The following is a 71,392-nucleotide window of genomic DNA, read 5'->3' as shown; positions in this document are numbered from 1 at the left end:
TTCTCATAAATAGACTCTCGACCTTTCTCAGAGTCCGTAATATAGCCATTAAAGATCCCAGCAACCATCTGCCCCGAAGGGCTCCAATTTGTTTAAGGAGTTCCGTGGCGCACAGCATTACAGCTGCAGTGCTGCAGTCCAAGCTCTGCTCACGACCTGAGTTCGATCCCCGGTGGAAGCTGGGTCTTCAGGTAGCCGGCTCAAGCTCGACTCAGCCTTCCATCCTTCCAAAGTCGGTCAGATGAGTCCCCAGCTTGCTGGGGGGGGGGGAGTGTAGATGACTGGGGAAGGCAATGGCAAACCACCCCGTCAAAAGTCTGACGTGAAAACGTCACGATGCGACATTGCCCCAGAGTCGGAAATGATTGGTTCTTGCACAGGGGACTACCTTGACTCGAAAGCCCCGTGGCACAGAGTGGTGAAGCTGCAGTACTGCAGCCCAAGCTCTCTGCTCGCGACCTGAGTTCAATCCAGCAGAAGCTGGGTTCAGGTAGCCAGCTCAAGGTCGACTCAGCCTTCCATCCTTCCGAGGTCAGTAAAATGAGTCCCCAGCTTGCTGGGGGGGAAAGTGTAGAGGACTGGGGAAGGCAATGGCAAACCACCCCGTAAAAAGTCTGCCGTGAAAACATCAGGGGGTGGGAACTATCTTTACCTTTTTCGATTGCTTTATTTCTCCAACTGCAAAGCGAGTTCTGTTCTAACGTTGTAAAGGACCGACCAAGGATCCCTCCTTTCCCCCCCCCCCCCTTTCTTTTTAATTAGCATGGCTTACAAAATAATCAGCACAACCAGAGCACGTAAAACATCACGAAACATCGCATCTCTCTTTCAGCGTATAGATTTTTAAAAGACAAGATCTTCGAAACTGAATGGAGGAGTATTATGGTCTGGCAATTTCTGGGCATGAAAGGAGAAAGCACGGGGGCAGTTTCGGGGAGGTGTTTTGCAGTTAAGAACGTCCACGGGCACGTCCAGCATCCATGCGCAGGTGTTTTTTGGCCTCAGAGGTGTGTAATTTCCTTAGGTCTTCTTCATGCGATCAGTGCTCTTGAATGGGAAAGTAAGTAACAAAACCCAACCACACAGACGGCTGGGGGCCATCTCTAGCTGAGACTGAGAAAGGTCCTGAAGACAGATTTCCCCCCCCCCCTCTTTTTTTTTTTTTTTTTGCAATCAAAGGAGTCCAGCTAATTAGCAAAATGACAAAAATTGTCAAATACCTTTTTGATGTGCCGCGGTTGCCAGACCTTTAATCAAACCACTTTGCCGGAACTCCTATTAAAAGTGCAACAGCGCCACCTTTGGGAAAAGGACGGACCCTGCGTGTGTCTCTCTCCTTGAGTGCTGCAAGAGACCAGGGATGGATACATCAAATCTGGGGTTTAAGCGCCGGAGTCACCTGGTCAAAAGCGTTTCAGACTCAGCCCAAATGAGTCTCCACAAACCAGGGGAGGGGAGAGATGAGGCCAGCTGAAATGCAACAGAAGCATCATCTTTGTTATATCAGAGAGCAAGATTAGAATCCACAAGCCTCTTAGAGACAAACCACATTTTCGGATATGGGAGCATCAACATTCTCTTCATCGTGGAGTTCTGACCCTTGCAAGCTGATACCCTGGGAATCTGGCTGGACTCCAAAATGCTACTAGACTCAAATTTAGCTTGGAGAAACATCAACTGAGGGGGTGACACAATTGAGGTCAACAAGACTCTGCATGGGATGGAGAAGGTAGAGAAAGAAGCACTTTTCTCCCTTTCTCACAATACGAGAACTCGTGGGCATGCCATGAAATTGCGGAGGAGTCGGGGTAGAACAGATAAAAGGAGGTCCTTCTTCACCCAAAGGGTGATGAACGCATGGAATTCACTGCCCCAGGAGGTGGCAGCGGCTGCAAGCATAGCCAGCTTCAAGAGCAGGTTGGATAAACCTATGGAACAAAGGTCTATCAGTGGCTATTAGCCACAGTGTATTGCTGGAACTCTTTGTCTAGGGCAGTGATGCTCTGTATTCTTGGTGCTTTGGAGGGGCACAGCGGGAGGGCTTCTAGTGTCCTGGCCCCACTGGTGGACCTCCTGATGGCACCTGGGTTTTTTGTCCACTGCATGACGCAGAGTGTCGGACTGGATGGACCTGATCCAACATGGTTTCTCTTATGTTCTTATGAATTTTGCTCTTCAGCTGCTGATCAGGACAGCCACCTGCCTAAAACACTGGACCTTTTTGCACTCCTGTTTTCATTGCTGTGTGCCCTATGGCATCTGTGGAGGTTCTGTTCTGTACATTTACTCCCTCTAGTGGTCACTAACATGTATAGCCACTGATATGGCAAAAATCCTACTTTAAAAATGCCATTTTGAACATATGAACATATGTACTGAATCAGACCCTCAGTCTATCAAAATCAATATTGTCTACTCAGACTGGCAGCAGCTCTCCAGGGTCGCAAGCTGAGGTTTTTCACGCCTATTTGCCTGGACCCTTTTTAGTTGGAGATGCCGGGGATTGAACCTGGGACCTTCTGCTTACCAAGCAGATGCTCTACCACTGAGCCACAGCCCCATTCATGGCTCTCCAGGGGCTCAAGATGGGGTTTTTCATGCCTACTTGCCTCGACCCTTTTTAGTTGGAGATGCCGGGGACTGAACCTGGGACCTTCTGCTTACCAAGCAGATGCTATACCACTGAGCCACAGTCCCATTCATGGCTCTCCCAAAGCTCAAGTTGAGGTTATTCATGCCTACTTGCCTGGACCCTTTTTAGTTGGAGATGCCGGGGATTGAACCGGGGACCTTCTGCTTACCAAGCAGATGCTCTACCACTGAGCCACCATCCCTCCCCAGGTTTTGAACTGAGCCTGATTTTAATGTATTTTGATGTCATGGTCTTTCTTATTTATTTAATATGTTCTAACAGTAAAGGGGTTTAGAGGGAAAGCTACATGGTATAGCCCAGGGGTGGCCAAACTTGTTTAAGGCGAGATATGCCTTTTTCCGTCTTAGGCGGGCACGACAGCTGGCTCCCTTCCTAGAGCACAGTGACTTAGCAACAGTGATTCATGCAACGGTCACCTCGAGACTAGACTACTGTAATGTCCTCTACATGGGGCTGCCCATGTCCCGAATCCGGAAGCTGCAGCTGGTGCAGAATGCGGCAGCCAGGCTGCTGTTGGGTCTCTCTATTCGGGACCATATACAGCCGGGGCTGCGGAGACTGCACTGGCTGCCAATAGTATTCTGGATTGGCTACAAGTGCTGGTTATTACCTTTGAAGTTTTATATGGCCGAGGACCTGTCTACCTTAGGGACCATCTCTCCCCATATATTCCCCAGAGGGTACTCAGAACTGGATCACAAAATCTATTAGAAATCCCCAGGATGAGAGAGGCGAGATTGAAGGCTACCAGAGAAAGAGCCTTCTCTATTGCATCCCCCCACTGGTGGAACCAACTCCCAGACGATGTTAGAACCTTGCGGGACCTTGCCCGATTCTGCAAAGCCTGCAAAACAACATTATTTCGAATGGCCTTCAACCAAAGCACATAGATGCCCAACATCATATATGAACATATGAACATATGAAGCTGCCTTATACTGAATCAGACCTTTGGTCCATCAAAGTCAGTATTGTCTTCTCAGACGGGCAGCGGCTCTCCAGGGTCTCAAGCTGAGGCTTTTCACACCTATTTGCCTGGACCCTTTTTTGGGAGATGCCAGGGATTGAACCTGGGACCTTCTGCTTCCCAAGCAGATGCTCTACCACTGAGCCACCGTCCCCCCACCATGGCATGGAATTTAGCACCAAAACTGTTGTTTTAAAATTGCATTTAATGATTTCAATTGTAAATGGTTTAATTTTAACTGATATTATTGTAATTGTTTTTATTGTTGATATTCAATGTGGTTAGCCGCCCCGAGCCTGCTCCGGCAGGGAGGGCGGGATATAAATACGAAAAATAAATAAATGTAATAAATTAATTAATGTAAGAGCCACATAGAATAAACATCAGATGTCTGCGAGCCGCCAAACCTGAATGTCAGATATTTGAGAGCTGAAAGACACGGAGATAAGTTGTAACTCTGGCAGATCTCCAGGCCCCATCTGGAGGTTGGCAACCCAGCCCAGGATTAAACCTGAGCCCTTCCTTGGGCAGACCAAGTGCTTTAGAAGAAAACTTGGTTTTTATACCCTGCTTTTCTCGATTTTCAGCAGTCGCAAAGCACTTTATGATCACCTTCCTTTCACCTCCCCACAACAGGCACCTTGTGAGGCAGGTGAAGAGATGAGACAGTTCAGAAAGAACCGTGACTAGCCCAAGGTTACCCAGCAGGCTTGCAGTGGAAAAAGAGTGGGAAATCAAACCCAGTTCTCCAGAGTAAAGTGATAAAAGCATCAGAAGAACCCTGCTGGATAAGAACGTAATGCCCTGGAAGATTTAGAAAGGATGGATGTGACGGTCCCGGACCATTCAGAAAGAATGGATGTGATTACTAAGAGCCAACATGGGTTTCTCAAGAACAAGTCATGTCAGACTAACCTGATCTCTTTTTGTGAGAAAGTGACTACCTTGCTGGATCAGTGGGATGCTATAGACATCGTTTATCTTGATTTCAGAAAGGCTTTTGATAAGGTTCCACATACTATCCTTGTTGACAAGTTAATAAAATGTGGTTTGGATCCTGTTACCGTTAGGTGGATCTGTAACTGGTTGACAGCTCGCACCCAAAGAGTGCTTGTGAATGGTTCCTCATCCTCTTGGAGAGGAGTGACAAGTGGAGTGCCTCAAGGATCTGTCCCGGGACCTGTTTTGTTCAACATCTTTATCAATGATTTGGATGAAGGAATAGAGGGAATGCTTATTAAATTTGCAGATGATACTAAATTGGGAGGGGTTGCAAATACAGTTGAAGACAGAAACAGGATACAGGATGACCTTGACAGGCTGGAAAACTGGGCTAAAATCAATAAAATGAATTTTAACAGGGATAAAGGTAAAGTTCTGCAATTAGGTATGAAAAATCCCATGCATATTTATAGAATGGGGGAGACTTGTCTTAGCAGTAGTATGTGCAAAAAGGATCTAGGGGTCTTAGTGGATCACACATGGAATATGAGTCAACAGTGTGATGCAGTGGTTAAAAAGGCAAATGCAATTTTGGGCTGTATAGTGTCCAGATCAGCCACCAGCGAGCCTGCAGCAGACGTGGACTATTGCACCCTTCTTAAATCTTCGTTCGCGAAGCCAAGCCGAGAGAGAGAGAGAGAGAGTGTCCAGATCACATGATGTAATGGCATCGCTTTACTCTGCTCTGGTAAGACTTCACCTGGAGTATTGTGTTCAGTTTTGGGCATCACATTTTAAGAAGGATATAGACAAGCTGGAATGAGTCCAGAAGAGGGCAACGAAGATGGTGAGGGGTCTGGAGACCAAATCCTATGAGGAAAGGTTGAAGGAGCTGGGGATGTTTAACCTGGAGAGGAGGCAGCTGAGAGGTGATATGATCACCATCTTCAAGTACTTGAAGGGCTGTCATCTAGAGGATGGAATTGTTTTCTGTGGCCTCAGAAGGTAGGACCAGAACCAGTGGGTTGAAATTAAATCAAAAGAGTTTCCGGCTCAACATTAGGAAGAACTTCCTGACCATTAGAGCGATTCCTCAGTGGAACAGGCTTCCTTGGGAGGTGGTGGGCTCTCCTTCCTTGGAGGTTTTGAAACAGAGGCTAGATGGCCATCTGACAGCAATGAAGATCCTGTGAATTTAGGGGGAGGTGATTGTGAGTTTCCTGCATTGTGCAAGGGGTTGGGCCATCCAGTCCAACACTCTGTGTCACACAGTGGCCAAAAAAACCAGGTGCCATCAGGAGGTCCATCAGTGGGGCCAGGACACCAGAAGCCTTCACCATGTTGCCCCTCCCAAGTACCAAGAATACAGAGCATCGCTTGCCCCAGACAGAAAGTTCCAACAATACGCTGTGGCTAATAGCCACTGATGGACCTCTGCTCCAGATGTTCATCCAATCCCCTCTTGAAGCTGTCTATGCTTGTAGCTGCCACCACCTCCTGTGGCAGTGAATTCCACATGTTAGTCACCCTTTGGGTGAAGAAGTCCTTCCTTTTATCTGTTCTAACCCGACTGCTCAGCAATTTCATTGAATGCCCACGAGTTCTCGTATTGTGAGAAAGGGAGAAAAGTTGTCTTTCTCCCTTTCTCACTAGATAGACCGATAGTGTATTGAGTCCATCCTCCTGTCTCACAAAGTGGCCAGACAGTTCCTCTGGAGGGCCAACAACAGGGCAGAGAGGCTGAGGCCTTCCCCTGAGAAGAACATCAGAAGAGCCCTGCTGGATCAGACCAGGGAGGGTCCATCTAGTCCAGCCTCCTGTCTCACACAGTGGCCAACCAGTTCCTCTGGAGGATCAACAACAGGGCTGAGAGGCTGAGGCCTTCCCTGAGAAGAACATCAGAAGAGCCCTGCTGGATCAGACCAGGGAGGGTCCATCTAGTCCAGCCTCCTGTCTCACACAGTAGCCAACCAGTTCCTCTGGAGGGTCAACAACAGGGCTGAGAGGCTGAGGCCTTCCCTGAGAAGAACATCAGAAGAGCCCTGCTGGATCAGACCAGGGAGGGTCCATCTAGTCCAGCCTCCTGTCTCACACAGTAGCCAACCAGTTCCTCTGGAGGGTCAACAACAGGGCAGAGAGGCTGAGGCCTTCCCCTGAGAAGAACATCACAAGAGACCTGCTGGATCAGACCAGGGAGGGTCCATCTAGTCCAGCCTCCTGCCAACCAGTTCCTCTGGAGGGCCAACAGGAGGACACAGAGGCCGAGGTCTTCCCAATGTTGCCTCCTGGCTCTGAGTTTCAGAGAATTAGTGCCTCTGAACATGGAAGTTCCCCTCAGTCACCGTGACTCATAGCCATTGGTATATCACCATCCTCCATTAATCTGTCTAATCCCTTTTAAAACCCCTTCCCTATTTTAAGGGCGTTGCTGACAGTGCTGTATTGTCCAGGGAACAGGCTACTTCTCTCTGAACACAGGCCTGGATTTAATGCAGCAGCCATTCCTCCCCCCAGAGAGGAATAAACTAGAGTGATTTGTCGATGCATCTGACCCTGTGAAGGAAAAGACAGGCATGTGTGCGACTGACTTGAACGTACTCAGAATTTCAAAAGGCAAAAAGGAGGTTTTTGGTTTTTTAAAAAAAAAACATACAGGGGAGATACCTGTAATGTGCAAAAATAGCACAACACCTGGAATCTCTAATAGGGCATGAGCACCACCTTCAGTCAGGAGGGGGATACTGCACCTTCGTGGACTTTATTCCAAATACCTTATGCTGATAATGGGCTCCGAAACAACAGAACCAGTGGAACAAAACAGAAGTCGATTGCACCTTTAAGACCGACTTAGTTTTAATCAGAACACCTGTGTAGCACCTTTAAGACCGACTTAGTTTTAATCAAAATTGTGTGCATGTACACTTCTTCAGATGAGGAATGAGGTACAGTAAACATAAGAACCTAAGAGAAGCCATGTTGGATCAGGCCAATGGCCCATTCAGTCCAACACTCTATGTCACAGAAGAACATAAGAGAAGCCATGTTGTATCAGGCCAATGGCCCCTCCACTCCAACACTCTGTGTCACACATAAGAACGTAAAAGAAGCCCTGTTGGATCAGGTCAATGGCCCCTCCAGTCCAACACTCTGTGTCACACATAAGAACATAAGAGGAGCCATGTTGGATCAGGCCAATGGCCCATCCAGTCCAACATTCTGTGTCACACATAAGAACATAAGAGGAGCCATGTTGGATCAGGCCAATGGCCCATCCAGTCCAACATTCTGTGTCACACATAAGAACATAAGAGAAACCTTGCTGGATCAGGCCAATGGCCCATCCAGTCCAACACTCTGTGTCACATAAGAGCATAAGAGAAGCCCTGTTGGATCAGGCCAATGGCCCATCCAGTCCAACATTTTGCGTCACACATAAGAACATAAGAGAAGCCCTGTTGAATCAGGGCAATGGCCCATCCAGTCCAACACTCTGTGTCACATAAGGACATAAGAGAAGCCCTGTTGGATCAGGCCAATGGCCCATCCAGTCCAACACTCTGTGTCACACATAAGAACGTAAGAGGAGCCATGTTGGATCAGGCCAATGGCCCATCCAGTCCAACACTCTGTGTCACACATAAGAACGTAAGAGAAGCCATGTTGGATCAGGCCAATGGCCCATCCAGTCCAACATTCAGTGTCACACATAAGAGAAGCCATGTTATATCAGGCCAATGGCCCCTCCAGTCCAACACATACACATACATACATACATACACACATATACACACACACACATTGTGGCTAATAGCCACTGATGGACCTCTGCTCCATATTTTTATCCAATTCCCTCTTAAAGCTGGCTATGCTTGTAGCCGCCGCCACCTCCTGTGGCAGTGAATTCCACATGTTAATCACCCTTTGGGTGAGGAAGTACTTTTTTTTAAGAACATAAGAGAAGCCATGTTGGATTAGGCCAATGGCCCATCCAGTCCAACACTCTGTGTCACACAGTGGCCAAAAAAAATTTATATATATAAAATGTATATATATATACACACACTGTGGCTAATAGCCACTGATGGACCTCTGCTCCATATTTTTATCTAACCCCCTCTTGAAGGTGGCCATGCTTGTGGCCGCCACCACCTCTTGTTGCAGTGAATTCCACATGTTAATCACCCTTTGGGTGAAGAAGTACTTCCTTTTATCCGTTTTAACCTGTCTGCTCAGCAATTTCATCGAATGCCCACGAGTTCTCGTATTGTGAGAAAGGGAGAAAAGGACTTCTTTCTCTACTTTCTCCATCCCATGCATTATCTTCTAAACCTCTATCATGTCACCCTGCAGTCAACATTTCTCCAAGCTAAAGAGCCCCAAGCGTTTCAAACTTTCTTCATAGCGAAAGTGTTCCAGCCCTTTAATCATTCTAGTTGCCCTTTTCTGTGCCCCAATGTGCATTACTTGGCCACACTGAACTGCATCTGCCACTTTGACGCCCACTCACACAGCCTCAGCAGGTACCTTTGGAGTTCCTCACAATCCTCGCTCGTTCTCACTACTCTGAACAATTTAGTGTCATCCGCAAACTTGGCCACTTCACTGCTCACTCCCAACTCCCATCATTTATGAAGAAGTTAAAGAGCATGGGACCCAGTACCGAGCCCTGCGGCACCCCACTGCTTACCGTCCTCCATTGCGAAGACTGCCCATTTATACTCACTCTCTGCTTCCTATTACTCAGCCAGTTTTTGATCCACAAGAGGACCTGTCCTTTTACTCCATGACTTTTATCTGTTTTAACCTGACTGCTCAGCAATTTCATTGAATACCCACAAGTTCTTGTATTGTGAGAAAGGTAGAAAAGTACTTCTTTCTCTGCTTTCTCCATCCCATGCATAATCTTGTAAACCTCAATCAGGTCACCCCACAGTCGACGTTTCTCCAAGCTAAAGAGCCCCAAGCGTTTTAACCTTTCTTCATAGGGAAAGTGTTACAAACCTTTAATCATTCTAGTTGCCCTTTTCTGCACTTTTCCCAATGCTATAATTTCCTTTTTGAGGTGCGGTGACCAGAATTGGACACAGTACTCCAAATGAGACAGCACCATCGATTAACTCTGATATAGAATGGGACTTAGGTTTACATAGATTTAATTCTTTCTACAGGTATTACATTATAAGATAGAACAAAGCAGTAGACAAGTGGTACCTTTAAGACCAACTAGGTTTTAATCGGAATGCAAGCTTTTGTATGCTCTTAAGCAGACTTCATCAGACAAATGAGAATGGAAGCAGCAATTCTTAATATTAGTGGGCAGTGAGTTGGTATGTGGAATCATGGGAATGTTTTTAGCAGATTAAAAGAATCATAAATAGGATCTGTGTTTGTTGTTGTTATTCAGTCGCACAGCAACATATACTGATCCTATTTATGATTCTTTTAATCTGCTAAAAACATTCCCATGATTCCACACTGCCCACTTATATTAAGACTTGCTGCTTCCATTCCCATTTGTCTGATGAAGTCTGCTTAAGAGTAGGGGTGTGCATTCGGTTCGGCCAAATCGAAGACACCTCCGAATCACCCCTGATTCGGAAGTATACGGCGCCGTATACTTCCAAATTCATTTTGAAGTCATTAGGCGGGGAGCCGTATACGAATTGATATTCCGAATTGATATTCGGAGGTATACGGAACTCCATGAAAAAGGTGGGAAAGCAGCTTCTGCAGACTCAGGGGAGCTGCTTGCTTCCTTTCCCGCCTTTGGAAGCCTTTTCCCGCCTCTCCCATAGCCTCCCTGGGATCAGGGAGGGAGGGGGAGGGGGAGAGGAGCCCCAGCAGCCAATCCAAAGCATGCATTTGCAAAATGCATTGCAAATGAATGCTTTGCAGAGCTGTTGTGTAGCTGATGGCTGGGCTAATCCCCCAGCCATCAGCAACATTGTTGTTCTTTTGTTTACTTGGGAATCCAAGTAAATAGCATTCTCTGGCCAATCACAGAGCAGTTGTATTCTTTGAAACTGCTCTGTGTAGGGCCAGGGAACCTTTTTAAGGAGTCTGCCTGGCTGGTCTCCATTCCATTGCTGTGTTGGTGTGAGAGAAAGATTGTGCTGCACTGGCCTTTGGCCTCAGCTGCTGGTGCTCTCTCTCAGCCTTGCCTGACCTGCCTGGAGAAGAGAAGATATCTAAGGTAAGACAGTCTTCGGGTTCTTATTTTTATTTTAGTTAGTAAAAGGACTTTTTAAGACTCAGAGTTCCTTGACTTATCCAGATTTGGGTGGGTGAGTACTGGGGTTAGGGGGTTCTGCTGGGGGTGGGGGTCTGGGGTGGGGTAGTTGCCCATTTGCCTATATCTTACTTTAGTGAGAGGACTTTTAAAAGTGCAGTGTCTTCTTACTTTTCCTGATTTGGGTGGCTTGGATTTCTTGGGGTTAGGGTGAAGGTTTTTTTGGAGGGGAAGGTGTTGGTTAAGTTCCTGTATTATTAAAAGTCAAGTTTTTTTACTGTTTTAAAAGGATTCTGTGTTTGATTTGTTGCTGCTGTGCTGTGATGCTGTTGTTCCTTTTCTCTTCTGGTTCTTGGGGGGGGGGCTGTTTGGTCTAATTTTCATTGTTAAAAAGGTCACTTTTTAACAGTTGAGTTTGTTGGCCTTTTCTCAGTGATCTGTTTGTATCTATTGCTGTTGGTTTTGCATTGTATCCTGTTGTCCCTTTTCCTGGTTCTGGTTTGGGGGGGGGGGGGGTGCGGGGTGTTGTTGACTGATTTGGCCTGTGTTTTTTATTGTTAAAAAGCTCACTTTTTAAACAGTTGAATTTCTTGGCCTTTTCTCAGTGATCTGTTTGGATCTGTTGTTGTTTGGATCTGTACACCACTTTTCTTGTTTGAGAGTTGTTTTGTTTGGGGCAGGGCTGGAGAGCTGGCATCTGTAGATTGCGTGTTCTGTGGCAGGGAAGCTGGCATCTGGGTGAGAGACCCAGAACCAGCAGGCTTGTTGTGCTTGGCCAGCTCTCCTCGCGTCGTTTGGGGCAGGGCTGGAGAGCTGGCATCTGTAGATTGTGTGTTCTGTGGCAGGGAAGCTGGCACCTGAATGAGAGACCCAGAACCAGCATGCTTGTTGTGCTTGGCCAGCTCTCCCCATGTTGTTTGGGGCAGGGCTGGAGAACTGGCATCTGGGTTTGCTGCAGCCAGGTCTGCAGAGCAGACCTTGAGCAGATTGTGTTTTGTGTGTGTTGTGTCTTGCATTTCAGTCCTGAAGTTACAACGCAGCGGACACTACAGAGGTGACCAGTGGGAGTCCACTGGTCCCCGGACGTAGCTAGCAAATACGCTCCACCAATCAAGATCTGTGGTGGGAAGTTTAACTGGCCAGGATTGGACCTGGCCAGGCTGAGGGCTGTTCCAGGGTATGTATATAATCGGGACCCGGCCCGCGTTTCCTTGTTGTGATGTACTCGCTAATAAAGCATATTGCCTTCAACATGTCTCATCACTCAGTACATTACAGTGTGGCAGTGACGTTGGCAACTGGGTTTATATAGGTTCTAAGCCAGCAGGGTTCATAGAGTAGATAGAGGGATGTAGTGCATTTGGGTCCTATAGAGATTCTCTGGTGTGAAGTTAGGTTTGGCTTTGGGTGCTCCAGGAATTGGACCCCCTGGCCTAATCTTTTTGGGACTTGGGGGTTTTGTTGGGGAGTGTCCCCTGCGGGTTCCCTGCAGTTTTGGGGACTCTCCCTCAACCCCCCTGTCCCCCAGTAGCCTCTAATTATGCCCTATGTTGCCATTGATTTCAATGGCCCATAGGGTATAATGGTGGGATAGGGGCACCCTTTTTGGGTGCCCCTGGAATGGGACCTCCTGGCCCAATCCTTTTGGGATCTGGGGGGGTTTGTAGGGGAGAGTCCCCTGCAGGTCCCCTGCAAATTTGGGGGCTCTCCCTCAAACCCCCTCTCCTCCAGGCAGCTTCCAATATACCCTATTTTGCCATTGATTTCAATGGCCATAGGTATAATGGGGCCGTATATTCGGAAATAGCTGTGCATCTACCGTATATACAGCTATTCCGAGTACCAGTATTCGGAAATATACGGTATTCCGAATTTCTTGTCCCCGTATATTTCCGAATCCGATTTTTTCCCGAATTTTTTTCTTTTGCACATCCCTACTTGAGAGCACATAAAAGCTTCCATTCTGAATAAAACTTAGTTTGTCTTAAAGGTGCACTTGTCTACTGCTTCGTTCTATTGCTTCAGACCAACATGGCTGCCTCCTGGGATCTATTATAAGATAGAGGAAGCTTAGCTGTAAAGTTCATCTGAATTCTAAACGCATAATCTTCTAACTGTATCTGGAAATAGTACTAATGTTATCTATTGTTTTGCCTTCCTACTTATGTATCTTCAAGCCTTCTGCCCGGGGCAGATACTTAAGTGCAATAAAGTTTATCTGTGTAAATTCCTGAGGTTGTTTGGGTTACTGAGGGTACAATAAGGTGTCCAAAAGTAAATCCCGCCTCACTCCCCAAGGGATAAAGTATTTCAGTTGGAACTGCTCTGTATCTCCAAAGGATCTAGCACAGCTCTGCACTTTTATTGTCCTGGGCTTCTCTTGAAAGGGCCCACCCTGTTTGGGAATGATTGGACTTCAGGAAGTCCTACAAACAAAGAAAGAACATTGTTAGGGTTTGTAGAATCTTTCGGGATCAAGTGCCGTGTTCTACTGGAGAAAGTTTTCCTTCCAGACGTTTCGTTCTCAGCTGCGGAGAACATCCTCAGTGGTGTTGCAGCTGGAGCAGGCGCTCAGACCTTCTTGGCTGTTGTGCATTGAGTGAGGCCAGGGCTGCTGGAGAGCTGCTATTTCTAGGCTGGAGGGGGTGTGGAGGGGGTGTGGCAACTCTCCAGCAGCCCTGGCCTCACTCAATGCACAGCAGCCAAGAAGTTCTGAGCGCCTGCTCCGGCTGCAACGCCACTGAGGATGTTCTCCGCAGCTGAGAACGAAACGTCTGGAAGGAAAACTTTCTCCAGTAGAACACGGCACTTGAGCCCGAAAGATTCTACAAACCCTAATGATGTTACCAGCCGTGAAAACCTGAAACCTTTGATAAAAGAACATTGTCTTGGCAAAATGGACTGTAAAATATTCTAGATCAGGGGTGTCAAATTCATTTGTTATGAGGGCCGGATCTTATTATTTATTTATTTTATTTTTATTTTATTCGATTTATATCCCGCCCTACGCCACCGAGGTGGGCTCAGGGCGGCTTACAACATAAAAAGCTAACAAAAATCAGTTTAAAATACATTAATAATTATACAATAAAATACATAAAAACACATAAAACTCACTTCAATATGTACTATGCTACCTTTCCTTAAATCAATTCTTCAATATTCCAGTATTCAATAATCTGATGTTCGAGATTTGAATATTCAGGCATTCCGATCACAATTAATTATATGCCAACCGGAAGAGGGCTGTTTTGCAGGCCCTGCGGAACTGTTCAAGGCTCCGCAGGGCCCTCACCTCCTCCGGGAGCTGATTCCACCAACAGGGAGCTGCAATCGAAAAGGCCCTGTCTCTGGTCGCTTTCAGACGGGCCTCCTTTGGCCCAGGGATTATAAGGAGGTTCTGAGACCCCGATCTCAGCACTCTCTGGGGAACGTGTGGGGAGAGACGGTCCCTAAGGTAGGCAGGTCCCAGTCCATAAAGGGCTTTAAAGGTCATAACCAAGCCCCTGCACGATGCAATGTGACTCCCCAAATTTTTTGTTAGCCTTTAAGGTGCTCCTAAACTCTCACGCTTGTCTAAGCTCACAATCATTCGGTGTAATCAGGGGTGGGATTCTAGCGGGAGCTCCTTTGCGTATTAGGCCACACTCCCTCAATGTAGCCAATCCTCCAAGAACTTACAAGAAAGAGCCTTGTAAGCTCTTGGAGGATTGGCTACATCGGGGGGGGGGGTGCGGCCTAATATGCAAAGAAGATCCTGCTAGAATTCCACCCCGGGGCGTAATCATCATATTCATGTGCATCCTCCAGGTGGGGCACAGAGATCTCCCTCTCTTGCAGATCAATTCTCCTGAATAAACATGGCTCCTTTGGAAGGCGGAGTCTGTGGCGTTGTGCCTTGCTGAGGTCCCTCCCCTCCACAAACCCCGCCCTGCCAGGCTCCACCCCCTAAAAATATCTCCAGGAATTTCCTTACTCAGAGACTAGCAAATCCTCATTCCTGCGTATAATTACCTGAACCACTACTCAGAGAGCCAGTTTGGTGTAGTGGTGAAGTGTGCGGACTCTTATCTGGGAGAACCGGGTTTGATTCCCCACTCCTCCACTTGCACCTGCTAGCATGGCTTTGGGTCAGCCATAGCTCTGGAAGAGATTCTCCTTGAAAGGGCAGCTGCTGGGAGAGCCCTCTCAGCCCCACAGGGTGTCTGTTGTGTGGGAAGAAGATATAGGAGATTGGAAGCCGCTCTGAGTCTCTGATTCAGAGAGAAGGGCAGAGTATAAATCTGCAATCCTTCTTCTTCTACTACTCTCAGAACTTCAAGAACAGAATTGGATTTATATCCCACCCTCCACTCCAAAGAGTCTCAGAGCGACTCACAATCTCCTTTACCTTCCTCCCCTTACAACAGACACCCAGTGAGGTAGATAAAGATATTGGATTTATATCCGGCCCTCCACTCCGAAGAGTCTCAGAGTGGTTCACAATCTCCTTTACCTCCCCCCCCCCACAACAGATACCCTGTGAGGTAGATGAAGATATTAGATTTATATCCCGCCCTCCACTCCGAAGAGTCTCAGAGAGGCTCACAATCTCCTTTACCTTCCACCCCCCCCCCCCAACAGATACCTCGTGAGGTAGATTAAGATATTGGATTTATATCCTGCCCTCCACTCCAAAGAGTCTCAGAGCGGCTCACAATCTCCTTTCCCTTCCTCCCCCACAACAGACACCCTGTGAGGTGAGTGGGGCTTGAGAGGGCTCTCACAGCAGCTGCCCTTTCAAGGACAAACTCTGCCAGAGCTATGGCTGACCCAAGGCCATGGTAGCAGGTGCAAGTGGAGGAGTGGGGAATCAAACCCGGTTCTCCCAGATAAGAGTCCAAGCACTTAACCACTACACCAAACTGGCTCTCCATGGCAATAGGAATCAAAAGACAAAGACAGTGAGCTGAGATTCGATTTACACATTTGATTTACACAGTGGAATTGTCCCAGGCTACAGGTGAGAGAGTGCCATTGTTGATTGCTTTCATGTGTATCAAAAAGAATCGCTGCCACTTTTAAGAAACTATCACACCAAGGAAAAACATTCTTCCACATACCCGGGCCACAGCTTGCGATTTCCAGTGAGAGGAAGTCCTTTTGGTTGGTTGGTTGGTCAGTCGGTTGGTTGGTTGGTGAAGCCTGTGACCTTTAAGAACAGTATAGAATTCAATATTTCTGATTGGTGAGATGTTTCCTCTTGAATGTAAAACTTAGAAAAAGCATACAGTGAAACGAGTTCTTAATTTTCTTGATAATTGCTCATTGAGCAGTCAGGTTAGAACAGATAAAAAGTACTTCTTCACCCAAAAGGTGATTAACACATGGAACTCACTGCCACAGGAGGTGGCGGCAGCTACAAGTAGAGACAGCTTCAAGAGAGGCTTGGGTGGAGCAGAGGTCCATCAGTGGCTATTTAGCTATAAGCTATTGATGGAACTCTCTGTCTGGGGCAGTGATGCTCTGTATTCTTGGTGCTTGACGGTGGCAACAGTGGGAGGGCTTCTAGTGTCCTGGCCCCACTGGTGAACCTCCTGATGGCACCTGTTTTTTTGGCTACGATGTGACACAGAGTGTTGGACTGGATGGGCCATTGGCCTGGTCCAACAGGGCTTCTCATATGTTCTTATGTGACTCAGAGTGTTGGACTGGATGGGCCATTGGCCTGATCCAACATGGCTTCTCTTATGTTCTTATGTGTGACTCAGAGTGTTGGACTGGATGGGCCATTCGTGTGATCCAACATGGCTTCTATTATGTTCTTATGTGACGGAGAGTGTTGGACTGGAGGGGCCATTGGCCTGATCCAACAGGGCTTCTCTTATGTTCTTCTGTGACTCAGAGTGTTGGACTGGATGGGCCATTGGCCTGATCCAACAGGGCTTCTCTTATGTTGTTCTGTGACACAGAGTGTTGGACTGGATGGGCCACTGGCCTGATCCAACATGGCTTCTCTTATGTTCTTATGTCTGAGGCAGTGATGCTCTGTGTTCTTGATGCTTAAGGGGGCACAGTGGGAGGGCTTCTAGCCCCACTGGTGAACCTCCTGATGGCACCTGGGTTTTTGGCTACTGTGTGACACAGAGTGTTGGACTGGATGGGCCGTTGGCCTGATCCAACATGGCTTCTCTTATGTTCTTAAATGCTAAATTTGAAGAAGTGTGCATGCAAATAGAAGGTTATACCCAGAGTTAAACTTTATTGGTCTTAAGGAGCCAAGACTGGGGTCAAACTTTGTTCTATTACTTAACAAATTTTCTTTTGTATTTCCCATTCAACTACTAACTCGGAACTCCCCTCCAACTACTAACCCAGGTTGACCCCACTTAGTTTCTGAGACCTAGCGTATGCAAACCAGGAGACGACATTTCTATTCTGTCTCTTCAGAATTCAGCTTGAAGTGTCTTAAGACTGCAAATTCTATTTGTTTGGAAGTACATACAGGCATCTAAGACAGAGGTGTCAAACTCATTTGTTAAGAGGGCCGGATCTGACATAAATGAGACCTTTTCGAGCAGGGCCATGTCTGTCATTAAATGTAATGCCAGGTAGCAGAGATATAAAATTTATAAGGGACACAGATAAACACAATTAAATATTTTTTTTTAAAAAAAAGAAGCTTAAATAGTAGCACTTTTGCGATATTTTGTTTATTTGACAGTCTCTGATAACTGACCCCTTTTGTTCTGAATTATCGCATCAAAAACTGGAGACAGTGTCTGTGCTGTAGCCATCTTGAGTATGCTGTTCAGGTTGTTGTTCAGGAGTTTATCTGTAAGTTGCAAAACTACTTTTGATATGCTCACGGGCCTGATAGGACCGCTCCAGAGGCCTCATCCAGCCCCTGGGCCGCATATTTGACACCCCTGATCTAAGACTTCAGGTTAGCCACACAGCAAACCTAGGACTGAAGTCCTGAATTATTTCAATAAACTTTGGCCGGAGTTCGCATAAAGTTGCCTGCTCCCTTAAACAGAGTCCGGCTGTTAAAGCTGATGATCCAGCGGCAGCTTTTATGATGTGGCATCAGGCAGTGATGACAGAGACAGGCTGCTGAACCAGCAGGATCAGACCCCAGAAGGACCTCCATTGGGAAAGGGGCAAACCGCCCAGTGTGCCTTTAGTAAGTCAGCATGCATTCAGTATGTTCTTATTAACACGTGGATGGATGGATGGATGGATGGATGGATGGATGGATGGATGGATGGATGGATGGATGGATGGATGGATGGATGGATGGATGGATGGATGGATGGATGGATGGATGGATAGATAGATAGATAGATAGATAGATAGATAGATAGATAGATAGATAGATAGATAGATAGATAGATAGATAGATAGATAGATAGATAGATAGATAGATGGATGGATGGATGGATGGATGGATGGATGGATGGATGGATGGATGGATGGATGGATGGATGGATGGATGGATGGATGGATGGATGGATGGATGGATGGATGGATGGATAGATAGATAGATAGATAGATAGATAGATAGATAGATAGATAGATAGATAGATAGATAGATAGATAGATAGATAGATAGATGGATGGATGGATGGATGGATGGATGGATGGATGGATGGATGGATGGGGGAGGGGGGAGTTGGCCATCCAGAGGAATGGGTTGGCCACTGCAGTGTAGTTGTAGTTGGCCACGGTACTTGGCCACGGGTAGTCCAAGATGCTGACCAGATAGACCCACAGTGGGTCTCTTTTTATGTTATTTGAGCATGTGTGGTATTTTTTTTGGGGGGGGGTGTTCATTTTTTTCCCCCAGGCAGTCACTGAAAATACTAGACGGTCGAGGTTACTACCAGACAACGGGCAATCTTTGGAGGGGCCTTTATTTCTCACAGTGTCGTTGGTCTAAGCTGAAGAATCCACCAGCCCCATATGGTGGGGGGACCCCCAGATCTCACGCGGCCAAGGAGTTCCTTCGTAGAGCACGTAACGCAAGCCAGCAGAAGAAGGATGTCCCAACTCCTGGGTGACGCTGGCCAGCGATGACGCCTCTGCTAATTTTCATGTTGGTGGGAAGTCTCTTTGTGCAGCCAGGTAAATCTTTCCCACAAACTCTATCTTGCATTATTTGTACAGTGACACTTAATGTGACATGGCACTTCACACAGTCTCAGCCCGACCTACCTCGCAGGGCTGTTGCATAGCTAAAAGGGAGGGAGAGGATGGACATCAATGGCGTTGTCTCGTTGATGATGATGATTATGATGATGATATTGGATTTATACCCCACCCTATACTTTGAATCTCAGAGTCTCAGAGCGGCTCACAATCTCCTTTAACTTCCTCCCCCACAACAGACACCTTGTGAGGTGGGTGGGGCTGAGAGGGCGGTGGGTGGGGCTGAGAGAGCTCTCCCAGAAGCTGCCCTTTCAAGGACAGAGACTCAGAGCAGCCTACAATTTCCTATATCTTCTCCCCCCACAACAGACACCCTGTGAGGTGGGTGGGGCTGTGAGGACTCTCCCAGAAGCTGCCCTTTCAAGGACAGAGACTCAGAGCGGCCTACAATCTCCTATAACTTATCTCCCCACAACAGACACCCTGTGAGGTGGGTGGGGCTGAGAGGGCTCTCACAGCAGCTGCCCTTTCAAGGACAGAGACTCAGAGCGGCCTACAATCTCCTATATCTTCTCCCCCCAGAACAGACACCCTGTGAGGTGGGTGGGGCTGAGAGAGCTCTGCCAGAAGCTGCCCTTTCAAGGACAAAGACTCAGAGCGGCCTACAATCTCCTATATCTTCTCTCCCCACAACAGACACCCTGTGAGGTGGGTGGGGCTGAGAGAGCTCTCCCAGAAGCTGCCCTTTCAAGGACAGAGACTCAGAGCGGCCTACAATCTCCTATATCTTCTCCCCCCAGAACAGACACCCTGTGAGGTGGGTGGGGCTGTGCGGGCTCTCCCAGAAGCTGCCCTTTCAAGGACAGAGACTGAGTGGCCTACAATCTCCTATATCTTCTCTCCCCACAACAGACACCCTATGAGGTGGGTGGGGCTGAGAGGGCTCTCCCAGCAGCTGCCCTTTCAAGGACAACCTCTGCAAGAGCTATAGGTGACCCAAGGCCATTCCAGCAACTGCAAGTGGCGAAATGTGGAATCAAACCCGGTTCTCCCAGATAAGAGTCTGTGCACTTAACCACTACACCGAACTGATGGAGGGAAGGTGGGATAAAAATGTGAGAGGGAGGTGGAGATAAATAGGGGAGGAAGCGGTCGTTGTTGCCGCTGCACCTCTCAAGAGATGACTGGGGAGGCATGATAGCAAGAGAGATAAAGGAAGCGCCCTTGAAGAAACTTCTGGTCGAGGGTATCTTGTCAACTCCCTGACGATTTTTGGAGAGGGAGACTGGGGAGGGTGGAATCTGGAGATGGAAAAGACCTCAGTAGAATATAATGTGCCAGTCACCCTGCAAAATGGCCATTTTTCTCCAGGGCACACAGCCGCAGGGGGGCTGTGAGCACGGCCAGCTCACCCACTAGGCAAATTAGGTGGTTGCCTAGGGCGCCGGCAGGGCGGGGCGCCAAATTCGGCTTTCCCCCCTCCCCCTAGGCAAACACCTAGTTTGCCTGCTCCCCGGCCTTCTCCATCCTCCCTTCCCCACCCCATGTCAATTTCAATGTCAAAACAGGCTCTAGCGCTGCATTCCCAGCTATCTAAAGGTGCCCCCCCTCCACCACCGATCAGCTAATCAGCGGGTAAAACCGCATCATAAGAACATAAGAACATAAGAGAAGCCATGTTGGATCAGGCCAACGGCCCATCAAGTCCAACACTCTGTGTCACAGAAGAACATAAGAGAAGCCCTGTTGGATCAGGCCAGTGGCCCCTCCAGTCCAACACTCTGTGTCACAGAAGAACATAAGAGAAGCCCTGTTGGATCAGGCCAGTGGCCCCTCCAGTCCAACACTCTGTGTCACATAAGAACATAAGAGAAGCCATGTTGGATCAGGCCAATGGCCTATCCAGTCCAACCCTCTTTGTCACACAGTGGCAAAAAATTTTATATATACACACACACTGTGGCTAATAGCCACTGATGGACCTCCATATTTTGCTCCATATTTTTATCTAAACCCCTGCTCCATATTTTTATCTAAACCCCTGCTCCATATTTTTATCTAAACCCCTCTTGAAGGTGGCTATACTTGTGGCCACCACCACCTCCTGTGGCAGTGAATTCCACATGTTAATCACCCTTTGGGTGAAGAAGTACTTCCTTTTATCCGTTTTAACCTGTCTGCTCAGCAATTTCATCGAATGCCCACAAGTTCTTGTATTGTGAGAAAGGGAGAAAAGTACCTCTTTCTCTACTTTCTCCATCCCATGCATAATCTTGTAAACCTCTATCATGTCACCCCGCAGTTGACGTTTCTCTAAGCTAAAGAGCCCCAAGCGTTTCAACCTTTCTTCATAGGGAAAGTGCTCCAGCCCTTTAATCATTCTAGTTGCCCTTTTCTGGACTTTCTCCAATGCTATAATATCCTTATATAATATATATCCTTATATAATAATATCCAATAATATAATATCCGCATCGTGCGGCCGCGCTCACTGTCTGTCAGGACCAGCGGCCTGAAAGGGCGGCCCCGCTGCTGCTGACTCCTCCCCTCTCCCACTTCCTGGATGGGAGAAGAGTCACCAGCAGCGGGGCCGCCCTTTCAGGGCGCTGGTCCTGACAGACAGTGAGTGCGGCCACACTGTGCAGTTTTACACATCAATTGATTGGCGAGGGGGGCCCGCCTTAAGATAGCCAGGAATGCGGTGCTAGTGCCCCATTCCGACATTGAAATCGAAATGGGGTGGGGAAGGGAGGGGGGAGTCACTGTGAGAGGGACACCAAGGCACCATGGGGCTTCGGGCTGGCACTGTCTGTGAGGGCACTGCCCCCAACTTCCAGTCAGGCGTGGCCTGCTTTTCTCTCTCTTTGTTGACAGAAGGAAACTTCTGAGAAGCAGCAAGCCCCGCAGTGGATGGGAAAGGGCATTTCCCCCCCCCCTTTTTTTTTAAAAGTCCCCCAACTTTTAAAATCCTGGCTACGCCCCTCCCTGCTTCACTGCCTTGGCTAATTATAGAATCCTAGAGTTGGAAGGAACCTCCAAGGTCATCTAGTCCACTCCCCTGCACAATGCAGAAAACACACAAACACCTCCCCCTAAATTCACAGGATCTTCATTGCTGTCAGATGGCCCTCTAGCCTATGTTTAAAAACCTCCAAGGAAGGAGAGCCCACCCCCTCCCGAGGAAGCCTGTTCCAGGAAATTCTAACAGTCAGGAAATTCTTCCTAATGTTGAGCCAGAAACTCTTTTGATTTAATTTCAACCCATTGGTTCTGTTCCTACCTTCTGGGGCCACAGAAAATAATTCCACACCATCCTCTAGATGACAGCCCTTCAAGTACTTGAAGATGGTGTATAAACAATTTTATTAGTAACATATGGTAGCAGAACTATATCTACAACTTATAAAAGCTTAAAGTAAAAGAAAGATCTTTCTACCCCATATCTTACTTTCCCCCCACCCCTCCCTCCGTTACTTGACCCCCGCCAGTGTTTCTTAAAAAAAAAAAACAAGTATTAAAGGTACCCTTAACTATTAAGAAAAAACAAAAAAAACCCCAAAAGTTATATTCTTATTTTAAAAATCTTAATCATCAAAGATTGTCCAATGTCCTTTTATTTTCCACTCTTTTTCTACGTATCTTCTGAATTTCTTCCACTCCAACTTAAAAAGTTCCAAATCATAGTCTCTTAGTTTTCTTGTTAATTTGTCCATTTCACTCCATGACATAACTTTTGTAATCCAATCCCATTTCTCTGGTATTTTTTCTTGCTTCCACAGCTGCGTATACGATGTCCTAGCAGCTGAGAGCAAGTACCATATTAAAGTTCTATCTTCTTTTGGAAATTTTTCCATTTGTAATCCCAGCAGAAAAATCTCTGCCACTTTGTTGAATTCATATAAGTACTTGAAGATGGTGATCATATCACCTCTCAGCCACCTCCTCTCCAGGCTAAACATCCCCAGCTCCTTCAACCTTTCCTCTCCGGACTCCTCACCATCTTCGTCGCCCTCCTCTGGACCCCTTCCAGCTTGTCTAGATCCTTCTTAAATTGTGGTGCCCAAAACTGAACACAATAATCCAGATGAGGTCTTACCAGAGCAGAGTAAAGCGACACCATCAGATCACGTGATCTGGACACTAGACTTCTGTTGATACAGCCCAGAATTGCATTTGCCTTTTTAGCCACCGCATCACACTGTTGACTCATGTTCAAATTATGATCCACTAAGACCCCTAGATCCTTTTCGCACATACTACTGCTAAGACAAGTCTGCCCCATTCTATAATTTCCCTACAGTACAATTTGATGTCTGACCAAGGCACTTCCTTCTTTACGTCTGACGTGCCATGTTATCAAGTCACTGATCATGTTTGACAGCTGATGGGACTTCACGATAGACATCTGTCAAAATCAGGTCAACCCAGAGAAGCCAATATGTCTAAAACACCAGATTCGCTTTTGAGGAGATGAAATCTCATGTCAGCTTAAATGCAGATGTAAAAACTAGCCTCTAAGAACCAGCCATAAAGCCCTATATCAGGGGTGTCAAACATGTGACCTGAGGGGGATGGATCAGGCCCCCGGAGGTCTCCTATAAGGTCCCAAGCAATTGGCTGTCATCTGCTTCCTTCTCCCTCTCTCTTGCTTCTTTCTGCATCACAGCTTGCTTTGCCAGGGTTGCTCAATCGCAGAGGAGCTACAGAGCAAAACCTCTGTTTTCTCCATTGACTGAGGCTCCTCCCTTGGGGAGGAAGGGGGGGGGAGGGAGAACTTGCTTTGCCAGGCTCTCTCAATCGCACACCAGAGCTACTGAGCCATGCCTCTCTTCCTTCTATTGGCTAAGGCTCATCCCGCTCCTGGTCCCCCAGGGAAGGAAGGAAAAAGCCAGAGCTTCCTTTGCCCAGTTCCCTGGATCCCATGGGAGAGATACAAAGAAAGTATCTTTAAGACCAACGAGTGCTAATATTTTAATCTTTAATTGTGTTTGTCTGTGTCCTTTAAAAAGTTTATATCTCCACTACCTGGCATTACATTTTAGGACACACATGGCCCGGCCCGACAAGGTCTCATTTGTGTCAGATCCGGCCCTCATAACAAATGAAATCAAAAGGTGATTAACATGTGGAATTCGCTGCCACAGGAGGTGGTGGCGGCTACAAGCGTAGCCAGCTTCAAGAGGGGGTTAGATAAAAATATGGAGCAGAGGTCCATCAGTGGCTATTAGCCACGGTGTGTATATATGTGTGTGTGTGTATATATATATAATTATAATTATTTTGGCCACTGTGTGACACAGAGTGTTGGACTGGAGGGGCCACTGGCCTGATCCAACATGGCTTCTCTTATGTTCTTATATGACACAGAGTGTTGGACTGGAGGGGCCACTGGCCTGATCCAACATGGCTTCTCTTATGTTCTTATGTGACACAGAGTGTTGGACTGGAGGGGCCACTGGCCTGATCCAACATGGCTTCTCTTATGTTCTTATATGACACAGAGTGTTGGACTGGATGGGCCATTGGCCTGATCCAACATGACTTCTCTTATGTTTTTATGTGACACAGAGTGTTGGACTGGAGGGGCCATTGGCCTGATCCAACATGGCTTCTCTTATGTTCTTATGTGACACGGAGTGTTGGACTGGATGGGCCATTGGCCTGATCCAACATGGCTTCTCTTATGTGACGGAGAGTGTTGGACTGGATGGGCCATTGGCCTGATCCAACATGGCTTCTCTTATGTGACGGAGAGTGTTGGACTGGATGGGCCATTGGCCTGATCCAACGTGGCTTCTCTTAGGTTCTTATGAGATCAACATCCCTGGTAAACTCCTTATGAACCAGCCGGGTTACTCCAACTCTTCCCTTCCTATCCTTCCGATATAATTTATATCCAGGAATCCGAAATACCCACAATGTCTATGTTTTCCCCCAACACTAAGCATTCCAACTCCCCAACTTTACCTCAGACACTTCTAGCATTTGTATATAAACATCTATGATTTCTCAGGCAAGTTAGGGGGAAAGCCGGAAGGAGATGAAATGAGCTCAACTGTCAATATTAAGCAAGTTTGGCTCCCCCTGGTGTAGTGGTGAGGAGCACGGACTCTAATCTAGGAGAACCAGGTTTGATTCCCCACTCCTCCGCATTAGAGTTGCCAAGTCCAATTCAAGAAATATCTGGGGACTTTGGGGGTGGAGCTAGGAGACTTTGGAGGTGGAGCCGGGAGACATTGGAGGTGGAGCCATAAGCAAAGTTGTGACAAGCACAATTGAACTCCATAGAGAGTGCTGGCCATCACGTTTAAAGGAACCGCGCACCTTTTAAATGCCTTCCCCACATTAGAAATAATGAAGGATAGGGGCACCTTCTTTCAGGCCTCATAGAATTGGACCCCCTGGTCCAATCTTTTCGAAACTTGGCGAGCGTTCTGAGGAGAGTCATCGGATGCGATGCTGAAATTTTGGTGCCTCCCTCTCAAACAACAGCCCCATCCAAAGCCCCAGGTACCCCCAGATCAATTCTCCATTAAGCCCTATGGGAATCGATCTCCATAGGGAATAATGGAGTGCCCAGCAGACATTTCACCTCCCCTCTGAAGCGGGGGAGGGCCTGCTCCTACCCGGGGATTGGCGTCTCTACTCACGAGTTGAACTTCCAACTTCTTCAAAGTAACACAGAGCAGCCAAAGGTTCAAGTTTCCCTTTCCTTTGCAAAGGACCTCTGAAGAGATTGTGCAACCAACGGAGGGTCTGGGTTGCTTTCACAGCCACTGGGAGCGGCCATGTTGTTTTCCTGACCCTCCTGCCCCCACTCAGCCTTAAAGACATAGATGCACCATCCCAAGAGGAAGCCTTTCCGAGCGGAGTCGGAAGCCTCTGGAGGTGGAAAGGCATAGGGTGGTTGTGGGGTGGGGGCGGGGCTTGCCCCCGCTGTCAAGTCTGCTTTAATTCTGGTCAAGTCTGTATTCCATCTTTGGTTCAGGAGGAAAGCATCCTGGGTAAAAGCTAATGCTGCTAGCTTGAACTCTCCTTTCCCCCCCTCCTTCCCTTTGTTATGTAGTTTGCTTTGAAATGGGAATATGTGAAAGAGATTGTGGTGCCTTCTCAGGCCGAGCGCCGGGGAAGGAGACGCTCAAGGCCAGAACAGGCCTGAGAACGAAGTTGTAACATCAATGTGTGAATGTGCCCTGCATAGTACCCCCCTCCCTCAAGAATCCCTTTGAAGTGTACCTTATATGATTACATTTTACTGTATGATCCTCAGTCTTTCAATCTCCTTGTAGTCGAGAACAATGATATCAATAAACTAGCTACTTTGTATCAACAAGGTCTCGTTATTGAATCAGCCGACTTGACACCCGCCAACCAGCGAACTGGAAGCGGGAAGGAGCCTGAGGAAGCAGGAGAACCCCCGCTGGGACCTAGGGATTTGCAAGCCTACTCCACATGCAGCTGCTGGGCAACCTTGGGTCCGTCACAGTTGCCTCGGCCCCACCTCCCTCACAGGGTGTCTGTTGTGGGGAGAGAAAGGCAAAGGAGACTGTAAGCTGCTCTGAGACTCTGAGCGTAGAATCCAATCCTTCTTCATCATCATCTATATCTGTGGCCGTCCCCGCATCCTCTGGCAGCGAATGCCACATTTGAATCACCTGCACTCCTGAAAACGCGTCCTTCTCTTGCAGCCGGTTCCCTGAAGTGCTACACGTGTCTGAATCAGATCAACCATGCCAAGTGCCAAGGAGTGATGGTCTGCAACGGAAATGCCTCGGCGTGCAGAACCCACATGCTGAGTGAGTCCTCCTCCGCCCGCCATCTTCTTTGCTCCGTTTGGCAAATCTTGCCACGATAGATCGGTGGGAGTAGAGCAGGGGTGTCGAACGCAGGAGATCTGACATGAATGAGACCTTGTCGGGCTGGGCCATGTGCCTACCTATTTAAAATTAGGTAGCAGAGAGCCCCGTGGCGCAGAGTGTTAAAGCTACAGTACTGCAGCCCTAAGCTCTGCTCACGACCTGAGTTCGATCCCAGCAGAAGTTGGGTTCAGGTAGCCGGCTCCAGGTCGACTCAGCCTTCCATCCTTCCGAGGTCGGTCAAATGAGTCCCCAGCTTCCTGGGGGGGAAGTGTAGATGACTGGGGAAAGCAATGGCAAACCACCCCGTAAAAAGTCTGCCACGAAAACGTTGTGAAATCAACACCACTCCAGAGTTGGAAACGACTGGTGCTTGCACAGGGGACCTTTCCTTTCCTTTCCTTTCCTTTCCTTTCCTTTCCTTTCCTTTCCTTTCCTTTCCTTTCCTTTCCTTTGATTAAGAGAACCCCATGCCGCAGAGTGGTAAAGCTGCAGTACTGCAGTCAGAGCCCTCTGCTCATGACCTGAGTTCGATCCCAGCGGAAGCTGGTTCAGGTAGCCGGCTCGAGGTTGACTCAGCCTTCCATCCTTCCAGGGTCGGTCAAATGAGTCCCCAGCTTGCTGGGTGGAAAGTGTAGACGACTGGGGAAGGCAATGGCAAACCACCCTGTAAAAAGTCTGCCGTGAAAACATTGTGAAAGCAACGTCACCCCAGAGTCGGAAATGACTGGTGCTTGCGCAGGGGACTACCTTACTTTAAGCAGAGATATAAACTTTTTAAAGGACATGGACAAACATGACTAAAAAACCCCAACAACCTTAAAATGAAACATGCTTAAAACATAAGCACTAGTCGGTCTTAAAGGTGCTTTCTTTGTATTTCTCCCAGGGGATCCAGGGAACTAGGCAATGGAAGCTCTGACTCTTTCCCTCCATCCCCAGGGGACCAGGAGGGGGAGGAGCCTCAGCCAATGGAGAAAATCGAGGTTTTGCTCTGTAGCTCCTGTGCGATTGCGCAAGCCTTGCAAAGCAAGGTGAGATGCAGAAAGAAGCAAGAGAGAGGGAGAAGGAAGCAGACAAGAGCCAGTTGCTCAGGGGCCTGATAGAAGCCCTCTGAGGGCCTGATTCGGCCCTTGGGCCGCATGTTTGACACCCCTGATGCAGAGGATGTATGACTTGCTTCCTGATAGCAAAGGCTCAGGCACAGTTCCAGTCACACGCTGTCACCATTTATCCATATTCTATAGCATAGAGAGAGATCAGGATATTACTTTTGTGTGCGTTTCTTTCCAATGAATTCCAAAGGAAGTCCTTCACCCAAAGGGTGATTAACTCGTGGAATTGACTGCCGCAGGAGGAGGCAGCAGCTACAATTTTCAAGAGGGGATTGGATCAACATCTGGAGCAGAGGTCCATCAGTGGCTCTTAGCCACAGCGTGTTGATGGAACTCTCTGTCTCGGGCAGGGGTGCTCTGTATTCTTGATGCTTGCAGGGAGGCACAGTGGGAGGGCTTCTAGTGTCCTGGCCCCACTGATGGACCTCCTAATAGCACCTGGTTTCTTTAGCCACTGTGTCACACAAAGCATTGGACTGGATGGGCCATTGGCCTGATCCAACATGGCTTCTCTTATGTTCTTAGGTTCTTGAGACACAAAGCCCATGAGGTTAAACGAACAAGGAGGTAACATAAGAACATGAGAAGCCATACTGGCTCAGGCCAATGGCCCATCCAGTCCAACATTCTATGTCACACAGTGGCCAAAAAAACCCCCAAGTGCCATAAGGAGGTTCACAAGTGGGGCTAGAAGCCCTTCCACTTTGCCGCACCCTCCCCCCCGCCCCCCAAGCACCAAGAATACAGAGCATCACTGCCCCAGACAGTTCCAACATTATACTGTGGCTAAGAGCCACTGATGGACCTCTGCTCCATATGCTTATCCAATCCCCTCTTGAAGCTGGCTATGCTTTTAGCAGCCACCACATCCTGTGGCAGTGAGTTCCACGTGTTAATCACCCTTTGGGTGAAGAAGTACTTCCTTTTTATCTGTTCTAATCCAACTGCTCAGCAATTTCATTGAATGCCCACAAGTTCTTGTATCGTGAGAAAGAAGAAAAGGACTTCTTTCTCTACTTTCTCCATCCCATGCATAATTTTGTCAACCTCTATCATGTCACCCCGCAGTCGATGTTTCTCCAAGCTAAAGAGCCCCAAGCGTTTTAAACTCTCTTCATAGGGAAAATGCTCCAAATCTTTAATCCAAGGGTGGCCAATGGCAGCTCTCCAGATGTTTTTCGCCTACAACTCCCATCATCCCCAGCCATTGGCCATGCTGGAGACATTGGCCATGTTGGAGACAAAAAACATCTGGAGAGCTACCATTGGCCACCCCTGCATCATTTTAGTTGCCCTTTTCTGGACTTTCTCCATCCCATGCATTATCTTGTAAACCTCTATCATGTCACCCCTCAGTCGACGTTTCTCCAAGCTAAAGAGCCCTAAGCGTTCCAACCTTTCTTCATAGGGAAGGTGTTCTAGCCCTTTAATCATTCTAGTTGCCCTTTTCTGAACTTTCTCCAATGCTATAATCTCCTTTTTGAGGTGCGGCGACCAGAACTGCACACAGTACTCCAAATGAGACCGCACCATCGATGTATACAGGGGCATTATGATACTGGCTGATTTGTTTTCAATTCCCTTCCTAATAATTCCCAGCATGGCGTTGGCCTTTTTTATTGCAATCGCACACTCTCTTGACATCATCAGTGACTTCTCTACCACGACCCCAAGATCTCTCTCTTGGTCAGTCTCTGCCAGTTCACTTTTATTTGTGGTTCAAGGGAGGTGATTGTAAGCCACTTACTCAGAGACTCCTTCAGGTAATGAAGGGTGGGATAGAAGACCAGCTCTTCTCCTTCTTCTGAACCTCACCAGCTTCACCCTCCTCCTTTGCAGGTGTCTTCTTCTTCGACTTCCTCAGCAAAGGGTGCTCGTTGTCTTGCAAGGTGACCTTCACAGACTATATTGTGGCCAAACGGAACGTCTCTTGTTGCAACACTGACCTTTGCAACCGAAGCAGCGCCGGGAGCTTTCGAATGAGCCACGCCAAGGTGACCTGGGCCGCCGGTGCCAGCTTGACCATGGCTTTTCTCAGGGGTGGACCATGAGGGGTGAATCGGAGGGCTGGTCGCTCTCCAACTGAAGGAAATCTAGATTCCGTTCCATTAAAGTAGGGATGCAGATGTCTATCTCACATTGCTAGCCGGCTGCTGGTGCTTGGAGCGCGGGGAAAGAGTTGGGCTCCGTTGCTGAGGCTCCAAACATGGAGGGTCAAAATGCCGTTGGTGTGCCTGAGAAGCGGTCAGTCAGTCAGTCAGTCAAAAATGTATTGTGTATGGCCATTGGCCGTTACAAAACAAAACAGAACCGGAACAACAAAGTTTCCAGTTCCCCAAAAAGGTCAACCTCAAAAAGTTACAGCATTTGATATTACTCTGGAGGGGTCTGGAGACCAAGTCCTATGAAGAAAGGTTGAAGGAACTGGGGATGTTTAGCCTGGAGAGGAGGCGGCTGAGAGGTGATGGGATCACCATCTTCAAGGACTTGAAGGGCTGACCTATAAAGCAGGGGTGGCCAACGGTAGCTCTCGAGATGTTTTTTGCCTACAACTCCCATCAGCCCCAGCCATTGGCCATGCTGGCTGGAGCTGATGGAAGTTGTAGGCGAAAAAACATCTCGAGAGCTACCGTTGGCCAGCCGTGCTATAGCGGATGGTGTGGAATTGTTTTCTGTGGTTCCAGAAGGTAGGAACAGAACCAATGGGTTGAAATTAAATCAGAAGACTTTCCAGCTCAACTTTAGGAGGAACTTATGACCACTGGAGCGGTTCCTCAGTGGAACAGGCTTCCTCGGGAGGTGGTGGGCTCTCCTTCCTTGAAGGTTTTTAAACAGAGGCTAGAGGGCCACCTGGCAGCAATAAATTTAGGGGGAAGTATTTGTGAGTTTCCTGCATTGGGCAGGGGGTTGGACCAGATGATCCTGGAGGTCCCTTCCAACTCTATGATTCTGTGATTCTAATATGCCCTTGGTGTGCCTGAGAAGCCGTCAGTCAGTCAGTCAATCAAAAATTTTATTGTGTATCACTCTTGGCCGTTACAAAACAGAACCCGAACAACAACGTTTCCAATTAGCACCTTAAGAGTTCCCCAGAAAGGCCAACCTCAAGAAGCTGCAGCCTTTGATATTACTCTTGCTCTTATCTTCTTAGCTGCAGGGGCAAACGAAGAGACTCTATAGGACACAGGAGCATCATTGCCAGATAACACAAATATAATCTTTTCAGTGTCTGAATGGGCTTTTAAGGAGGTTGGTACTCCAGACAGAAATTTAATTCTGGGGGCATTGTCAAGTGGACAGGCTAGAATATAATGGGGGAGGTCCTCTATGGTAGGTGAAGCACAAATGCAAAAACCTTGCTCTGTTAGGATGTGGGAATATCGACCAGTAAACAGAGTTGTTTGAAGAAGAAGATACTGGATTTATATCCCGCCCTCCACTCCAAAGAGTCTCAGAGCGGCTCACAATCTCCTTTACCTTCCCCCCCTCCCCACAACAGACACCCTGTGAGGTAGATGAAGATATTGGATTTATATCCCGCCCTCCACTCCGAAGAGTCTCAGAGTGGCTCACAATCTCCTTTACCTTCCTCCCCCACAACAGACACCCTGTGAGGTAGATGAAGATATTGGATTTATATCCCGCCCTCCACTCCGAAGAGTCTCAGAGCGGCTCACAATCTCCTTTACCTTCCTCCCCTACAACAGACACCCTGTGAGGTAGATGAAGATATTGGATTTATATCCCGCCCTCCACTCCGAAGAGTCTCAGAGTGGCTCACAATCTCCTTTACCTTCCTCCCCCACAACAGACACCCTGTGAGGTAGATGAAGATATTGGATTTATATCCCGCCCTCCACTCCGAAGAGTCTCAGAGCGTCTCACAATCTCCTTTACCTTCCTCCCCCCACCCACAACAGACACCCTGTGAGGTACATGAAGATATTGGATTTATATCCCGCCCTCCATTCCGAAGAGTCTCAGAGCGGCTCACAATCTCCTTTACCTTCCTCCCCCACAACAGACACCCTGTGAGGTGGGTGGGGCTGAGAGGGCTCTCACAGCAGCTGCCCTTTCAAGGACAACCTCTGCCAGAGCTATGGCCGATCTCAGGCCCTTCCAGTAGCTCCAAGTGGAAGAGTGGGGAATCAAACGCGGTTCTCCCAGATAAGAGAGCTCTGGCTGATCCAAGGCCATTCCAGCAGCTGCAAGTGGAGGAGTGGGGAATCAAACCCGGTTCTCCCAGATAAGAGAGCTATGACTGACCCAAGGCCATTCCAGCAGCTCCAAGTGGAAGAGTGGGGAATCAAACCCGGTTCTCCCAGATAAGAGAGCTACGGCTGACCCAAGGCAATTCCAGCAGCTGCAAGTGGAGGAGTGGGGAATCAAACCCAGTTCTCCCAGATAAGAGTCCACGCACTTAACCACTGCACCAAACTGGCTCTCAGAGTTTGCAGAGTTTGAAAACAGAGAGCTGTGAAGGATGATGATGATGATGATGATGATGATGATATTGGATTTATATCCCGCCCTCCACTCCGAAGAGTCTCAGAGCGGCTCACAATCTCCTTTACCTTCCTCCCCCACAACAGACACCCTGTGAGGTAGGTGGGGCTGGAGAGGGCTCTCACAGCAGCTGCCCTTTCAAGGACAACCTCTGCCAGAGCTATGGCTGACCCAAGGCCATTCCAGCAGGTGCAAGTGGAGGAGTGGGGAATCAAACCCGGTTCTCCCAGATAAGAGTCCTCACACTTAACCACTACACCAAACTGGCACCAAACTGGATGTTCAGATGTTAAACCTGAAGATATTCACCAGGTAGGGTGATCTCCGGCGATCAGATTTGATTAGTCTGAACCAGGGGGCTACTTTAGATTTTAGGATTAGAGAACGATCTAGCAATGCATCTGAAAAATATATCCAGTCCCTAAATTGTAAATTGCCATTTTGGCCTCCTAGGAATAGAATAATTCTGGATAATGTTGTTGAGGTATCTAGAACGCCTGTGCTCTTTTGATAGTTGAAAATTACATGAATGGTGATTAAGAGAAATATGATGAGAGGATTTACTTTTCCCCAAATGTTTTGTTATTGCTAGATGTACCCATGCTCTTATGGAAGGGAGTCTGAGAAGCAATGTGGCCAATCCTGTTACATGCATGAACGCATGAAGTTGCGTATTGGGGCCAAAAATCCTAACTATAAATACAAGCTGATGGGGTGTGAACTGGCGGAGACTGACCAAGAGAGAGATCTTGGGGTCGTGGTAGATAACTCACTGAAAATGTCAAGACAGAGTGCGACTGCAATAAAAAAGGCCAACGCCATGCTAGGAATTATTAGGAAAGGAATTGAAAACAAACCAGCCAGTATCATCATACCCCTGCATAAATCGATGGTGCGCTCTCATTTGGAATACTGTGTACAATTCTGGTCACCGCACCTCAAAAAGGATATTATAGCATTGGGAAAAGTGCAGAAAAAGGGCAACTAGAGTGATTAAAGGTTTGGAACACTTTCCCTAAGAAGAAAGGTTAAAACGCTTGGGGCTCTTTAGCTTGGAGAAACGTCGACTGCGGGGTGACATGATAGAGGTTTACAGGATTGTGCATGGGAAGGTAGAGAAAGAAGTCGTTTTCATTTTAGACACGCACCAATCCTGCTTTCGCCCAGGTCATGGGACGGAGATAGTGCTGGTCGCCCTGGTGGATGACCTCCAGCGGCGTCTGGATCAAGGCGGCTTGGCAGTGCTGATGCTGTTAGACCTATCGGCTGCATTCGATACGGTCGACCATCGGCTACTGACCCGCCGCCTCGCTGACGCGGGGATCCAAGGGTCGGCCTTGCAATGGCTTTCCTCTTTCCTAGATGGTCAGGGACAAAGGGTGGCGATTGGGGGAGTGTCAAGTCGGCAGATTCAATAACGAGTCGTTGTTGATATAAAATAACTAATATATTGATACTGTTGTTTTCGGCTAGGCTAGTATTGAAAGACTAAAGACCATACAGTAGAATGCAATCATATAAGGTACACTTCAAAGGGATTCTTCAGGGAGGGGGGACTATGCAGGGCACATTCACACATTGATGTTACCAATTTGTTCTCAGGCCTACTTGCGCTTGAGCGTCGTAGGCTCCAGACTCCCTCGGAGTCAGGCCTGAGAAAGTGCAGATAAGGCTTTCACATCTCTCAATTTCAAAGCAATACTACATAACAAAGAGAAGGAGGGGGGTAGGGAGAGTCCGAGCTAGCAGCAATTGAATACAGTTTGGTTTTACCCAGGATGCTCTTTACCTGAACCAAAGTGTTGTTCAACATCTACATGCGGCCTCTTTCCCAGATTGCCCGGAGGTATGGGTTGGGTTGTCACCAATACACTGATGACCCCCAACTCTATCTACTGATGGACGGCCGGCCTGACTGTGTCTCAGAAAATAGAGATCTGGCGCTCCAGGCTGTGGCACGATGGCTCAGGCTGAGTAGGTTGAAGCTGAATCCAGCGAAGACAGGGGTCCTTTGCCTGAGCTGGGGCGGCCTGGGAAGGGAAATCCCCCTACCACCATTTGACGGTGCACCACTGACAATGGCGCACAAGGTCAAGAGCTTGGGGGTGCTGCTGGAGCCCGCTTTGACAATGGAGGCCCAGATAGCTAAATCCGCTTTTTTCCATCTTAGGCGGGTGAGGCAGTTGGCCCCCTTCCTGGACCGCGACGACCTGGCGACAGTGATCCATGCAACGGCCAACTCGAGGTCGGACTACTGTAATGCCCTCTACATGGGGCTGCCCCTGTGCCGAACCCGGAAACTGCAGCTAGTGCAGAACTCAGCGGCCAGGCTGTTATTGGGGCTCCCTAAGTGGGAGCACATACAGCCGGGGCTGCGGGAACTGCACTCGCTGCCAATAGTGTACCGGATTCATTACAAGGTGCTGGTTATTACCTTTAAAGCCCTATATGGTCGAGGACCTGCCCTACCTTAGGGACCGTCTCTTCCCATATATTCCCCAGAGGGTACTCCGATCTGGTTCTCAAAACCTGTTGGTAATCCCCGGGCTGAAGGAGGCCAAACTGAAAGTCACCAGGGAAAGGGCCTTTTCGATCGCTGCCCCCCACTGGTGGAATCAACTGCCAGAGGAAGTGCGGGCCTTGCAGGACCTTGGGCAGTTCCTCAGGGCCTGCAAAACCATCCTCTCCAGCCGGCCTTTAATGAATAATAATAATAATAATAATAATAATAATAATAATAATAATAATAATAATAATAATAATAATAATAATAATTTTATTTTTATATCCCGCCCTCCCCCGCCAAAGGGGGGCTCATGGAGCCACATCGTAGATGGGGTGACCTTCGCACTGAAAAACTGAATAAGACGTGATATCTAGAGCCTAGCCCCAAATGAAACGAAACGTTGATTTTAATTATTGCATGTATAATTTTTATAGAATGTAATTTTTTTTTATAATATGTATTCTTTTAACTATCGTGATGTTTTTGATGTTGTGAGCTGCCCCGACCCTCGCCTTGGCGGGGAGGGCGGGATATAAATCAAATCAAATATTTTTTTTCTCCCTTTCACACAATACAAGAACTCGTGGGCATTCCATGAAATTGCTGAGCAGTCGGGTTAGAACGGATAAAAAGGAAGTCCTTCTTCAGCCAAAGAGTGATTAACACGTGGAATTCACTGCCACAGGAGGTGGCGGCGGCTGCAAGCATAGCCAGCTTCAAGAGGGGATTGGATAAGCATATGGAGCAGAGGTCCATCGGTGGCTCTTAGCCACAGGGTATTGTTGGAACTCTCTGTCTGGGGCAGTGATGCGCTGTATTCTTGTGCTTGGGGGAGGGGCACAGTGGAAGGGCTTCTAGCCCCACTGGTGGACCTCCTGATGACACTTGGGTTTTTTGGCCACTGTGTGACACAGTGTTGGACTGGATGGGCCATTGGCCTGATCCAGCATGGCTTCTCTTAGGTTCTTATGTGTGACACAAAGTGTTGGACTGGATGGGCCATTGGCCTGATCCAGCATGGCTTCTCTTAGGTTCTTATGTGTGACACAGAGTGTTGGACTGGATGGGCCATTGGCCTGATCCAGCATGGCTTCGCTTAGGTTCTTATGTGTGACACAGTGTTGGACTGGATGGGCCATTGGCCTGATCCAGCATGGCTTCTCTTGGGTTCTTATGTGTGACACAGTGTTGGACTGGATGGGCAATTGGCCTGATCCAGCATGGCTTCTCTTAGGTTCTTATGTGTGACACAGTGTTGGACTGGATGGGCCATTGGCCTGATCCAACATAGCTTCTCTTAGGTTCTTATGTGTGACACAGTGTTGGACTGGATGGGCCATTGGCCTGATCCAGCATGGCTTCTCTTAGGTTCTTATGTGTGACACAGAGTGTTGGACTGGATGGGCCGTTGGACTGATCCAACATGGCTTCTCTTAGGTTCTTATGTGTGACACAGTGTTGGACTGGATGGGCCACTGGCCTGATCCAACATGGCTTCTCTTAGGTTCTTATGTGTGACACAGTGTTGGACTGGATGGGCCATTGGCCTGATCCAGCATGGCTTCTCTTAGGTTCTTATGTGTGACACAGAGTGTTGGACTGGATGGGCCGTTGGCCTGATCCAACATGGCTTCTCTTAGGTTCTTGTGTGACACAGTGTTGGACTGGATGGGCCGTTGGCCTGATCCAGCATGGCTTCTCTTAGGTTCTTATGTGTGACACAGAGTGTTGGACTGGATGGGCCGTTGGCCTGATCCAACATGGCTTCTCTTAGGTTCTTATGTGTGACACAGAGTGTTGGACTGGATGGGCCACTGGCCTGATCCAACATGGCTTCTCTTAGGTACTTTGTGGAGAGTCACTAGAAGCTATGCTGCAAATTTGGGGCCTCTAACTGAAACAACAACGCCCCCCCCTTCCCGAGTCTCAGATACCCACAGATCAATTCTCTATTATACCCTCTGGGAATTGGTCTTCATAAGGAATAATGGAGTGCCCATTGGACATTTGCCTCTCCCCCACCCCCGCTTTCTGATGACCCTGAAGCAGGGCCTCCAAACCCTTTGGAGTTCATTTATGCTTGTTCCTGGTTCTACCCCGACAGTCTCCTGCCTCCACCCCAAAAGTAGCGTTGCCAAGTCCAATTCAAGAAATATCTGGGGACTTTTGGGGTGGAGCCAGGAGACTGTCGGGGTAGAGCCAGGAGCAAGCATAAATGAACTCCAAAGGGAGTTCGGCCCATCACATTTAAAGGGGCCACGCTCCTTTTAAATGCTTTCCCTCCCTTTGGAACAATGAAGGACAGGGGCACCTTCTTTGGGGGCTCATAGAACCGGACCTCCCCGTCCAATCTTTTTGAAACTTGGGGGGTATTTTGTGGAGAGTCACTAGAAGCTATGCTGCACATTTGGGGCCTCTAACTCAAACAACAACCCCCCCACAGAGTCTCAGATATCCACAGATCAATTCTCTATTATACCCTATGGGAATTGATCGTCATAAGGAATAATGGAGTGCCCATCGGACCCTTGCCTCTCCCCCCCACACACACTTTCTGTTGACCCTGAAGCAGGAGGAGGGCCTCCAAACCGGGGGATCCCCTGCCCCCACCTGGGGAATGCCTGCCCTAGATTTTGCTAATGTCATTTAGCCTCTGAAAACTCTCCACTTTCCAACATATGGGACAGATGGACTCAAGTTCTAGCTGGATCTGAAGAGGTGATCAGTGATTCACAATATATTTAAAATGTAGACATTGGCCGGGGTGTGTGTGTGAGTGTGGAATTGCTGAATTACAAATTATTATGAAACTTGGAACAAACACCACCCCAGGGCTGAACAGGGATATTGGATTTTTCATCTCATTACGTCTGCTAAACCCGCTCTCACTGAGTATAGCTATACATCCATAGTATTCCAATGCATTTCTCTTTTAGAATAGTGCATCAGAACAATGTTTTTTGTATTAGCATACTCAACTAAGGGACATTGGCTGTGTATCTCGTTACATATACTAATTTGCTACTTTAATGCATTTTTTTAAAAAAAATGGCAAACTAGAATGATGTTTTTATAGGTGTTTTACATGTTTAAATTAAGCCTCTGAGAATCTTATGCCCTCCTTTTAACCTAGAGCAGACTCTCATTTATTGCAGGATACTTAATGGACATCAGTCTGCTATTCTGGCATTTATTACTGTTTTTTTTTTTTTTTTTTTTAGCCCAGCGGACACAGGCTGGCAGTCGCTATGCCCGCCTTGCGATTCTTTTAATCTGCTAAGGGCCATTTCCATGATTTCACCTGCTGATTCACTGCCCACGTTCTCTATATTTAGGACAGCTTGCCATTCCATCCTACTGCCGGCTGAAGTGTGCTTAGAGCACACCAAAGCTTACATTCTGAACAAAACTTCCTTCGCCTTCAAGGCACAACTCGACTCTGCTTTTTTCAAAAGCGACCATCTCTGCTCGTCTCCAATTCGACAGGCAGATGGCGCTGAAACACCAGGTTTGCGTTTCCAACGCGGAGGAAAGGAAAAGCGACTTTTTTTATTTTTTTATTTTAACCTTTGCACCCAAGAAGATTTCTCCATCTTCCGGGGGTGAGGCTAACAGGATCGCATGATGCAATACTACCACGGCAAGCTTCCAACCCAGCTAAATTTTGCGCATTCGGAAAGCGCACGCGGCTCCCCCTTCTCCTCCTCCCTTTCCTCCAGAGTGTTAAAATTTGCAAAGGTCCTGCCTTGCTGCAAACAAGCGGCGCACTAGAGGGCGCTGTCCCCTCAGGGATTCCTCCAGGTTGCCGAAGAGGCGCTTGAGAAAGGTGGGGCAAACCAAGTCGCGGGGAAAGGAGGGGAGCCGGCGAGCACCTGCCGTGACCTTTGCCCTCCCTGCAGATTGCAACGGTAGTTCCTGCCGAGCAGCCGCCGTTTGCAAGCCCGGCAGAGCTGCGGGGCCTTGCAAGCCTGGTTGTGACTTGCAGTTTTGCAAAAATGGAATGGGTGACTCTGGCTTTAGGGGCTGCAGCTGCCTTGTTTGCCCTTGGAGATGTCTGGTACTTTCTCAGGATGCCCTTGACGATGCTCTACGCCAGGTGGTGCCAGCCCACCGTCTGGGACTTGCTGGAGGAGCAAGATTTCTCCGGCGTGGTGCTCCTTTCGGACCTGGACTTCTTGCTGCACATGAATAATGCTCGCTACCTCCGGGAGGCCGACTTCGCGCGGGTGGTGCACCTGACCCGATGCGGGCTCCTGCGGGCCGTGCGGGCCCTGGGGGCTCACACCGTCCTGGCCGCCTCCTGCTGCCGTTACCGGCGCTCCTTGCGCTTCCTGGAGCGCTTCGTGGTCCGCACCCAGTTGCTGGGCTGGGACGAGCGGGCCTTCTACCTGGAGCAGTGCTTCGTCAGCGCCCGCGACGGCTTCGTCTGCGCCGTGGTCCTCGTCCGCCAGCACGTGGTGGGCGCCAGCCCCGACAAGGCCGTGTCGTACTTGTGCCGGAGAAAGGTAAGGCTCGAAGGCGCTGTGTCGGAAGACAGCGCCGGCGTAAGCAGGCCGTTGGTAAGCTCTGGAATTGTAGAATTGCAGAGTTGGAAGGGGCCTTAAGGACACAAGGGAAGCCGTGTCGGATCAGGCCAATGGCCCATCCAGTCCAACACTCTGGGTCACACATAAGAACATAAGAGAAGCCATGTTGGATCAGGCCAGTGGCCCATCCAGTCCAACACTCTGTGTCTTATAAGAGAAGCCATGTTGGATCAGGCCAATGGCCCCTCCAGTCTAACACTCTGAGTCACACATAAGAACCTAAGAGAAGCCCTGTTGGATCAGGCCAATGGCCCATCCAGTCCAGCACTCTGTGTCACACATAAGAACCTAAGAGAAACCATGTTGGATCAGGCCAGTGGCCCATCCAGTCCAGCACTCTGAGTCACACATAAGAACCTAAGAGAAGCCATGTTGGATCAGGCCAAGGGCCCATCCAGTCCAACACTCTGTGTCACACATAAGAACATAAGAGAAGCCATGTTGGATCAGGCCAGTGGCCTATCCAGTCCAACACTATGTGTCACACGGGCCAAAAAACCCAGGTGCCATCAGGAGGTCCACCAGTGGGGCCAGGACACTAGAAGCCCTCCCGCTGTTGCCGCTCCCAAGCACCAAGAATACAGAACATCATTTACCCCAGACAGATAATTCCAACAATATGCTGTGGCTAATAGCCACTGATGGACCTCTGCTCCATATGCAAAGCAAAATTTATTAAAAACAGTCATAAGACCAGCATACAAAATAATATAAGATAATACAGTATAAGAACATGGCAATAGACAGTTACAGCCATAATTCCTAATATTCTGGACCGAACTAATCCTTCACTAATAATTCAACTTACAGTACGATCTACGCGTTTTAATTACCGGATAACAATACCTAGCAACCTTGCATGAGACAGATTCATAATTGTCTGCTCCATATGCTTATCCAATCCACTCTTGAAGCTGTCTATGCGTATAAGAACCTAAGAGAAGCCATGTTGGATCAGGCCAATGGCCCATCCAATCCAACACTCTGTGTCACACAGTGGCCAAGAAACCCAGGTGCCATCAGGAGGTCCACCAGTGGGGCCAGGACACTAGAAGCCCTCCCACTGTGCCCCTCCCAAGCACCAAGAATACAGAAGAAGATATTGGATTTTTATTCTTCCCTATACTCTGAATCTCAGAGTCTCAGAGTGGTTCACAATCTTCTTTACCTTCCCCCCCACGCACAGAACAGACACCCTGTGAGGGGCTGAGAGAACTCTCACGGAAGCTGCCCTTTCAAGGACAACTCTGTGAGAGAGGTATGGCTGACCCAAGGCCATTCCAGCAGCTGTAAGTGGAGGAGTGGGGAATCAAACCCGGTTCTCCCAGTTAAGAGAACAGCACACTTAACCACTGCACCAAATTGGCTCTCAGAGGAGTGTCTACATCATTGTCCCAGACGTAAGAACATAAGAGAAGCCTCTACATGGGGCTGCCTCTGTGACGAACCTGGAAGCTGCAGCTAGTGCAGAACGCGGCTGCCAGACTGCTGCTGGGGCTCCCAAAGTGGGAGCACATACAGCCGGGGCTGCGTGAACTGCACTGGCTGCCAGTTATATACCGGATTCGTTACAAAGTGCTGGTCATTACCTTTAAAGCCCTATATGGCCGAGGACCTGCCTACCTTAGGGACCGTCTCTCCCCGCACGAACCCCAGAGAGCACTGAGGTCAGCAGGGAAGAACCTGCTGACTATCCCCAGGCCAAAAGAGGCAAAACTCCAGAGTACCCGTACTCGGGCTTTCTCTGCCATGGCTCCACAGCTGTGGAATCAGCTTCCAGAAGAGATGCGGGCCCTGCGGGACTTCGAACAGTTCCGCAGGGCCTGCAAGACTATCCTGTTCCGAATGGCCTTCACTGAGTAGAACTGCTAAGTAAAACTTGCCATCCGGGTAATAGCACAAAATATTAATTTTATTATCAAAGATTTCAGGTTTTCACGGCTGGTAACATCATTAGAATTTGTAGAAACTTTCAGGCTCAAGTGCCGTGTTCTACTGGAGAAAGTTTTCCTTCCAGACGTTTCGTTCTCAGCTGCGGAGAACATCCTCAGTGGCGTTGCAGCCGGAGCAGGCGCTCAGACCTTCTTGGCTGCTGTGCATTGAGTGGGGCCAGGGCTGCTGGAGAGCTGCTATTTCTAGGCCGGAGGGGGTGTGATGAAAGGGCAATTCGCTTGTGGATCTTCCTTTTCTTCGCACCCCTTCCAACCCTCCCAGGAATTAACACAGAACAATGGTCACATTCAACAGCCAGTTTCCTTATCACTACCCTTCCAGGAAGCCCCACCAAACAATGGGCACATCCACAAACCAATTGCCCTTCCACCAGCCTGCAAGGGGAGGCAGCCTCGGAGAAAGGCTGCACTGCCTCATTCGTCTGCCTGGCTCCCAGGCAGAAGGGGAAGCAGGGCTGCTCTGCCTTGCTGTGCGGCCCAGTTGCTAGCAGGCCACGGCCCGGTACCGGTCCATGGCCCGGTGATTGGGGACCCCTGCTCTAGATGGAAAGGAAAGGTCCCCTGTGCAAGCAGCAGCCGTTTCTGACTCTGGGGTGACGTTGCTTTCACAATGTTTTCACGGCAGACCTTTTTTTTTTAACAGGGTGGTTTGCCATTGCCTTCCCCAGTCCTCTACGCCAGGGGTGGCCAACGGTAGCTCTCCATATGTTTTTGCCTACAACTCCCATCAACCCCAGCCAGCATGGCCAATGGCTGGGGCTGATGGGAGTTGTGGGCAAGAACGTCTGGAGAGCTTCCGTTGGCCACCCGTGCTCTACGCTTTCCCCCCAGCAAGCTGGGGACTCTTTTTACCAACCTCGGAAGGATGGAAGGCTGTGTCAACCTCAAACCAGCTACCTGAAAACACAGCTTCCACCGGGGATCGAACTCAGGTCGTGAGCAGAGCTTAGGACTGGAGTACTGCAGCTTTAACACTCTGCGCCACGGGGTTCTTTTCTCTAGATGACAGCCCTTCGAGTACTTGTCCAATCCCCTGCTCCATGCAATATCAGCCTAGACCAGGGGTGGCCAAACTGTGGCTTGAGAACCACATGAGGCTTTTGCACACACACTGGGTGGCTCTTGAAGCCCTCTCTGCCCTGTTGACCGGCTTGGAGAAGGCATTTGTCTCTTTAAATCACTTCTGTAAGCCAAGTCAGCCGGTGGCTCGGAGAAGGCATTTAAAGTTAAAAGTTGCTTTCCTTCCATCTCTCCCCACCTTTTTGCAGCTCTCAAACACCTGGTGTTCATGTCTTGTGGCTCTCAAACATTTGACATTTATTCTATGTGCCTCTTAAATTAAGCAAATTGGGACACCTGTTATGAGGGCTGGATGTGACATGAGACCATGTTGGGCTGGGTCACGTAGGGTTGGGCCAAGCCATATTGGGCCGGGCCACATGTGTGCCTATTTAAGATTAGGTAGCAGAGATAATTTTTTTATAAAGAACACAGACAACCACAAACATAATTTTTTTTTTAAATTGCTTAAAATGTTAGCACCCGTTGGTCTTCAAGCTCTTTGAGTTGGCCCCTTTTATGGACTTAAACATACTCTTTATGAAATGGCTACAAGAATTTCTGACAGCTGTCATGCGCTTATGAAATGGGCACTTCGAACACCTTAAGCCTTCATATTTTTCTTGGAGCCGGCAGCTCTCTCTCTATGATTTTTGGTTGCAGTTATGAACTTGGCCACCAGGGTTCTAAGCTATCCAGGACTATCATACAGTCATATTGCTATCAGGGCGGCAGAATAGAGAGAGAAAAAAACTAGGGTAAAGTTGAGAGTCTTTTAAGGACAGGAATCTCCCTACATGGTAAGGTCCACATAGGGTATGGCAGGAATCAAGATGGGTACAGCCTGTTAAGTGGGTGAAAGGCCTGGATGAACTAAGGACAGCTTGAGCTCTAATTCTTTACAGTTGGCTGTGAAATTGTTTACATCTTATTAAATTTGCCTACGATACTAAATCGGGAGGGATTGCAAACACAGTATTAGACAGAAGCAGGATGACCGTCAAGCATGTGGGTTCAATGACGAGTCGAAGTTGATACAAAGACTACGTTTATTGAGATACCAATACTTTCTGTGTAACAGGTTCTTGAGAGTAATGCTGCCAATGCATTGATACAATACTTTTAAGGCTTACTTCAAAAGGATTCCAAGGGATGTGGGTGCGGGGTAGCACTCACACATAAACTATCATAAATGTCTACGTTCCCATAGTGTTATCAGGACTCCGTCCTTGCTTTCCCCAGATAGCTCATACTCCCTTACAGGAATGTATGGGAAGGTGCTGATTACTTCTTCTCATGTTAGTTTCAGTTCTCACTAATTCTACTTTTAAGCCATAAAGCAGGACGGGGGGAAGGGAAAGAATAACAAAGCTAACAAAGTTGGATCCTCCATGATACTTCACAGACCAGGTTTAGGCAGGACCCTATAACAGTCAATTATAAGTGGAGTTTTGCCATGCTTGACAATGACCTTGACAGGCTGGAAAATTGGGCTAAAACCAATAAAATGAATTTTAACAGGGGTAAATGTGAAGTTCTGCATTTAGGTAGGAAAAATCCAATGCATGGTTATAGGGTGGGGGAGACTTGTTTTAGCAGTAGAATGTGCGAAAAGGATCTAGGGGTCTTAGTGGATCATACGCTGAACGTGAGTCAATAGTGTGGTGTGGGGGCTAAAAAGGCAAATGCAATTTTGGGCTGTATCAACAGAAGTTTAGTGTCCAGATCACGTGATGTGATGGTATCGCTTTACTCTGCTCTGGTAAGACCTCACCTGGAGTATTGTGTTCAGTTTTGGGCACCACATTTTAAGAAGGAGATAGACAAGCTGGAACGGGTCCAGAGGAGGGCGACGAAGGTGGTGAGGGGTCTGGAGACCAAGTCCTGTGAGGAAAGGTTGAAGGAGCTGGGGATGTTTAGCCTGGAGAGGAGGCATCTGAGAGGTGATATGATCACCATCTTCAAGTACTTGAAGGGCTGTCCTATAGAGGATGGGGTGGAATTGTTTTCTGTGGCCCCGGAAGGTAGGACCAGAACCAATGGGTTGAAATTAAATCAAAAGAGTTTCCAACTCAACATTAGGAAGAACGTCCTGACCGTAAAAGCGATTCCTCAGTGGAACAGGTTTCCTTGGGAGTTGTTGGACTCTCCTTCCTTGAAGGTTTTTAAACAGAGGCTAGATTGCCATCTGACAGCAATGAAGATCCTGTGAATTTGGTGTGGGTATTTGTGGGTTTGCTGCATTGTGCAGGGGTTTGGACTAGATGACCCTGGAGGTACCTTCCAACTCTTTGATTCTATGATTAAATCAAGAGTTTCCGACTCAACATTACGAAGAACTTCCTGACCATTAGAGCGATTCCTCAGTGGAACAGGATTCCTCGGGAGGTGGTGGGCTCTCCTTCCTTGGAGGTTTTTAAACAGAGGCTGGATGGCCATCTGACAGCAATGAAGATCCTGTGAATTTGGGGTAGGTATTTGTGAGTTTCCTGCATAGTGCAGGGGATTGGACTAGATGACCCTGGAGGTCCGTTCCAACTCTATGATTCTATGATTCTATCCGAAGCAAAGATGTGACCCAGTAGATCTGATAAAGAGATGGGTTGAAGCCTTTATAAAGCCTGCACTTTTGAGCAAATGGGGCTGATTGGATGAGAGGCAGGGACCTCTTTATCAGTCTAGCCCAGAAAATAACAATCCTTGTTAATTTCTGTTTGAGGCCTCAAGCATTGAATATAGTGCATAGTTCTGTTAGAATGGGAGTTGGGACTTAGATTCTAAATGGGAAAATGTAGGCTGATTCCACATTTGGTGTTTGCCTCCCTCTCGCTCCGGGACTGTTCTATGCGGGTGTGATTTCTCAATTCTGAACTAGATGATTTATCCCAGATTCCATTCCCAATCTGTTCTGTGTGTTTTGATTCCGCATTACTGTTACTCCTGGAGTTTCCACCACAATCGGAGCAATTTCCCCCTCCCTCCTTACTCATTCATGCATTTCCCTTTTTTTTTTTTACACGCATGCGTGTTTGCATTACAACGCAATCGTATTTCTTTTTGCGTTACAGCATAATACCAGAGGCACAATACCGGCAAAGTCACGTGTTTTCCTTTCGCCCTGTCCATTGGTAGTTTATCTAAGCCCCGGGAAATCTGAGTTGGCGATCCACCATTTTTATTTAATTTTCTAAGCACTGTTTGCGTGCTTGTGTGCCGTGTATGATGGATGATTAAAAGCTATAACAAATTAAAAACAGATGCCTGAAGTGGGGGGGGGGGGAGATATCAAAAATACTTTCCCCAGCACATCAATAAAGGGCTGTAAACATAAGAGAAGCCATGTTGGATCAGGCCAATGGCCCATCCAGTCCAACACTCTGTGTCACATAAGAACATAAGACAAGGCATGTTGGATCAGGCCAATGGCCCCTCCAGTCCAACACTCTGTGTCACAGAAGAACATAAGAGAAGCCCTGTTGGATCAGGCCAATGGCCCATCCAGTCCAACACTCTGAGTCACAGAAGAACATAAGAGAAGCCATGTTGGATCAGGCCAGTGGCCCACCCAATCCAACACTCTGTGTCACACATAAGAACCTAAGAGAAGCCATGTTGGATCAGGCCAATGGCCCCTCCAGTCCAACACTCTGAGTCACAGAAGAACATAAGAGAAGCCATGTTGGATCAGGCCAATGGCCCATCCACTCTACACTCTGTGCCACACAGTGGCCAATATATGTGTGTGTGTGTGTATTTATACACACACACACATATACATACATACATATACACACATATATAGACACACACACACACACACACATATATATACTGTGGCTAATAGCCACTGATGGACCTCTGCTCCATATTTTTATCCAATCCCCTCTTGAAGCTGGCTATGCTTGTAGCCGCCACCACCTCCTGTGGCAGTGAATTCCACATGTTAATCACCCTTTGGGTGAAGAAGTACCTCCTTTTATCCGTTTTAACCCGACTGCTCAGCAATTTCATCGAATGCTCACAAGTTCTTCTATTGTGAGAAAGGGAGAAAAGGACTTCTTTCTCTACTTTCTCCATCCCATGCATAATCTTGTAAACCTCTATCATGTCACCCCGCAGTCATATTCGTATTCCTGCTTGAGGCCATACAGCGGGGGGGATCGATAAAGGTGGCAATCGCGCATCTTAAAAGTAGTTCGCGTAACATCGCTATTTTGTTGCGTTGTAACGATATTATTGGCAAAAAAAGTTATAATAGTATGGAACGATTTCAGTTGGAGGGGGGAAGAAATTTGTGAACGGACAATGCAATGACACATTATCAAAATCACGTGGAATACCCTAAAGCGTATGTGCACGTGAAAGTAAGGGATTTATTCAGTAAAAGAAGAAAAATCGCGTTACATCGTTATACGTTGGAGCATTGCAACGCGAAACCTGCTTTTAAAAAAAAAAAAATTATCGGATAATGGCGGATAATTTTCAAAGGGAGTAAAATTAAGGAAGTGTGACGTAATACCCGGGCGGAGTCTTGGGCGTGGAATTATGTGGGTGTGTACTACCGACGCGTAAGTTTGACAGCACATTGCCGTGAGTTCTGCACATAAATCTCAAGCCCCGAACCCGCATCGAAAAGAAACTTCTCGCAAAATGACGATATCCTAAACATGTGGTGACACCACTTTAGAGGTGGTTCAAACTGCCACCCCGTGTCAAGACATGCGGAAAGCAACATTTTCCCCAGGGGAAACACAGCGCCGGAGCAAAGGCTAATGAGGAATCAGCCGTAAAATAATATTCTAACTGCGTAGCTGTCTTCTGTTTTGTTTTCTATCCATAAATTTTAAGCCTTCTATCTAAAGGAGAAACTGAAATGCACTAGTTTATCTAACTGCTTTGTTTTCTATCCATTTGAAGCCTTCGGTCTAAAGGAACTGTACTAATGTACCGTAATCTCTTGTTTTGCCTTTCTAACTATATTTGAAGCCTTCTGTCTAAAAGAGAAACTAATAAAGTTTATCTGTGAAGTCTTAAAACTTATTAGTGAGTAGGTATTAGCCTTCTGATAACTGCAGGTTGTTTTGGTAACTGCAGGTCTTGATTTTGGTTTTCTGTTGTTGGGGGTACAGTATAAATCCCCCAACATTTTTGGTGGTCTGTGCATAAACAGAATTCGCTAACGGGGGAGCCTCAGCCTATAGAAGGAAGAGAGGCTTGGCTCAGTAGCTCTGCTGTGCGATTGAGAGGGGGGAAAAAACAATTATGGGATCACAGTTAAGATACGCTACAAGAAATACAAAACAGAACTGTGATCGCAGCTCCACACTGGTGGAACCAACTACTGGATGAAGTGCAGGCCCTGCGGAGTCTTGATCAATTCCGTAGGGCGTGCAAGACTACCCTTTTCCAACTGGCCTTCGCTTAATATGGATCTTAATCTACTACAAACGGCCATCATAAATTACAATGAGGAGAACATCCAGAACATAGCCCCTGCATATATTAGTTTTTAACTTTTGATGGTTTTAATTACAATGGTTTTGATTAGCAAATCATATATTGTATTGATATAATGTTTTTATATTTTAACTTCGTATTTATTATGTGTTGTGAGCCACCCTGAGCCTGCTGCGGTGGGGAGTGTGGGATATAAATAAATTATTATTATTATTATTATTTCATTTTATTTAGTTTATATCCCGCCCTTCCCACCAAAGCGGCTCAGGGCAGCTCACAACACTTCTAACGTAGGATTAAGTTTTAAAATACATCAATTTACAACATTTAAACAACCAGTAAAAACAGTAAAACAAAGCCATTTACCAAAGGTACCATACTACAGCCTTCTATTCGAAATCTTCAAGTACCGATCAGTTGTATGCCAACCAGAAGAGGACTGTCTTACAGGCCCTGCGGAACCGCCGAAGGTCCCACAGGGCCCTCACCTCTTCCGGTAGCTGGTTGTTGTTGTTGTTGTTGTTGTTGGTTGTGGTTGTTGTTGTTGTTGTTGTTGTTGTTATTATTGTTATTATTATTATTATTATAATATAAGGGTGGCCATACATTTACTTATGAATTTCACAATAATAGACAAAAACTATTTTCAACAGAGCTCATTGTTGATCAGTCATACAGCATGTAATTAACTAATAATAATAATAGACGCAAAGCAAGCTGTGATGCAGAAGGAAGCGAGAGAGAGAGGGAGAAGGAAGCAGACGACAGCCAGTTGCTCGGGGGCCTGATAGGAGTCCTCCAGGGGCCTGATTCGGCCCCCGGACTGCATGTTTGACACCCCTGCTCTAGAGCATCCCTGACAAGGGTTTGCCCAGCTGCTGCTTAAAGACTGTGCCCCTAACACAGGGGCCGCCAACTCAGTGCCCGTGGGCACCAGGACACCTGCTGACATTTTTCCTGCTGCCTGTCAAGTGTTTTCGCAAGCAAGTGGAGCCTGATGGGACTTTTCTCCAGGAAGGCTTCTGATTGGCCATTGAAGATTTGATTGGTGCTCCAGATTTAAAAAACAAACGAACACACATTGCTTTGGCAGTAGCTGCCATCCCAGCACAAGGATCTTCGCAGCGTGATGGAAGGAAAGCTGTGTGTATGGCAAAAAACAACAACAAGATTTTAAAAAAATTTTAAAAAATGTTTTTATTTTAAACGGCATTGTGTGTTAAACAGAGACCGGTTTCCCACTTCCTTCACTCTCAGCAGGGCTTCCATCGGATTTCGCACAAGCTGCCCTGGAGAGCCAGTTTGGTGTAGTGGTGAAGTGTGCGGACTCTTATCTGGGAGAACCGGGTTGGATTCCCCGCTCCTCCACTTGCAGCTGCTAGCATGGCCTCGGGTCAGCCATAGTTCTCGTAGGAGTTGTCGTTGAAAAGGCAGCTACTGTGAGAGCCCTCTTCAGCCCCACCCAACTCACAGGGTGTCTGCTGTGGGGGAGGAAGGTAAAGAAGATTGTGAGCCGCTCTGAGACTCTTCGGAGTGGAGGGCGGGATATAAATCCAATATCTTCATCTACCTCACAGGGTGTCTGTTGTGGGGGAGGAAGGGAAAGGAGATTGTGAGCCGCTCTGAGACTCTTCGGAGTGGAGGGCGGGATATAAATCCAATATCTTCTTCTTCAACTCGCTCCGCCTCTTTTGCGCAGCAAACGAGATCCTCTAAACACTAATTTCTGTTTGCCGTGCAAAAAAGGCAAAGTGAGTTGCAGTCCCAGGGCAGGTAGTGTGAAATCCAACCGAAGCCCCGGCGGAGAAGAGGAGGGTGAGAGAGGCGTAAGGTTAGTGGGAAATCGGTCAGAGATTCTGCCTGGAGTATGAAGGGCTCTCAGAGGTCTGCTTAAACGCACTGCCTGACATTTCGTGGCTGGACCCGGTTCCTGCAGTAACTTTTTTGTCGCTGCGCCCACCAACCTATAGCAGGATTTCAGAGGTGCCCACGGGCTCCAAAGGGTTGGGGACTGTGCCCTAATCAGAGGCCTATCAAAGTCAGAGAAGTCAGCGGTGTCAGAACTTGTAACTTCACTAAGCACTGTTAGCATAACTGACTCCATGCTGTAACCAAAGACTAACCCAATGTGCTTTGCGCTAGGCCACTAACACAGACTCATGTGCATTTCAAACAAACTGTGATCACTGAAGGATGGCAGATAACCCCTGGTCAACATCTGCAGGTGGCCTTTGAAGCCAAGCCGAACAGGCCTTCACAGCGGGACGCTATCCTCCCTCCTGATAACAATCCCTGGGAAGGAGACAGTCGTGTCCAAACCGTGTGAAAGATGGTTTTATTATTGCTTCTAGTATTGCTACAACAACCACATAAAACTGTAACAAATGCCAGGCTTAGCATCAGTGTTATCTTGTACCTCTACCTCTGTAGTTCTCAATAAAGCCTATACTTTTGTAACGAGTTTGGGCCTCGATTGAAGTTTCTCCAGTTCTGACATTATAACACTGATCCCTTTGTTTTGGGACTTATCCAAACTGGCAACCTGGCTGGATGGCAGCAAAGGCTCCAGACGACGGAGAGCCCACTACTCCAATAGAGGACAGACCCTTGGAGCCCGGGGTGAACGCAGTGAGACACAAGATCCGAGACCCAGCTCCCTTCTCCACAGACATCTTCCCCTCACGGAGCTGGAGCCCGCGAAAGTCCACCAAGTTAATGGACGAGGCGGAAGAGAGATACAAGGCGCTCACCGGCGGAGTGGGAGAAGACGACTGGAATGGCGACGGGGACGAGTACCGAGATCCCGGGATAGGGGACCCCGCGCAAGCGCTCCGCAACTAGTTGTCCCAGTGGGTGAGAGAGATCCACGACCAGGTCCACGAGACCCGCATCATGCTGGCCCAAGAGATGCAGCTGCAAGTGGGGGCGCTTCGTGACGAGATCCACGCCCTGCAGGCAGCCGTCCCGGCAGGCCCAGCTGGACCCCCCCGGGGGGGCCCGCACCCCCTGGGCCGCCCGCCCCGGGGGTCCCTGCAGCACCAGCTGATGGGAGGCAGCCGGGAGGACCCCCCGGTGCAGGAGGGGGGGGCCCGGTCGGACCGCCCGCACCCGGGCCTCCAGGCCCCACCACCCCGACAGCACCGGCCGCCCCGCCGGCATCAGCCGCTCCCGCGGCCCCAGCGGCCCCAGCCACACCGGCGGTACCGGTTCCGCCCCAGCCGCCGCCGGTGCCGCCGCCAGCGCCACTCCCCGCTGTGCCCGGGGGGGGAGACGGCGGGAGACCACACGAGCTGCAGATCACGTTCGATGGCGACGGGGACAAAGTAGAGTACTTCACCATCCAGTGCAACAGTTTCTTCACGCACTGGGGAGCCGGCTACCCAACGGAGGCCAGCCGAGTGGATCACATAGCATCCCGACTGAAGGGGGCCGCCAGGAGATGGTACGTAGGGCTGTACACCGGACGGAAGCCCGAGCTGGCCACGGTGGTGGAATTCCTCCAGGCGATGCTGCGACAGTACGGGGACCCCCTCCGAGAGGAGAAGGCCACCGAGGCCCTCCAACGGATCGAACAGGGGAACCGCACGACACGCGAGTACGCCACCGAGTTCATGACCCACTGTGCCGCGGTGAGGGGTTGGAGCGAGCTGATGAAGTGTGCGGCGTTCAAGAACGGGCTGAACCGCGAACATACTCGACCGGTGCTACCATCAAGGGAGACCCGATACCCTGGTAGGATGGATCCAGCTGGCGGGCGAAGTAGAGACGAACCTGCAGCACGTCGGGATGCGCCGGCAACAGCAACTGGGGAAGAGAGCGGGAAAAGCAACCCCCGCAGCACCCAAAATCGAGGTCAAAAAGCCGCTAGCGACCTCCACACCCACCGGGGGCGGCCGGAGGTGCTTCAGGTGCGGGGACCCGGGGCACCTGGCCGCCAACTGCCCGGTGAGAGCGCCCGCGGCCACCCCACCCCCCAAGTCATCCACCGGCACCCCGAAGAAAGGAGGGGGCCGCGCCAAGGAGCCCAGTCGGGGCGCCGTCGCCACATCCATGGCGATTGACGAGGAAACTATAACCATCGGCGAATCGAGCGAGGAGTCGTGGGAACCCGAGTCGACAGGAAACGACAGCGACCTGCTTTAATAGGTCGCAAAGCAGGTCCACGAAACGCCGGCACCGATGACGGTGAGAATTGCCGGGGAACTTTTGTTTATGGCAGTGACCCTACTAAACCCCCACTTGAAACGCTTTATGCACACCCGCGCACTAATCGATTCGGGGTGCACAAGGGACATTATGACCCCGCGCCTAGTAGAGGCCTTGGGGCTAACCAAATCCCCCCTGCCCCGACCCATCCAATTCGAACGGATGGATGGGTCAACGATGAAAGGGGAGCGCTGCACCGAAGAAACGCAAGCAGTGCCAATGGGGACCGAGGATCACTGGGGAATAGAGGTGTTCGTAGTGGCCCCCTCGTCCTCGTTCGACCTGGTGGTGGGGGTGGGATGGTTAGCGAGGCACCAACCAGACATACGATGGGAAGCCCAAATAGTACGCTTCCCGGACTGGCGGTGCGAGAACCATCACTGGCGAGCGGAGTGGGGGCCCAAGGCTCCGCCGCAAAACGAGCGGCTCTGCTTGACCATAGAGGAGGTGAGATCGATCCCCAAGGAGTATCGGGACTTGAGAGGGGCTTTTAGCGAACGGGAAGCGGACGAGCTCCCCCCCCACCGATTGTGCCATCGAGCTGATACCGGGGCAAGAGCTGCCAAAAGCGAAACTGTACTCAATGGGCTGGGCGGAGAAGGAAGAACTTAGAAGGTTCATAGACAAAAACTTGAAGCGGGGTTTCATCCGACCCGCCACAGCCCCCCGCACAGCCCCCGTATTGTTTCGCAAGAAAAAGGATGGAAGTTTGAGACTTTGCACAGATTTTCGCAGGATAAACGGGATTTCAATGTCCAATGCCTACCCGATCCCGCTGATAAAAGACTTACTAAGTACTGTGGCCGAGGGCAGGGTGTTCACAAAGCTCGACCTGCGCGATGCGTACTTCCGGGTCCGCATAAAGGAGGGGGACGAGTGGAAAACGGCGTTCAACACGCCGATGGGACAGTTCGAATATCTGGTGATGCCGTTCGGGCTGCAAGGGGCACCGGGGGTGTTTATGAACTTCATCAATGAGGTCCTCCGGGAGTATCTGTACAACGGGGTGGTGGTGTACCTGGATGACATCATTATTTACTCGAAAGACCTTGAGTCGTATGTGCCCTGGTGCGAAAAGTGTTGACCACCCTGTATCAAAATAAGTTGTATGTCAAACTGACCAAGTGTGAGTTCCACAAGACGGAACTAGACTACCTGGGATTTAGAGTGTCCGCGGAGGGATTAGCAATGGACCCCGCGAAAATCCAGGCAGTCTTAGACTGGGAGCCGCCCAGAACCCGACGGCAGCTACAATCATTCTTTGGGTTCGCAAATTTCTACCGCGGGTTCATCAAGGGGTTCACCTAGGTCATGCTGCCCCTCACTGAGCTCCTCAAGACAAAAGGGAAGGGGGAGGAGGCGAAAAAACCCGGGGCGCGCTTGGCCTGGTCACCTGAATGCCAGCGCGCCTTCGATGAAGAAGAAGAAGAAGATATTGGATTTATATCCCGCCCTCCACTCCAAAGAGTCTCAGAGCGGCTCACAATCTCCTTTACCTTCCTCCCCCACAACAGACACCCTGTGAGGTGGGTGGGGCTGGAGAGGGCTCTCACAGCAGCTGCCCTTTCAAGGACAACCTCTGCCAGAGCTATGGCTGACCCAAGGCCATTTCAGCAGGTGCAAGTGGAGGAGTGGGGAATCAAACCCGGTTCTCCCAGATAAGAGTCCGCACACTTAACCACTACACCAAACTGGCTCTCCTTGTGAACCGGCTCACTTGTGAACTGAAGAGGCTGTTCACAAGTGAGCCGGTCCTGGCCCACCCCAACGAGCTAAAACCTTTTGTTGTGCAATGCGACGCCTCCGACGTCGCGGTGGGGGCCATACTAATGCAGAAAGACGACAAGGGGGGGCTCCGGCCATGTGCGTACAACTCCCACAAATTTTCCAATGAGCAAAGGAACTGGTCGGTCTTGGACAAAGAGGCATTTGCGGTCACTTTCGCCTTAAAAACATGGCGATCCTGGCTAGAGGGAGCGCGAGTCCCATTCGAAATTTGGACAGATCACAAAAACTTGAAAGCCCTAACTGGCCGGCGGAAAATGACCGCGAAGCAGATCCGGTGGGCGGGGTTTTTCGCCAAATTTGACTTTGTGTTAAAGCACATTCCCGGCACCAAGAATTTCTTGGCTGGCGCGCTCTCGCGCATGCCCCAACATGACAGCCAGAGGGAGGAAGTGATAGACTCACTCGTTCCCCCCTCAGCAGTGGCAGGGGGGGTCACCACCCGATCAGGGAAGCAAACTGGGGTCCCAGAGCCCAAGGAAAGGGAACGATTCGTGGCCGAGACAGAAGCGGAGGGGGGGGATCAGCCCGAAGGTGTGGAGAAAGGGGAGGGGGGACTCTGGTACTATAAGGGAAAGATCTACGTGCCGAAAACCCTCCGAAGGGACGTACTGTCGCAGTGCCACTCCAGCCGCCTGGCGGGGCATTTCGGCTATGTAAAAACGCTGAATTTACTGTGTAGGCAATTCTGGTGGCCTCAACTAAAAAGGGACGTGTCGGAGTTCGTCAGCTCCTGCCCCACATGCATCATGGCCAAACGGAGGGGGGGGGGAAACCGCCAGGTCACCTAGTCCCACTCCCCACAGCAAGCCGACCCTGGGCGGTAGTCTCCATGGACTTTATAGTCGAACTACCCCCCTCTCAAGGGAAAACGGTAATTCTGGTGGTCGTAGACACGTTCTCCAAACAGGCTCACTTCATCCCCTGCAAGAAATTGCCCACCGCCAAAAAGTTGGCACAACTTTTCTTTAATCACGTGGTCCGCCTCCACTTATTCCCCGACAAGGTCATTAGCGACCGCGGGCCACAGTTCGTTGCCAACTTCTGGCAGGAGTTTTGCAAAATCGCTGGCATAGAGCAGGGGCTTAGCTCCGCCTACCACCTCCAGACGGACGGACAGACGGAGAGGGTGAACGGTCTTTTAGAACAATACCTCCGCTGTTACATCAATTACCAACAGTCCAACTAGGTGGAGCTCTTAGCCTTCGCTGAATATGGGTACAATAACAGCTTGCACAGCTCCACCAAAACGTCCCCGTTCCAGATTGTGAATGGTTATGAGGGGAGGCCTTTCCCGCACCTCCCCCTCCCGGCAGGTTCCCCGGAGCCAACTTCCTGTCAGCAGTGGTGGGAGGGGGTGCGGAAGGGCTGGAAAGTGATTCAAGACAACTTGGAGGAGGCAAAAGCAGAATACAAGCGACAATTTGACAGGAAACACTCCCCCCAGTGGGAATTCAAGGAAGGGGAAAAAGTATTTTTGTCCACCAAGAACCTCCCTCTTCCCCAGGCCTGTCGCAAGCTAGCCTACAAGTATCTAGGGCCATTCAAAATAAAGAGAGTGATAAACAAAGTGACCGTGGAGCTGGAATTGCCCAAGCTGCTTAGTAAGATTCACCCTGTTTTTCATTGCAGCCTTCTTCGCAAAGATCCTGGAGCTACATCCTGGCACCCTCGCCCTCCAGAGCCACCTCCTACTCGAGTGAAGGGCCAGAGCCACCATGAGGTGCAGGAGATTCTAGACTCCATGGTCAGGCGAGGGGTACTGTACTACCTAATCCGATGGAAGTATTTTCCCCCGAGTTGTGACGAGTGGGTCAGAGCTAGCGATGTCTCAGCTCCAAAACTGCTAAAGAAATTCCACCTACTGCACCCACACAAGCCCGGGGCGAAGCCTTAGGGGGGGCAGTATGTCAAAACTTGTAACTTCACTAAGCACTGTTAGCATAACTGACTCCATGCTGTAACCAAAGACTAACCCAATGTGCTTTGCGCTAGGCCACTAACACAGACTCATGTGCATTTCAAACAAACTGTGATCACTGAAGGATGGCAGATAACCCCTGGTCAACATCTGCAGGTGGCCTTTGAAGCCAAGCCGAACAGGCCTTCACAGCGGGACGCTATCCTCCCTCCTGATAACAATCCCTGGGAAGGAGACAGTCGTGTCCAAACCGTGTGAAAGATGGTTTTATTATTGCTTCTAGTATTGCTACAACAACCACATAAAACTGTAACAAATGCCAGGCTTAGCATCAGTGTTATCTTGTACCTCTACCTCTGTAGTTCTCAATAAAGCCTATACTTTTGTAACGAGTTTGGGCCTCGATTGAAGTTTCTCCAGTTCTGACAAGTGGGGCAGATAGCAGGCCCAGCTGCTCTTTGAGCCTGACCACAATGTAATAAACTTCTGTCTCCTTCTGATGAATCATATATCTTCAGTTGTATTAAGAAAAAAATGACTCGATTCAGAGAAACTTAAATTACGCTCAGTTAACCCTAATGTCTGCTCTCCAGCTACCTTAGGTCTGGGCATCTGTTGCGGTAAGAGGCACAGATATGTAACTGATTTAGAGCCAGTTTGGGGTAGCGGTTAAGTTTGAGGACTCTTATCTGGTACGACCGGGTTTGATTCCCCACTCCTCCACTTGCAGCTGCTGGAATGGCCTCGGGTCAGCCATAGCTCTGGCAGAGGTGGTCCTTGAAAGGGCAGCTGCTGTGAGAGCCCTCTCAGCCCCACCCACCTCACAGGGTGTCTGTTGTGGGGGGAGAAGATAGAGGAGATTGTAGGCCGCTCTGAGTCTCTGTCCTTGAAAGGGCAGCTGCTGTGAGAGCCCTCTCAGCCCCACCCACCTCACAAGGTGTCTGTTGTGGGGGGAGAAGATATAGGAGATTGTAATCCACTCTGAGTCTCTGTCCTTGAACGGGCAGCTGCTGTGAGAGCCCTCTCAGCCCCACCTGCCTCACAGGATGTCTGTTGTGGGGGGAGAAGAGATAGGAGATTGTAAGCCACTCTGAGTCTCTGTCCTTGAAAGGGCAGCTGCTGTGAGAGCCCTCTCAGCCCCACCCACCTCACAGGGTGTCTGTTGTGGGGGGAGAAGATAGAGGAGAGTGTAGGCCGCTCTGAGTCTCTGTCCTTGAAAGGGCAGCTGCTGTGAGAGCCCTCTCAGCCCCACCCACCTCACAGGGTGTCTTTTGTGGGGGGAGAAGATAGAGGAGATTGTAGGCCGCTCTGAGTCTCTGTCCTTGAAAGGGCAGCTGCTGTGAGAGCCCTCTCAGCCCCACCCACCTCACAGGGTGTCTGTTGTGGGGGGAGAAGATATAGGAGATTGTAATCCACTCTGAGTCTCTGTCCTTGAACGGGCAGCTGCTGTGAGAGCCCTCTCAGCCCCACCCGCCTCACAGGATGTCTGTTGTGGGGGGAGAAGTGATAGGAGATTGTAAGCCACTCTGAATCTCTGTCCTTGAAAGGGCAGCTGCTGTGAGAGCCCTCTCAGCCCCACCCACCTCACAGGGTGTCTGTTGTGGGGGGAGAAGATAGAGGAGATTGTAGGCCGCTCTGAGTCTCTGTCCTTGAAAGGGCAGCTGCTGTGAGAGCCCTCTCAGCCCCACCCACCTCACAAGGTGTCTGTTGTGGGGGGAGAAGATATAGGAGATTGTAATCCACTCTGAGTCTCTGTCCTTGAACGGGCAGCTGCTGTGAGAGCCCTCTCAGCCCCACCTGCCTCACAGGATGTCTGTTGTGGGGGGAGAAGAGATAGGAGATTGTAAGCCACTCTGAGTCTCTGTCCTTGAAAGGGCAGCTGCTGTGAGAGCCCTCTCAGCCCCACCCACCTCACAGGGTGTCTGTTGTGGGGGGAGAAGATAGAGGAGAGTGTAGGCCGCTCTGAGTCTCTGTCCTTGAAAGGGCAGCTGCTGTGAGAGCCCTCTCAGCCCCACCCACCTCACAGGGTGTCTTTTGTGGGGGGAGAAGATAGAGGAGATTGTAGGCCGCTCTGAGTCTCTGCCCTTGAAAGGGCAGCTGCTGTGAGAGCCCTCTCAGCCCCACCCACCTCACAGGGTGTCTGTTGTGGGGGGAGAAGATATAGGAGATTGTAATCCACTCTGAGTCTCTGTCCTTGAACGGGCAGCTGCTGTGAGAGCCCTCTCAGCCCCACCCGCCTCACAGGATGTCTGTTGTGGGGGGAGAAGTGATAGGAGATTGTAAGCCACTCTGAATCTCTGTCCTTGAAAGGGCAGCTGCTGTGAGAGCCCTCTCAGCCCCACCCACCTCACAGGGTGTCTGTTGTGGGGGGAGAAGATAGAGGAGATTGTAGGCCGCTCTGAGTCTCTGTCCTTGAAAGGGCAGCTGCTGTGAGAGCCCTCTCAGCCCCACCCACCTCACAGGGTGTCTGTTGTGGGGGAGGAAGGTCAAGGAGATTGTGAGCCACTCTGAGACTCTATCCTTAAAAGCGCAGCTTCTGGGAGAGCTCTCTCAGCGCACCTCCCAGGGTTTCTGTTGTGGGGGGGAGAAGGTAAAAGAGATTGTGAGCTGCTCTGAGATTCATAGTGGAGGGTGGGATATAAATCCAATATCTTCTTCTTCTTTTTAGTGACCCCTACATATCGCAGGGCTTTTATGTTGGCCAGATTGTATGCATTTCCTTCCAAGGTCTTGCAAGGGAGATATCTCCAAATTCCTTTTCATGAAAGGCTCTGTTCCTGCGGTGCAAACTTCCCCAATACAGTTTTTCACTTATTGAATAATTGTCATCTATATGGAAAAAAAACCCCATCAGGAATTGTTTTGCAGATTCTCCCCGCCTACCGTCGATCAGAATGATTCGTCTTTCCGTCGCTTTTTCCTGAACAACTCTCATTCAGCAATTACCTGCGGTGCCGCAAACATTCTGGCCACCATTCTCCAACCCACCTCTGACTCTGATTGATCTTATTGTGAGGATTGTGAGGAACTCCAAAGGGATCTGTTAAGGCTGGGTGAATGGGTGTCAACGTGGCAGATGCGGTTCAGTGTGGCCAAGTGCAAAGTAATGCACATTGGGGCCAAGAATCCCAGCTACAAATACAAGTTGATGGGGTGTGAACTGGCAGAGACTGACCAAGAGAGAGATCTTGGGGTCGTGGTAGATAACTCACTGAAAATGTCAAGACAGTGTGCGTTTGCAATAAAAAAGGCCAACGCCATGCTGGGAATTATTAGGAAGGGAATTGAAAACAAATTAGCCAGTATCATAATGCCCCTGTATAAATCGATGGTGCGGTCTCATTTGGAATACTGTGTACAATTCTGATCACCGCACCTCAAAAAGGATATTATAGCATTGGAAAAAGTGCAGAAAAGGGCAACTAGAATGATTAAAGGTTTGGAACACTTTCCCTTTGAAGAGCTTGGGGCTCTTTAGCTTGGAGAAACGTCGACTGCGGGGTGACATGATAGAGGTTTACAAGATTATGCATGGGATGGAGAAGGTGTGGGAAAAAGTCCTTTTCTCCCTTTCTCACAATACAAGAACTCGTGGCCATTCAATGAGTTAGGACGGATAAAAGGAAGTACTTCACCCAAAGGGTAATTAACATGTGGAATTCACTGCCACAGGAGGTGGTGGCGGCTACAAGCATAGCCAGCTTCAAGAGGGGGTTAGATAAAAATATGGAGCAGAGGTCCATCAGTGACTATTAGCCACAGTGTGTATATATATGTGTGTGTGTGTGTATTGCCACTGTGTGACACAGAGTGTTGGATTTGATGGGCCATTGGCCTGATCCAACATGGCTTCTCTTCTTATGTGACACAGAGTGTTGGACTGGATGGGTCACTGGACTGATCCAACATGGCTTCTTTTAGGTTCTTATGTGTGACACAGAGTGTTGGACTGGATGAGCCACTGGCCTGATCCAACATGGCTTCTCTTAGGTTCTTATGTGTGACACAGAGTGTTGGATTGGGTAGGCCATTGGCCTGATCCAACATGGCTTCTCTTATGTTCTTATGTGTGACACAGAGTGTTGGATTGGATGGGCCATTGGCCTGATCCAACATGGCTTCTCTTCTTATGTGACACAGAGTGTTGGACTGGATGAGCCACTGGCCTGATCCAACATGGCTTCTCTTAGGTTCTTATGTGTGACACAGAGTGTTGGATTGGGTAGGCCATTGGCCTGATCCAACATGGCTTCTCTTATGTTCTTATGTGTGACACAGAGTGTTGGATTGGATGGGCCATTGGCTTGATCCAACATGGCTTCTCTTCTTATGTGACTCAGAGAGTTGGACTGGAGGGGCCACTGGCCTGATCCAACATGGCTTCTCTTCTTATGTGACACAGAGTGTTGGACTGGATGAGCCACTGGCCTGATCCAACATGGCTTCTCTTAGGTTCTTATGTGTGACACAGAGTGTTGGACTGGATGGGCCACTGGCCTGATCCAACATGGCTTCTCTTAGGTTCTTATGTGTGACACAGAGTGTTGGATCGGGTAGGCCATTGGCCTGATCCAACATGGCTTCTCTTATGTTCTTATGTGTGACACAGAGTGTTGGATTGGATGGGCCATTGGCTTGATCCAACATGGCTTCTCTTCTTATGTGACTCAGAGTGTTGGACTGGATGGGCCACTGGCCTGATCCAACATAGCTTCTCTTATGTTCTTATAGAGTTGGAAGGGACCTCCAGGGTCGACTAGTCCAATCTCCTTCCCAATGCAGGAAATGCACAAATACCTCCCACACACAAATCTCCAGTGACCCCTGCTCCATGCACAAAAAGATGGCAAAAAAACCTCCAGGATCCCTTGCCAACTGGCCTGGAGAAAAATTGCTGCCTGACCCCAAAGTGGCCACCAGCATTTCCCTGGGAGTGTCAGAAGCGGCCACGAGAACGAAGCCCTGATGCAGCCTTTCCTGCACTCCCTCTCATGACTTGCCTAATTCATGGGATCCTCATTGCTGTCAGATGGCCATCTAGCCTCCCAAGAAGGACAGCCCATCATCTCTGGAGGAAGCCTATTCCACTGAGGAACCACTGTAACTGTCAGGTTCCACCTAAAATTTAGCCGAAAATTCTTCAATTTAATTTCAGCCCGTTGGTTCTGGTCCGACCTTCTGGAGCAACAGAAAACAGTTCTGCACCATCTTCTATATAACAGCCCTTCAAGTACTTGAAGATGGTGATCCTATCACCTCTCAGTCGTCTCCTCTCTTGCCCTCTATGGTGCTTATTGGACTTTAGGTCTCAAGTTAGACCGGAGTCTGAGTTCTACCTCAGAGTCACACGAAAACCTATACCCAGAATTCAACTTTGTTGGTCTTAAAGTTGCCACTGGGCTCAACCTTTGTTCTGTTGCGTCAGACCAACATGGCTGCCCATCTGAATCTAGATCTCCAATTAACCTTGTTTTGGTGCTACTGGGCTCAAATCTAGGTCTCGAAGCGTCCTTGTTACGGTTACCCAATCGGTTTTAATTCCTGGTTGGACAACTGCCCTGCAGTTCTCTGCCCAGTTGCTTGGAAATAAGGCCTGCTTCCAGTTTGCCTCGAGGGTGATTAAGGTGTTGGCTCCCTTAATCTGAAGGGTAGATTGCTGGACCAGTTCTTGTCAAGGTAGTAAAACAACAACCGCCTTAAAATTGAAATTTCCGAGGGCTTAGCTAGATAGAATAGAGGTCACAGATTTCTGCTTGTTGTCTGATGAAGAGAGCTTTGATTCTCAAAAGCTGATGGCCTGGAAATCTTGTCAGTTCCCAATAAGCTACTTCTGGATTTGAACCTAGATCTACAAAAAGTCTAAGTAATAGCCAAAGTATGGCCATGGAAAAGGGAGAGCTGGTGGCAAGGGCCCTCCTTTGGAGACATAATAAATGTTTCAAGAATTATAAATAGTAAAGGAGAGCTGGCATATGAAACAGTGGGAGGGATGGTGGCTCAGTGGTAGAGCATCTACTTGGTAAGCAGAAGGTCCCAGGTTCAATCCCCAGCATCTCCAAAAAAAGGGTCCAGGCAAAGAGGTGTGAAAAACCTCAGCTTGAGACCCTGGAGAGCCGCGGCCAGTCTGAGTAGACAATACTGACTTTGATGGACCAAGGGTCTGATTCAGTAGAAGGCAGCTTCATATATTCATATATGTTCAGTGGCTTACAATTTCTAGCAGGGGTGGGCAAACTTGCTCAATTTAAGAGCCACGTGGGATAAATGTCAAATGTTTGAGAGCTACAAGACATGAACATCAGATGTTTGAGAACCACAAAAAAGGAAGGAAGGAAGGAAGGGAGGGAGGAATGGAGGGAGGAGAGAGGGAAGGGAAGGGAAGGAGGAAGGGAGGAAGGCAGAGAAGGAGTGAGGGAAGAGAGGGAAGGAGAAAGGGAGGAAGGAAGGAAGGAAGGAAGGAAGGAAGGAAGGAAGGAAGGAAGGAAGGAAGGAGAAAGGGAGGGAGGAATGAAGGGAGAGAGGGAAGGGAAGGAGAAAGGGAGAGAGGAATGGAGGGAGGGAGAGAGGGAAGGGAAGGAAGGAAGGAAGGAAGGAAGGAAGGAAGGAAGGAAGGAAGGAAGGAAGGAAGGAAGGAAGGAAGGAAGGAAGGAAAGCAACTTTAGATGCCTTCTCCAAGCTGACCAACGTGGCAGTGGGGGTTTTGAGAGCCACAAAACATGTGTGAAAGAGCCACATGTGGCTCCTGAGCTGCCGTTTGGCCACTCCGTTGATGGTTCCCGGCAGGATATAAGTAGAGCTGGTCTTTATAGTAATATGGGATGCAGACTAACACCAGTTTTACCTCAGCCAGGGTTCTCTAGCAGTGCCCTTGGGCACCTGTGCGCTCCCAACTCCTTTCCTGGAGCCTCTCAAGTGCTTTTCAGAAATGGGTGGGGCCGTGTAAGGATTTTGCTTACCAAGGCTTCTGATTGGCCGTTGGATATTTAATTGACTTTGGCTTTAGCTGCCACCACAGCACAAGAAGCTTCAACGTGTGACTGAAGGGAAGTTGCAGCGGCCATTTTGTTTGCTGGATCTGCCTCCTGCATAGCCATTTTGGGCTAGCTGTTTTTGTGGCTGCATCCACCACACTGTCTCAGAATTCCAGAAGTGCCCATAAGCTCGAAAAGGTTGGGGAAGTCCTTGACGAAGCATTTGCCAGTGGCGTAATTCAGGCGTCTGCCATGGACTTATAACGCACCGGTTGGAGGCCATCTTTGCTATCGCAAGGGTGTTGAATGGGACCACACACACACACACACAGTCACTGAAGACTTTGCTTTTGGGTGCCTTTTCAAAACACTGGTTTTGACCTCCCAAGCCTGGGTGCCGGATACATGCAAAGGATGGATGTATTGCTCCCAAATGAACCTGCCTGCTTATTTAGTTCACAGCCAGAGGTTGATACTAAAAGTGATGCTGGTGAGGCAAAAGAAAATCAGTCCTGAGGGTTTTGTGCTCACATGGTGTCTTGTTAAACATGGGCTGCCACCTGTACGTCCCGTGTGTCTGCTTTCCAGATGGCAGCTGAGTTTCAAGAAGGCATTGTGAGTACTTTGCCATGTCCACAGTGCCACAATTCCACCAGACCTGAGTTCTCCCACTGTCTGTGGGGCTGGTGACCATTACCAGGGCCTTCTCAGTTGTGGCACCATGCCCCCTTTATGTCAAGCATGCCATTTCTATATGCTACTTCTAATGGTGTTCAGCAGACAAGCCAGATACAAAGCAGAACACTCTTCATGCTCTCCCCCTCCCCCCCCCCCCCCCCCCGTTTTCTCCTTCTAACCAAAGGGTGCATAATAAATCCATCTGGACCCAAGATGTTTAGAGTAACCTTGTGCTAACGGTGTAGAGTGCCTCTCCCCCAGATTCACACAACCATTCCCTTTGAAGCATGCCTATAAGTTACTATGCAATGCTATGTATGTCATTACTTCCAAGGAGTCCGTCCTTGGGCAATCTATGGAGTTTTAACAATAAAGCAACTTTTGATTAAAGAACAAAAGCTTGATAATTGAGAAATATCGATGCTTGACACTTGCGTACCCTTCCCTGTGGTGCTTGCCTGGTGCCTTCATTTCTGATTTTCAGATACCAGGTGAAGACCTCTTTGGTTAATCATGCATTCCTTTGACTGATTTGCATTGATCTGCTTCATTGTTTGAGTTATTGATTCCATTTTGATCCATGACGTTTTCTTGATATGAGTTCTTTTTTTGAAAATGTATAACTGATTTGCTGTTCTTGTGTTTTTAAATTTTGCTAGCCCCTTCGATCAAAACTGCCGTTAAAGAAAAAAGGGATACAAATACTTTTTGTTACCAGATTCACAGTGCGTGGTGGAGTGATTAGAGTATCAGATTAGGATCTGGAGGCCCCAGTTCGAATCCTCACTCTGCCATTGAACCTTGGTGAACTTGGGCCATTGACTCCGCTGAGTCTCAGCGTAAACTAAACAATGTTGTGCGGAGAAAACTGAGAGAACATTGTCTACCTCTTTGGGTTCCCTTACTGGGGAGAAAGGTGGAATATAAGTGAAGCAAATAAGGCTAAGAATTTCAAAAATTACCGTTGTGAGGAAAAAATGGAGAGGAGACCAATGTCGGGCTCTTTGGGTCCCCTCACTGGGGAGAAAGGCGAAATATAAATTAAGCAAGTAAAGCGAAGAGCCCCAAAAATTTCTGTTGTGAGGAGAAAGCAGAGAGGAGAACAACGCTGGCCTCTTCGAGTCCTCTCATGGGAGAGAAAGGCAGAATATAAATTAAGCAAATAAGGCTAAGAGCCTCAAAATTTACTGTTGTGAGGAGAAAACGGAGAGGAGAACATTGTCAGCCTCTTTGAGTCCCCTGATGAAGGAGAAAGCGAAGAGCCCCAAAAATTTCTGTTGTGAGGAGAAAGCAGAGAGGAGAACAACGCTGGCCTCTTCGAGTCCTCTCATGGGAGAGAAAGGCAGAATATAAATGAAGCAAATAAGGCTAAGAATCTCAAAATTTACTGTTGTGAGGTGAAAACTGAGAGGAGAATAACTTCAGAATGATGCTGGGAGTTTGCAGTGCCCCATACCGAGCTGGAGAATAATCTTGAGAGTCCGTTGGGCTGCAAGAAGATCAAATCAGTCAGTCCTAAGGGAAATCAACCCAGACTGTTCCCTGGAAGGTCAGATGCTGAAGCTGAAGCACAAATACTTTGGCCCCCCAATGAGAAGGGAGCCCTCACTGGAGAAGACTCTTGAGAGTCCCTTGAACTGCAAGGAGATCAAATCAGTCGGTCCTAAGGGAAATCAACCCAGACTGTTCACTGGAAGGTCAGATGCTGGAGCTGAAGCTCAAATACTTTGGCCACCAAATGAGAGGGGAGCACTCCCTGGAGAAGACCCTGATGCTGGGAAAGGCAGAAGGCAAAAAAAAGGGGGGGCGGCAAAAGATGAGATGGCTGGACAGCGTTACTGATGTAACAAACCCAAATTTGAGCAGACTTCGGAGGATGGTGGAAGACAGGAGGGCCTGGCATGACTTTGTCCATGGGGTCGCAAAAAGTCAGATTCGACTGTGTGCGACTGAATAACAAAAATACTGAGAGGATTGGAAAATCCTTGCCTGGGTAATTTTGACAAAAACAGCCCACTTGTTATTTCAAATGGAAGCTGAGGAATTCTGTTTATGGCAGTCATAACCCTTCAGAAGATAAACCTAAGAGCCTCAAAACTTACCACTGGCTTCAGGGTGGTAGTGGGAATAGCAGTGTCAAAACTGAAGGGAATCTGTCCATTCTGTTACAGATTAGTTTAGCAACATCCATGCTAAACACGCCTAGCTCCTTCCACCTTTCTTTATAGAACAGGGTCTCCAGACCCCTCACCATCTTCGTTGCGTTCGTTGCCCTGTTCCTACTTGTCTACATCCTTCTTAAATTGTAGTGCCCAAAACTGAACACAATATTCCAGGTGAGGTCTAACCAGTAAAACAATACCATCCGTTCCCATGATCCAGACACTACTGTTGATACAGGGAGTTACCATTTCACGTTTCTTCATCTGGTGTGCGATCACAAAGCAATGCTTTCGTAGTTGACCAACATCTGGTTCCACATAGCATTGTGGGCAATATGACGGTGTTAAAACAAGTCCGTTCATTTCTTCTTGGTCATCTTGTCATCTGACAACTAAACTTTTAGGAATTTATTACATTCCTATTACATCCTCCATTTTTCAACACAACCGAAATAAACATCAAGAAGTTAAGGACGTGGATGATTCTGAGGGTACCCTTGACCTTAAAGGCATATTGAAATATAAAAATAAACATTGCAAATTTTTTTTGCCGTCAGATGTAGCTGAAACACTGATTCATGTACCATCCAGGAGTTACAGTCAAAGTTTTTGACAAAGGTTATGACAGACCGATTTCCCACTAGGCTTATGCCACTCTGTGGGGCTTCCGTCAGATTTTACACTATCTGCCCCGGCGTTGCGACTCGCTTCGCCTTTTTCGTGAGGAGAGTGAGAGCGGCGTAAGGCTAGTAGGGAATCGGTCAAAGACTTTGTTCAGGAAAACAGTTTTCTTTCTCCATCAACAAGCAAGGAGACCAGCGACTGAAATTTCATCCGAATTTTTATAGCCTCCTTTTTTGTCGTTCTCGACAAAGACAGCTGCATTTTGGTCAAAATTAGAATCAGCTTATAGCAAGAGGAAGCCCGCCAGTGTTCTCATTCCTAAATGAACAAGTTCATCTGGAAGAAGTTAGACAATGAGGGAGAAACGCTACATTTCCGACAAGGCATCTTAGGAATTTGGAGGGAAAACGTTACATAAAGTATAGCCCGAGATCTTCCACAAACTGAAATTCCCCGCCAATCAGATATTCTTGAGCTGAACATGGCTTCCAAAGTGCTGTCATTTTTGGTGGGACGAAAAGTGCAGTCACAGGTTCCTGTGCCATGGAGGAAAGCCATGACTGGGGGGCCCTTGGAACCAACATCTGGCCTCCAGCTGATTGGCAGCAGCAAGGAGCCCCCACTCATTTTTCAGCTGTTTCGCAGCAGTCAGCTGGAAGTGGAGGGGCAAAACACAGCTGTATCGATTGACGGCTGGGCTCCATGCCCCTCACAGAGGAGGAGGAGGAGAAAGAAGAAGAAGATGATGATGATGATGATGATGATGATGATGATGATGATGATGATGATGATGATGATGATGATGATGATGATGATAATGGATTTATACCCCACCCTTCTCTCTGAATCATAGTCTCAGAGTGGCTTACAATCTCCTTTACCTTCCTCCCCCGCAACAGATACCCTGTGAGGTGGGTGGGGCTGAGAGAGCTCTCCCAGAAGCTGCCCCTTCAAGGACAGCTCTGCAAGAGCTATAGCTGACCCAAGGCTATTCCAGCAGCTGCAAGTGGAGGAATGGGGAATCAAACCCGGTTCGCCCAGATATGAGTCTGTGCATTTAACCACTACACCAAACTGGCCAGTCCCTCTTGTGAGAACAGGGCACGTATCAGTTGGACTGTTGCCTTCAAACCGGAGGAAGCGTAGGATATGCTAACTCCTTACTGAGAAGGCACTGGGGAAGAAGAACAGGATGTCTTGTAACCCAGAATTCCCTCTGCTGTTTGTTTGAAGCTGTGGGAAGGAACGACATATATATATACACACTTATATATGTAAAGTATCCTGTTGAAAGAATATACTTGATTTAATCAATATGGTTGCTTTCACAGCGTTTTCACGACAGGCTTTTTACAGGGTGGTTTGACAGATCGCACCCCAAGAGTGCTTGTGAATGGTTCCCTATCCTCTTGGAGAGGAGTGACAAGTGGAGTGCCTCAAGGATCTGTCCTGGGACCTGTTTTGTTCAACATCTTTATCAATGATTTGGATGAAGGAATAGAGGGAATGCTTATTAAATAGGAATATTATTAAATTTGCAGATGATACTAAATTGATGATGATACTAAATTGAGAATAATTGATGATACTAAATTGAGAAGGGTTGCAAACACAGAAGAAGACAGAAACAGGATACAGGATGACCTTGTCAGGCTGGAAAACTGGGCTCAAACCAATACAATGAATTTTAACAGGGATAAATGTAAAGTTCTGCATTTAGGTAGGGAAAATCCAATGCATGGTTATAGAATGGGGGAGACTTGTCTTAGCAGTAGTCTGTGCGAAAAGGATCTAGGGGTCTTAGTGGATCATACACTGAACATGAATCAACAGTGTGATGCCGTGGCTAAAAAGGCAAATGCAATTTTTGGGCTGTACCAACAGAAGTCTAGTGTCCAGATCGCGTGATGTGATGGTATCGCTTTACTCTGCTCTGGCAAGACCTCGCCTGGAGTATTGTGTTCAGTTTTGGGCACCACATTTTAAGAAGGATATAGACAAGCTGGAACGGGTCCAGAAGAGGGCGATGAAGATGGTGAGGGGTCTGGAGACCAAGTCCTATGAGGAAAGGCTGAAGGAGCTGTGCATGTTTAGCCTGGAGAGGAGGCAGCTGAGAGGTGATATGATCACCATCTTCAAGTACTTGAAGGGCTGTCATCTTGATGATGGTGTGGAATTGTTTTCTGTGGCCCTAGAAGGTAGGACCAGAACCAGTGGGTTGAAATTAAATCAAAGAGTTTCCGGCTCAACATTAGGAAAAACTTTCTGACCGTTAGAGCAATTCCTCAGTGGAACAGGCTTTCTCAGGAGGTAGTGGGCTCTCCTTCCTTGGAGGTTTTTAAACAGAGGCTAGGTGGCCATCTGAAAGCAATGAAGATCCTGTGGATTTAGGGGGAGGTGTTTGTGAGTTTCCTGCATTGTACAGTGGTTTGGACTAGATGACCCTAGAGGTCCCTTCCAACTCTATGATTCCCCAGTCATCTACATCCCCCCCGCCCCAGCAAGCTGGGTACTCATTTGATTGATCTCAGAAGGATGGAAGGATGAGTCAACCTTAGCCAGCTAACTGAAAACCAGCTTCCGTCAGGGATCGAACTCAGGTCGTGAGCAGAGAGTTCCGACTGCAGTACTGCAGCCTTACCACTCTGCTCCATGGGGGCACCAAATTGAGTATGGAGTCCATTCTATTCTATGGGCCATAAGGTAGAATGGGCCCATAAGGGGGCGTCATTTTTTAATTCCCCCCCCCCTCCTCAAAAAACTTGTAGATCCGGTCCTGTCTCCTAACCAGGGCTTGCTCCTCTTAAGTCTAATATCAACAAGGTTGGGTAGGGTTGCCAAGTCCAGTTCAAGAAATATCTGGAGACTTTGGGGGTGGAGCCAGGAGCAAGGTTGTGACAAGCATAATTGAGCTCCAAAGGGAGTTCTGGCCATCACATTGAAAGGGACTGCATACCTTTTAAATGCCTTCCCTCCATTGGAAATAATGAAGGATAGGGGTGCCTTCTTTGGACGCTCATAGAATTGGACCCCCTGGTCCAATCTGTTTGAAGCTTGGAGGGGATTTTGGAGAGAGGCACTGGATGGTAGGCTGTAAAGTTGGTGCCTCTACCTCAAAATACAGCCCCCCCCCCGGAGTCCCAGATACCCATGGATCAATTCTCCATTATACCCTATGAGAATTGTTCTCTATAGGAATAATGGAGTGCCCAGCAGACATTTTCCTCCCCCTCCCGCTTTCTTGAAGAGTGGGGAGGGCTTCCAAACCAGGAGATCCCCTGCCCTCACTAGAGAATCTATACAACACAGAGAGAGTAACACGGCAAAAGGACAAAAAAATCAAAGGTACATAACCCACCGTGAAACCAGCTTCTACTATTAAATTATTAAATTGCCGATTCTCACTTGAGAATCAGCAACCCTAAGATTGGCTAGCCTGAGCCTTTAGGTAAAGGACGGTTATAGAGTTAGAATGAACCTTTTAAAGCAGGGGTCCCCAACCCCCGGACGGTCTGTGGCCTGTTGGCAACTGGGCCGCAGAGGCACCACACCACCCCTTTTACCCACCTGGGATCCGGGCAGACGAAAGAGGCAGTGTGGCCTCACTCCAAAGCACCACCTCTTCCATCCACCCTGGTGCTGGGTGGGCGAGAGCGGCCTTTGCCTACCCCTCATTTATAGACCCCCATGGGGAGGCAGGGATAGGAAGCAACGCCCTGAGGGCGCATGGTGCCCTCAGCAGACTGATGGCCTTCTGCCCCCCTCCGCAGCACCCCCCACAGTGTGGCGCCCCACCCCCCGCCTCCCCTCACACCTCCTCCTCCCTCCCTTCCCTACCCCAGGTCTATTTCAATGTCACGAAGGGCAATCAGCGTCGCCCTGGGCTGTGTAAAGCTGCCACCCCTGCTAGTCAGCTGATCGTTGGGGAAAACTGCCCTGCGGCTCACTCCGCACCCCGGGCAGGCCGGCAGCAGCACAAAGGAACTGCGTCCCGAAAGGGCACCACCGCTGCTCCCTCCTTCCCACTACCCGGATGGGAAGGAAGTTTGCCTAGGGCAGGGGTAGGGAACGTTGGCTCTCCAGATGGTTTTTTTTGCCTACAACTCCCATCAGCACCAGCCAGCATGGCCAATGACTGGGGCTGATGGGAGTTGTAGGCAAAAAAACATCCAGAGAGCCAGTTTGATGTAGTGGTGAAGTGTGCGGACTCTTATCTGGGAGAACCGGGTTTGATTCCCCACTCCTCCACTTGCACCTGCTGGAATGGCCTTGGGTCGGCCAGAGCTCTCTTATCTGGAAGAATCGGGTTTGATTCCCCACTCCTCCACTTGCACCTGCTAGAATGGCCTTGGGTCAGCCATAGCTCTCTTATCTGGGAGAACCGGGTTTGATTCCCCACTCCTCCACTTGCATCTGCTGGAATGGCCTTGGGTCGGCCATAGCTCTGGCAGAGGTTGTCCTTGAAAGGCCAGCAGCTGCTGTGAGAGCCCTCTAGCCCCACCCACCTCACAGGGTATATGTTGCGGGGAGATAGGTAAAGGAAATTGTGAGCCACTCTGAGACTCTTCAGAGTGGAGGGTGGGATATAAATCTAATATCTTCATCTACCTCACAGGGCGTCTGTTGTGGGGGAGGAGGGTAAAGGAGATTGTGAGCCGCTCTGAGACTCTTCGAAGTGGAGGGCGGGATATAAATCCAATATCTTCATCTACCTCACAGGGTGTCTGTTGTGGGGGAGGAAGGGAAAGGAGATTGTGAGCCGCTCTGAGACTCTTCGGAGTGGAGGGCGGGATATAAATCCAATATCTTCATCTACCTCACAGGGTGTCTGTTGTGGGGGAGGAAGGGAAAGGAGGTTGTGAGCCGCTCTGAGACTCTTTGGAGTGGAGGGTGGATATAAATCCAATATCTTCATCTACCTCACAGGGTGTCTGTTGTGGGGGAGGAAGGTAAAGGAGATTGTGAGCCGCTCTGAGACTCTTCGGAGTGGAGGGCAGGATATAAATCCAATATCTTCTTCTTCCCTACCCCTGGCCTAGGGGGAGGGGTAATGGCCGAATGAGGTGCCTCCACACTCCTGGCGCTTT

General features: G+C 48.8%; 2 protein-coding genes across 2 annotated transcripts; both read left to right on the top strand.

Annotated features, from left to right (window-relative positions):
- The first annotated feature begins 18,845 nt into the window (after positions 1-18,845).
- On the top strand, positions 18,846-29,943 carry LOC132574829 (prostate stem cell antigen-like). Its single transcript, XM_060243059.1, has 3 exons — positions 18,846-18,897; positions 26,610-26,717; positions 29,732-29,943. The coding sequence occupies exons 1-3, from the start codon at positions 18,846-18,848 to the stop codon at positions 29,941-29,943; spliced, it is 372 nt and encodes a 123-aa protein (XP_060099042.1).
- An 8,956-nt stretch (positions 29,944-38,899) lies between these two features.
- LOC132574828 (protein THEM6-like) lies at positions 38,900-50,799 on the top strand. Its single transcript, XM_060243058.1, has 2 exons — positions 38,900-39,463; positions 50,557-50,799. The coding sequence occupies exons 1-2, from the start codon at positions 38,900-38,902 to the stop codon at positions 50,797-50,799; spliced, it is 807 nt and encodes a 268-aa protein (XP_060099041.1).
- The last annotated feature ends 20,593 nt before the right edge of the window (positions 50,800-71,392 follow it).

This window comes from Heteronotia binoei, chromosome 7 (assembly GCF_032191835.1).
Source record: "Heteronotia binoei isolate CCM8104 ecotype False Entrance Well chromosome 7, APGP_CSIRO_Hbin_v1, whole genome shotgun sequence".
Classification (NCBI taxonomy): domain Eukaryota; kingdom Metazoa; phylum Chordata; class Lepidosauria; order Squamata; family Gekkonidae; genus Heteronotia; species Heteronotia binoei.
Note: the sequence above shows the minus strand (reverse complement) of the source record. Positions and strands in the feature narration are given on the sequence as shown.

Coding starts and splice junctions, on each gene's coding strand:
- LOC132574829 (XM_060243059.1), top strand. CDS start 18,846: ATGACGCCTCTGCTAATTTTCATGTTGGTGGGAAGTCTCTTTGTGCAG. Junction 18,898..26,609: donor AAGTCTCTTTGTGCAGCCAG/GTAAATCTTTCC, acceptor CTTCTCTTGCAG/CCGGTTCCCTGAAGTGCTAC. Junction 26,718..29,731: donor GTGCAGAACCCACATGCTGA/GTGAGTCCTCCT, acceptor CCTCCTTTGCAG/GTGTCTTCTTCTTCGACTTC.
- LOC132574828 (XM_060243058.1), top strand. CDS start 38,900: ATGGAATGGGTGACTCTGGCTTTAGGGGCTGCAGCTGCCTTGTTTGCC. Junction 39,464..50,556: donor CCGGCGTAAGCAGGCCGTTG/GTAAGCTCTGGA, acceptor ACTCCAATAGAG/GACAGACCCTTGGAGCCCGG.